This window comes from Rhinolophus hipposideros (genome assembly GCF_964194185.1).
Source record: "Rhinolophus hipposideros genome assembly, chromosome: 24".
Lineage (NCBI taxonomy): Eukaryota > Metazoa > Chordata > Mammalia > Chiroptera > Rhinolophidae > Rhinolophus > Rhinolophus hipposideros.
In genome coordinates, this window is record NC_138070.1 from 18,705,743 (window position 1) to 18,773,831 (window position 68,089).

Here is a 68,089-nt window from a genome sequence, read left to right on the forward strand (position 1 = left end):
GAAGAACCTGCCATGGAGGCAAAAGCTTTGGAGTTCACCCCTGATTCTGTCCTTCTGACGAGAACTATCAGCAAAAATCCAGATAAAGGCAGCTCTAAAACTATTCATGGCCTTGGGACCCCAGAATCCCATGTTTCGAAATGTACCCCCTGGCAATATCAGGTGACTTGTACACATAGGTTTCTGTCACGATGATTAAAAGAAAGCGGAGGTAGACGCTGCCTCAAATGCAGTCGACAGGGCGGCCCACCCATCGCAATTTTCTTCTCTCCCATTTGAACAAGGTTCGCAGCTTTTAGAGTAACCCCTCTGTTGTGATCTCATCTGACCCTCATACTTACCTGTGCCCGTGAAGCAAGAGGGCCGGGAGAATGCTCATCCCCATTTCTCACAAGAAACCACGGTCCAGAAAAGCCAAGCATTCACACAGCTTATTCAAGTCCAGGGCCCAGATTCCAGTCTCCTGATTCTTAACCTAGTGCTCTTTTCACCCCCAACCCCAGGCTCCCTTTATGACAAAATTAACAGTAAAAAGCACGGGCAGGTGAGGCCTGGCAATGGACATGGGAAAGACGGCTAAGATCGGACCAGGAGATGGGACATAGGGTGCGAGTCTGCAGATAAGCTCTGCAAATAGCATTCCCCAATGTACAGCAATGATTGGTCTTCATCCCGCTGGGGGTCCCTTTTCTACCAGGCTCTCCTGTGAAAAACACTTTCAGGAAGAGAAAACCATAATTACTGCTTGGGATGGCTTAGAGCACTTAGGGACATGGAAAGTGCTGAGGGTGGGCTCATGCAGACAGAAAAAGCATATTCAAAGTCATAATTTCATATTTGGAAAACTAGAATTAAGTACCCATTGTTTTTGTCATTCAGGCCACAGCAAGTGAAGCTTGGCGCAACCTCCATGGCTGGGAAAGACCCACAGAAGCCCAGTGAATTCTTAAGCAAGGAAAGCTCCCCACCCCCAGGGGAAGAGGGGGTATTTGAAATCCTGAGATTGGGGTGGGTTGAGGGTTTAAATAGGTTAAGAAATTCTGGACTAAATGCCCTTTAAGATTCTCTGAATTCTGCCAGGCTGTGTAAAATTCTCTTGATTATTGATTGTGGGAAGAGAATTTCTAGTATGATGGGAAGTCAGAATTTCGTGCTCATTTTAAGACACCGCCACCCCCCACCACGCACACACATATAGAGCTGGAGATGTAACCTTTAGACTGATTTTTTTGTACCTTGGTTCAGGCTGCAGAACGGCAACAGCCTCTGGCCACAGTCAAGGCCCTTCCCTACTGCCCCAGCACCAAGATTTAGAAATGACCTGATGCTGGGCTGCCCCTTGCTCTATGGGGTGACCCGGGGAGTTCCACGTGGGCCCTGGCCTCCCCCCCCTCCCCTCACTGGGTTACCTGGAGCCCTGGTGCCTCCCCAGCTCCTTCTAGCCATCCCATAAACATGTTCTGGTTCTAACACTTCCTCTTCACCGCTGAGCCCCCTCTTCCTCCTCTTGGATGTCGAGTTCAAGAGAGGCCCACTCTCCTGCCTTCCCTTCCTCATCTTCCATTCTTCCCTCTGCCCGCCTCCCCTCTGCTTCCTGGCAAAGCTGGGACAGAGCCCCAGGAACCCCATGGCCTTAGCCTGGTTGACCTCTTGGCTCCTGCGTGACACCGTGACCACCACCCTCTGATTCTAGAAAATCTCATTGCACTCAGCCTCTTTCTGTTGACCTTGCCTGCTCATTTCTTTATTAATTTATTTATTAAGACTTAGCACGACAGTGACAAATCATTTTCCAAACATGTCTTAACATCCACACCCCCCTTGGACCACCAATTCCACGCGTGTTGGTTGGGTCTTGCTCACGAGGCCTGGCGCAGTGCTTGGCATCTAATAGATCTCGGGAAATGTGTGCTGAGTGGATGCACTTGCCCTCCCTCCTTGACCCTCCAAACCAGGCTGACTGTCGATACCCCAAGCCTGGAGGGAAGGCAGCAAACACTGAAAGCTGCAGCTCTGAACAAACGTCTCGGCCACAGCCTGGCTTAGCCTGTGGCCCTATATCTGGGGTTCACTCCCTCTCCTCCACCCCCTCTTCTACCTGCACCCTGGACCTTTCGACTTCGCCAGCCTCTTGGCCCCCTCCCAGGCCTCAGTGCTCCCCAGGCTCTGCTGTCCTCATCTCAGCTGAAATGTTCTGCCCCTAGCCTTTTCTCCAGTTCCGCTAGAGAAACAGGACACTCAGAGAAAGAATGATTCAATGGGCTGAATAGCATATTGGACACACAGAGAGAAGGATAAATGAATTTAAAGACAGAAAGTGGGGAAAAAAATGGAACAGAGCATCTGAGATAGGCGGGACAATATCAAACATACATGTAACGGATCCCATTAGCCTGATGAAATGGGATTTCCTGTCCTCTTGTTCTGCAGCTATTTGACTTGCATTTCCTTCTTTCTTTGTAAGAACAGTAACAGGGCTGCGGGCATGGCAAGGAGGCTGGCTTAAGGGTTGAGTGCGGGCTTCAGGAGTGACTGAATGCATCCTCCTTAGACACTTGCTAAACGTGTGCGCCTGCTTGGTCAGGTCGCCTACACTCTCTGTACCTCGATTTTTCTCATCTGTACCTCCCTTGTGAGGATTAAACAAGACAATGCAAGGAGAGAGCCCAGTGGAAACTCTGGCCACGGTAAGTAGTAAGTGCTTTTATTCTCATTACAAATCATCATGATCTCACATCATTTTCATTTATGCACATTCCCTTCCAGATTTGGTCTGTATACAAAATCAATGATTTTTTTAAAAATACTTTCACAATCATGGTACGTGACCATCACGTAGTCTACTTTCAAATTTATTCTTTTTAAAAAACATTATTCTTGAGTATTTAGTTTCCTGTGTGGCTAGCAAGGCTTCATTGACATCATTTAAAGGGGAGGCTCCACAATACCCCCCTGCATTTTTGGTGCATTTACTTTTATTTTTATTTTTGTTTCCCTCCTTGTAGTATTTACCCCAAGCTCCTGGTGTGCAGGGAGAAGCAGGTTCTTGACAACCATTCATTCTTCCAGAACACACTTGGCTGTCTAAGAGGGCGACTCAAAAATGATCTACATCCAGGCTCTGCCACTAACTTGCCATGGGCTTTGGGCAAGATACTCCCTGGGCTCCTGGGCTCCCTTTTAGAAACAGTGACAGGCTCGGTCCACCCACTCACAGAGGCACAGAAGTACTGTTCATACAAACATGTTCACCATCATTACACTGGACGAAAAACAAAGGTCAGTCTTAAGTCCTCTCGGATGCACAAGGTCTTACAAGCTTCCTGGGAAATGCCTGTGGGAAGTCATGTTCTCTGCCAGGGTACAGAGAAGGCACTTGGAAAATTCCTGCTTAGGAACAGTAGTGGGGATGATGGGCCCCTGTGACCAAGTGGGCAGGGTTCAAGCCTCCACCCCATTTCACTTCTAACACTTCTGCCATTGCCGGTCTTAAACCGTGGGGCCTCCTCAGAGAATCTGATTGGCACCAAGTGGAAACCATTCATCTTGTTCAGTGTACCCACCTTACAGATGGGAAAACTGAGGCCCCAAGAGGTGAAGGGGTGTGCCTATCAGCACCATTCTGGAGGACCCCTGAGCTGTTTTCAAAGCATCCCTGAAAGGGTGCCCTCAAGATGTGAAATGAGAAAGTACATAGTTCCTCAAGAGAGATTAAATTTGACCTGGCACTACATTCTGGAAAATTTGAAAAATCACTTCTATTTTCTCAAGTCCTTTGAACCAGGAAGCCATTGTGAACCCTGAATGCCATTCTGGGTGGTCAGGAGGTGTAGATGACCAAGTGAAGGTGAGAGGGCTATATGAACAGAAACAGGTAAAGCAGGCAAAGCCTGGGAGTTCCCCCAATCCGCATCGCTTTGCTCCAGGAATAAGAGCTGGGTCTGAGGTGTTCAGCAACAGAGAAAAGAATGGCCCCTGCTGCTCCAGGCAAATGCCTCCGGGAAGAAACAGAGTCTTCCTGCTGCCTGTCAGGGTGGCTGACCCCGGGCCTGAGCTCAGCTAATTCAGCCATGTGAGGGGAGGACACCACCCCACATCTGCTCGGCATCGCCAACGCACCAAGAGAACTGGTGTCACACAGAGGAATTGGTATTGATTTTCACTTGTACGGGCTGACCTAACAAAACTAATTCGTCAAGAGCTTGTCTGCCTTGCTGCTTCAGACGCTCATCCTAACCACATGCAAATAAATTGTACTAGCATCTAGGGTGATTTGTCAAGGTCCAGCTTGGCAGGGGCCCTGGCTTCTGCTGATGGCCTACATGCAGGCCAGGCTGGGCTAGGATCAGACCAGCAAATGCCCCACTGGTGTTCTGCCATCATCGTTCAGCAAAATTCTGGGGGGCCAGTTGGTCATGCCTGGGAGGAGGCTCTGAGGAACTGGGCCCAAGTCCCACTCGCTCCAACAGGGCTCGGCAGTAACATCCTCACTTGTTTCTTCTGGTCTACAACCCCTCAATTTTGGAGTATTTAAGAGTGTATATGCAACCAGGAGGCACTGAGTTCTGGTACTGGCTCTGCCGCTGGCCAAGTGTCCTCAGGCCAGCTGAGATGGAGATGACACCACCCTCAGGGGTCTAGGACCCGATAAAGGCCAGGGGTCAGACTGAGTGTCCAAGCCTGTTCTCCCACTTCCTAGTTGTGGCCGGGCAGGCGCCTTCAGCTCTCGGTGCTCACCTTCCTCATCTGTACTGTGGGGCTAAGCACAGTACCCACCTTCTCCAGGTGGAGCTGGTGGGGGCTGAATGAGATAACAGATGGGACTGCAGGGCCTCACATACCAAGTCCTTTCTTCCACAAGCAGGTACTCGCGGTTCAGAGAAGGAACTGGTGTTCTCGGGGACACACAGCAAGGCAGAGCAACATTAGGAGGGGTTGCAAGGAGAGGAAAGCACAAAAGGTGGATGAAAAGAGCATGGTGACCGTCCTGCCCTCTTCCTCTCCAGATAGCGGCTGGCACTGAAGAATGGCACACAGGGAGAGCGGATCACGGGCACATCATGGAGGATTGCTTAAAAGGGTCAAAAATTTTATTCGCCGGCCTTTCGTTTTGTTTTTGAGTATACAGGTTTCCTGCCATCCAGGGAAAAGGGAAATGGTGTCTTGCTGCACGAGGTTTGGGGGGCTTGCCTTGGGGCTCTGTCCCGGGCCCTTGTGCCTGCTCGCTGGCCCCTGGGTTCTTCCGCCGTGGAATAAGGCACTGTGTATTGTACAAGAAGGTGCTCCCGGCTGGCTGGTGGACAATGAGGCGGCCTTCTCAGGGGCTGCAAAGCTGAGGCTACTGAGGGGTGGAGTTGAACTTGGGGCCCTGGCAGGGAGCCAACTGGTGAGAGGCCCGGGGCTATGGAGATGCCTCCTGATGGGTTTGGCACCGCGGCCTCCGCGGCATGGCAGCTTCAGGATGGAATCATGCCTTTGCTCCTTTTGCGGTCGGCCATGGTTCTCCGGTTGTGGTTGGCTCGCGTCGACTTGTTGGATTCCTTCTTCCGGCGTTCCTGAGTTGTCTCACGGCTCTGCCCGTGGCCCCGGGGGCTGCCGGCCACTGCCGTCGAGCTGTCATGCCGGTACCTGAAGGAAGAACAACCCATCTCCAGGAGAACCCATCAGCCAGAAGAAGCTCTGATAGGAACAGCCCACAGATTTCCTCAGAGGTCTCTGAGAAAGGACATACAGTTTGGGCCAGGACACCCATGTCCCAATTTCTGTAGAATGAGAAAGAGCCCGGCAGGGAAGGGATACTGGGGTTCTGGCCAGCCCTGTGCCTGGTGATTTCTCTTCTCTGAACTTGGCCTCTAGATGGGACCCTGGCTAAGCTGTGAGGAAGGAGCAGCCAGTGGGTTAACTGCAGCCCACCAAGGAGAGGAGGAAGGCTTCGGGATGGGTCCTTTCCCTTCTCCATCAGGGCTTCGTGCTATAGATGAGGTGATACTCCTGTGCTACTCAGAGCCTTGCCTGGTGGCCTCCAAAGACCAAGTGCATGCACAGACATGACCTAGGACCTTTTCAGACCATCTCAATGGCTGGGTTTGTCCAGAGCTCTGTGACCAGGGGTTTGGGATGGAAGAAAAGTCCGAGTTGCTCTGCTCCCTACTCAACAAATTTCTGGGGCTCCCATTGCCTTCAGAATGAGACCCACATGCCTTCCCTCTTTGGTGAGGCCTCCTGCACACAGTGGTCAGTGCTGTGGGAGTCCCAGGGCCAGGACGGGGTCTGGGCTTCCACCCCGGTTTGGCCTTCAGTGGAGGAGGGACCTTAGGCAGGTCCTTGTCCCCTCTAGGACATCTCTTCACTGGGAAGATGAGGGGGATGAATTAGAGGTGTCTCTGGTTATGTGTTCCCAGCTCCCCTCCGAAGACCCCTCTCCCTGACCACATCTGTGCTTTCTTCTCTTTTTGCCCTCCTTGACAAACGCCTTCCCATCCTTTCTACCCTTAAGGGCCCAGCTCAAGTGCTCTCGTCTGTCTCATGACCTTTTCAGCCATAAAGGATGTATGTCTGTCTGAGCTCTCTCACACCTTACACTCTGCTTGACACCAGCTAGCTCTGGACACACTGGGCTCCCACACTGGGTGTTAACCCCTTGTAATGTCTGTTAAATAATGGTTACAAGTGTGGACCCGAGCTGAGCCGCCTGGATACAATCTTTGCTCCACCATCTACTAACTGTGTGACCTTTGGAAGATTACTTAACATCTCTGGGCCTCAGTTTCCTCATCTGTAAAATGAGAATAATGATAATAGTAGCTACTTTATAGGGTTGTGGTGAGAGAGAAGTCAATATACATAAAACTGTTAGGGTTTATGTGTGGGCTTCCTGGGTAGTTGGCTGGGCCCTCCCCAGATGGGTTCCTTCCCACCAGAAACAGCTCCTGAAATGCTCACCCCTTTCTGGCGAGGAAGGCCATGCGCCTGGCTTCGGCTTTCTCCCGCAGCACCGCAGGGTCCTGCACAAAATGGTCAGGCTGTGGAGGGGAGGGGAGAAAAGAATCACGAGTTGCCCCATTTCCCTAAGCCATGGTGAGGCTGAGCCCGACTGAGTCTTGTTATGCCTCCATGCCAGGAGTCGGGGAGGCCACAGCCTGGCAGGGTGATGCCCCAGAATAGAACAAGGCTTGCTATGGTCCAGGCTTTCTACTAGAAGCTACCTCCTCCGTCCTTCCCCTCAATTCCCCGAGGAAGGAGGCAGCAAAAGGGACAGAGGCTTCCTGGATAGGCACAGTAGGGTGGCTGACTGTAGTTGAAGCATAATGACAAATGGGAGCAACGGGAGGCCAGGATGGCCACCATGAGAGGCCAGGTAGGGCCTTCAAAGCCAAGAGAGTCGCCCCTGGAAGCTGACTTGTCCTCAGGCTGGTGCCACCACCAACATGCTATGGGAGTGCCCACTCCTGAGGACTGTTTTCTACAAGAGTGAAAGGAGCGTGGGCTAGCAAGAGTGTAAGGAATAACTGTGACCTAAAGAACAGTCAGCATTGGTGGCCCATGCTGCTTTAAAAAACACCAACAAAACACCAAGTAGAATTAGTAACCTTTGAAAAATGGAAGATTTTTACATAAATATCGGGGCTGCCCCCTTGCCTGAAAGCAGGGAAAGCCCTGGAAGCTCTGGCCTATGCTTGTGCTGAGGGGCCCCTGGGATAGGGCGTGTATGCTGCCCTACCACCACCAGGCTGTCTCCACCAGGACCCACTAATCATTTACTCAGACAAAACACATGAGTAACCCTGGTGGGAGGGCATGAGGGGACCCAGGGGGTCCCAGGCTTCCACCCCATTCAACCTGAGCAGCACTACACTTTTATTTGTTTTATATGTTGAGGTTCTATTTAAGATTTCTTTTCAAAAAAAAGTTTAGCTGCCAAAAAATAGAATTTTCAAACCCATCAGCCCAGATGACCTTCAAGGGCCCTTGGGCGCTAACGCTTCTCTGATTTTAAGAATTGCCATCCTGGGCACGACAGCCGACAGCTGCCTCTCTCTTGGTCCCCAGGCTCCAGGGCCTAATGAACCCAGCAGCTCAAAGGCCCAGCCTCTGATCCGTCCCCTGGGCCCCCCTGGGCGGCAGAGGCAAGTTCTAAGCCAGCGGCTCTCCAAGCAGACATCCTGGGCTTGAAGGGGCCCCTTTTCTCTTGGGTAGTAATGCTGGGGCTGCCTCGAGGCCAGGTACAGAGACGGTGGAGGGAGTGCTCCCGAGTCGCCCTTCACAACTGCACCCTCCCCTTCATCTGCCACCTACTTTGGGGGCCTCGTCCTCAGCTTCTTCTTCCTCCTCCTCTTCCTCCTGCCCTTCTCTGGGCACTTTGGTTCTCAGCACCTGAGGGATGGTGAAGGGCCTAAGGGTTTAGAGAGAAAGTAAGATCAAAGATTAGATTAAACCTGGAGGGAGCGCCTCAGGGAGGAGGGCAGGGCTGGGTGAGAGGGGCTGATGAGAAGGGCTCTGCTCCAGCCCATGGATTCTGAGGGGGTGTGTGTGTGGGGGAAGCGGGGTTAGGGGAGACTGAGCTGGGAATGTGGGGGGTCTCCAGCTTTGTTTGTCTTTTGTTTTTTTTCCCTCCAGTTCTGTTTTTATCTGTGTTGGGGAATCTCCATATGATTCCACTGGGAAAAGTTTTCTGCAATTAATTTGGTTACTACGTGAAACCAAATTAATGCTGCCCCACAGAGGGTGGGTTGGACCAACCAGCCAAAGGGTGGCTGGGAGTGGAGAGAGCACTGGACTATGAGTCAGGAGGCCTGGCTTTGGGCCCTGGTTCTGCCACTGACCTGCTCATGTGATCAGGGCCTTGGCTTCCCCTCTGTAAAACCAGAGGCTACAGGAGAGCCCCACAGGCTGGAAAGCCCCTCTGCCCCCGACTTCCGCCCTGTTGGCCTCACGGCCTTACCTGCGGCTGATGAGCTCGTCATCCGAGTCGGCATCGTTGGCGCCCACCTGGTTGCCATCGTACGTGTCATCGTACTCGTCCTCATAGTCATCGCCGCAGTAGGACAGGCCCTCACCGGGCTGCACCGGCACCTGCAGTGGCAGAAGCATGGGTCCGAGGGGCCCAGGGGCTGGCCGGTGTCCCCAGCCCAGCACGGGCCCAGCGGCCTGACGACGCCTACCTCCTCCACCACCACGCTGTACTGCTCATAGCGCTGCCGCTGCGCCGCCACCTCCCGCCTGTCGTTCAGTAGGATCTGCGTGCTCTCCTCCTTCCTGGCAACGAGAGGGAGCAGCCAAGGGCAGAGGAAGGAGAATCATCAGGCTTTGCAGGCTGTGGGGTACGAGAATCTGGAGGGACCACCAGCTCACTTCTTTACCCCTCAGGCCGCCCAAAACTGGGACAACTGGTATCAAACACGGGCAGGGGTGTGGGCGGGTGAGACTCACCGCTGCTCTGCCACGTGACGGGGCCCACACTTTGGAGGGCATCCCAGGGCAGCTGATGAAACATGCCCACCTCTAAGGTGGACTGGGAAATTCCACCTTAGAGAAACGCTGGCGGTGCACACCAGGACGTCTAACTGGGGATTTTCTTTACAGCATCAATTGTAACAGAGGAAATGGAAAGCAACTACTGTCCATCACTGGGGAGACAGCCAAATGACCTGTGCCACGTCTCTAGTCCAGAACATCGTGAGGCAGTGCTCAAGAACGATGGTGATCTCTCTGTGCTGCCGGAAAAGGAAGTCTGATCTGTTCCCGAGGAAAGCAGGCTACAAAAAACGCTATGGTAGGATCTCATCTGTATAAAAAGCTGAGCGCAAACCAGACCAACTATCAGTTCCTATGGGCACATATATACCCAGGTATGTAAAAGCACAGAGAAGGGGCTAGTAAGCCCCACCCCCCCAAATGACAATGGTGATTCCCAGGAGGGCCTTGGGTTATCTGAATCTTTCAAAACCAACACTTAAGAAAGAGCAAGGCCACAAGTGGTTTTCTTCCTGAGTTTAGGGTAGCTCCAGGGGGCCTCTGGGATGAGGTGCAAAGAGGGGGTCCCACTCACCACAATGGCTGTCTTATCTATTCTACATTGAATCTTCCATGTCAGAAAAAGCCTGAAAGTTCAACTCCTATCCTATCCCAGGTGAGGAAGCTCAGGTGCAGTGCAGGGAAGGGGAGGTACTGCTTGGGACCCCAGTGAGCTGTGGCCCCGTCCTGGTGGGACTCAGGCCTCTTGACTCATGGCTTTGCAAATCTGTAGAAAAACCTGGCCTGTCAAACAAAACAAATCAAAAAACCCCAAACCCTGGCTTATCAGACACACAGGGCTGTGGAATGTAGTTTCAAACCCTGCAGGGGAAAATCAATACGAGATACTAGGTAAGAAAATCCAGCTTAGCTGTGAAATCAGGTCTCTGGAATGTATCAAGGGTAGGGGGGAAAAAAGAAGAGACACAAAGCTATATACCTAGCTTCCATGAAAATCTTCTATTAACTGGCTTTGGTGCAGGGAAGGGCAGGATCCTGAGTCTGTCCGGCTGTCTGCCTGGGAGCTTGGGGCAGGTGAGGACTCAGCTTCCAGCGTGGTGGGTTAGAGCCTGACTTTCTTCAATAGTTTTTACAACGGGCCTACTATGTGCCAGGCAGGGTACTAAGGCTGAGTTGGGGAGAGACTCAGAAAAGAGTAGGATATGGATCTGCCCTCATGAAACTCAGTCTAGGGGAGTGACCCTGGCAAATGGCAACCGACATGAAATGTACTCACTGGAGGCGAGCAGCTCTGGAAACTCAGAAAGAAGGAATGAACTCTGGCTCAGGGGGTCTAGCTGGGGTCTGGAGAGGGATAATGGAGGCTCTGGGGGGGGCGCATTTGATGTGGACAAAATCTTGGCCCACAGGAGCCTTTCACATCACACCAGGAAAGGGAGCCTGTGACTGTGACCTTGGTCCTGACCTGCCTCTCTTCGCCAAGCTGGGAGCTGGAGAGGAAAGAAGTGGACAGGAAATGAAAGGGGCCCAGGCTTGTCACAGTGGTTGGTGCCACTGGTAGGAGTACATCCATTCATTCAAAATGTATTTCCTCAGCGCCTACTAGATGCCCGGACCTGTGCTGGGCCAGGGCTCCAAGGGTGGACGAGGGAGATCACTGTCCTTTCTGCTACACCCCAGGGCTCCTGGTCCACACTGTCCCAGGTTTTGCGAAGTCGGGCGGTTCTTTTGCACTATGTGGTCTCTGGTTATGTGACTCCCTGGCAGGGCCAGACAGAGAAGCCTGGCAAACTCCACCCACCCCAGCTGGGCACTTGGCAGAGGACACAGCTAGCGACAGTGGAACCTGGCACCCTGGGTACCCTTGTCTACACCATCTAGGTAGGTGTGGCTTTAGCCCCATGATCTCATTTGGAGTCAGGAAGGAAAAGAAAATGAGGGGCAAAACTAGCCGGGAGAAGATCCACTTGAGGGCCAGAAAGCCTGGAAACGCTGGCAGCAGTGGCTTGAGACTATCTTTGGAGCAGGTTGCATACTTGGCCTCCTAAAGATGGCACTGAGCCCAGGGAACATGTGGGCTCCCTGAAACCTGACTACCTTTCCCCTCCCCACTTCCTCCAGCCTTTCCTTTAAGGCCCAACTGAAACTGACTCTTAGTGGGGTGACTCCCACCTTTGAACTTCTAAAGGGCCTGCAGAAGCAATAAACCCTTCTTTTTTCCAGGTGAGGAATCAGGGGATCCAGAGAGGCACAGCAACCTTCCCAAGGTCACACAGCTTCTACCAGCAAGGACAGGGCCAGAACACAGATCTCCTGACTCAAGTCTGCTCTGCTACTTCCTGAGCTGTGTGATCACAGGCAAGTCCCTTATCCTTGCCAAGTGTTAGTTCTGCCTCCCAGGGATGATGTGAGGTAAAATAAGACGATGAGTAGAAATGGACCTGGCACCTGCTGGGCTCAACAAACTGAATCCTATTTCTTTTGTGGTAGGACTTGTCAGAGCTTTTAATATGCTCTGTGACGCTCCTAGAGGCAGACAGAGTACACAGACTTTTTGGGTCATAGAACCTTTTTTGGGGGAGAACACTTGTCATCTCCCAGGGCACCACTGTTAAGTCCAAAGGAGTTAGGGGAACCCACCTTATTATACACACCGCCTCTTTCGCATAGCTATGATATGCCTGCAGTCTGTGTGCTTGGTATCTATCCAATAGCCACCCTCTACGTGATCCCTACTCCTCACAGACCCTCGTTTTGTTCAGATCTTTCACCCTCCCCCCTTTTCCTGAAGCCCTGGATCTCGGCCCTGTGACCCAGTTCCCCAGTGAGATGTGAAGGAATCTGGAGACTTCTGGGAAAGGTTTCCTGGTCTCTAAGAGAGATACGACATGACCTGGTCCAGACTTCCTCTTGGCACTGTCATTTCTGGAGGTCGTGAGTCAAACAGCAGCAGCCACCCAGTGGCCTTGTGGGAACCAGCTCCAAGAGATGGAAAAGATGCATGCAAGACGTGGCTGCACACAGGTCAACCCAAACTAGACTGCCCTACCTTGCCATTTCTTGTCATACAAGGGGACAGATTTCCTTATTACTTGAGCCACTGAGTGCATCTGACCTGACTTAATAACACACCCACGCATTTTAATTCAAGTGTGACCTGCCTTGTGCTACTTCATTTCTCATGTGGTCCGTGAGGGTAGGGTCCAGGGCCCTGAGCTTCTGCCCTGCCCAGAAGACAGGTGGCCCTGCTGAGGCCCTTGTATGCCCCTTCCCAGCACCTCTCTGATTAGTCACTGCTTATTTCATGGTCTAAGTCTTTCCCACGGTCTCTGCACTGTTTGAGGGTGAGGCCCGGGACGCCCTGTTCACCTTGTCTCTCTACTATCCAGCACAGGATCTGGTGCTAGTAAATCGCTTAATAAATATTTGCTGAATGAATAAATAATGACTACATGAATGGAGGCTTTGCCGCTTTGCAATCCCCAGTCCCTGACTATCCAGCACAATGAGTTCAGTAAACATTTGCCACCCAGTGTCTCTGCCTGGCAGCCAGGAGCACTCTCTGAGCAGGGGCACAGACCTTGTGTGCCCCTCTCCCCACAGCAGGAGCTGCAGAGAGTCACCATGGCCTGGAACAGTGGCCACCGATGCAGGATACCATCTCCGGCTTGGGAACTGGGGATGTTGCAATGTGTGTGACTAAGCAGTTTACAACTGCTTCCTGTCCAGCCAGCCAGCTGGCTTTGTAGCTGCCCTGTGCCCGCTCCCCAAGCCCTTGGCCAGCCTACCTTCCAACACTGGATGGCCCTAGGGAGGGGAAATAGCACAGGGCCCTCACTGAAGCAGCAGCTTGCACTGCCACTGGGGCTCCGATCATAAGATCGGGGCAGGTCCTCACCCCTACCTGAACCTCACTGTCTCCATCTATATGACGGGGGAAATAGCAGGCTGTGCTCAGTGCCCAGATTTCTGGATCTCATAACCTCACCCCTACCTGAACCTCACTGTCTCCATCTATGTGATGGGGGAAATAGCAGGCTGTGCTCAGTGCCCAGATTTCTGGATCTCATAACCTCACCCCTACCTGAACCTCACTGTCTCCATCTATGTGATGGGGGAAACAGCAGGCTGTGCTCAGTGCCCAGATTTCTGGATCTCATAAACCAACATCATTTAGGAGAACTTTGGGGGACTAGCACAGCGTTATCAACAATCTTATCTTGCTCTTCTCTACTATGCCATCCTCTCTACCATCACTGCCGACTCTTGGCCCCTCCCATGGGTATCCATCCATTCCAAAGTCAGGTGATCTTTCTAAAACATAAAATGTGTTGGCTCATGGCACGATTACCATGCTCCCCACAGCCTTGGGGCCCCTGCTCCTGCTGTTCACTCTCTTTGGAAAGCTTCTCCTTCTCCCCTTTGTGCAACTGACCCTTCCTGCCCGGATCAAAGTGCCTGCCAGAGGCTCAGGAGTCTGCACACCTTCACCTTGTATTACCTGTTTTACCTGCGATTTTACCTTGCTTGTTTGGCCAATGGATTAGTGCAAACTCCATGTGAGCAGGGGTCGTATCTATTTCACCCCCTCACTGTATCCCCAGCACCTAAGAAATCCAGGACCTTGGAAGGCCATAAGCACTGGGCACATATTTGTTGAATGAATCAATAAATCAGGAATGGACTTTCAATGCCAAAAAAGTAGGCAGGACATAAACTACAAATACAGTATGTAGAAAGGCCTTAAAATGAAATGTGTTCACCTTCTGAAAAGCTCACTTAGTATAGGTCCTTAATTTTCTCGTTTTGTCACAGACTGGAGAAAATCAGGTCAAGGAGATGCCCAGCTCTACCATCCAGTGATTCGATGGTCGGCATATCCAAAGGCGTAAGAAGGGAGGGGGAGGACAGTTTTGGCACCGCTGGCCTTTTGCTGTTAACAAGGAGGATTCACTGAAAACCAGCCTGGTTAGAGTCAGAGCTTAAAGCATAATTGTTAAAGAACCTGCCCCTGCTTGCTGGGAGCACACAGGTCTGGGCTGCTGGGGAGCCCTGCGTTGACCTCAGGCCAGTGCCATCGAGAACTGGCTCGAGAGATTGGTTTCTCTTGCTTTCTCACTGCACGTGCAGAGTTGGGGACTTACCTCCTGCCCTTGTGTACCCGGCTTAGGTCCACTGAGTCCCTGCTGAACACATCAAACTCATCATTCTGGAAGACGTTGTGACGAGATGTCAGTAGGGGTGTCGGGTCTGGTTTCACTTGTCTGGGGGGTGGCACAGAAATAAATTTAAGGGGGACATGCTAGTTGATGCCTACTTGTGCCCCACTTTCCCCTACCTTGTTATAGCCATTAGATTCTCCGCTCTCTTTCAAGAGCCACCCCTGGGACACAATCTAAAAGCCTACCCTATTTGGCCCTGCCTGGTCGGCACCCACACCTCACAGGGGACCAAAGCTCCCCCTTGGTCCCATGTGCCCGTCATACAGATTTTCTTCAAAGTTCCCTCCCTCACTGAATGCTCACAACAGCCCTATGAGATAGGCAGCCATAGGTAACTCAACCTCTTTGTGCCTCAGTGTGCTCATCTGTAAAATGGGCACAAAGAGGCTGAGGAACTTGCCCAAAGGCACAGCTAACTTAATTCACTCATTTGATAAACATCATTTGTTTATGGAAGAAACACCCATTCATGCACTCATTCCTGATGGCCCATGGGCCTTCAGGGAACAGTGGGCCAAACTCAGAAAGGGTAGGTATGAAGGAAGTGAAAAGCCCTGGCCATTCTCCATCAGGATTCTACTGGAAAGGTGGCAATGACAGGGGCAGGTCAGCAACTCGGAGCTCTGAAGGGCTCAGCAACCCCTCTGTCACATCCCGTGTCTCTAACAGGTCTTCCCACAGGGAGCAGCAGGGATATCCCGCTATGCACTCTGTCTTGCAGGGGACATGTGAGAATCTCTTGGGGGTAGGGGTGGGGTCTACGGTTTTTATGATTCCCCAGGGACATTAGTTTAAATGGTCGGGAAACATCGCTGTGGGGAAGACAGAACGCGCTGAGTCCTGGGACACCAAGGAAGGAAGAACGGAGGCAGAGGAGCTAAGAAGGGGCCCAGCCGAGGGCCTGCAGAGCGCCTGTGGCCAGGGCCTGAGGCAGCCCGGCTGTCGTGCGCCTCCTCGCACCTGTCCAGGCTGCGGTCCAGCTGGCTGAGGGCAGGGGTCAGCCGCTCCTCCAGGATGTCGTTGATCACTTGCTCCGGGTCGTAGCCGTAGTGCTCCAGGCAGGCCAGGATGAAACCCTCACCGAGGTCCGGCAGCAGGTCCTTCACTTGGGAGATGAGCGAATCTAGCTCCACGCCGCACACAGCGGGGCTCAGGGCAGCAGCTGCCCCCATGCACTGTGGGGAGAGCCAGCGTGAAGGAGGCGAAGGCGAGGCCAGGGGGTGATAGGGCATCAGGCCCCCAACAGCACTGCACTGGGAATCAGGGGCCCTGGGATGAGCTGTGGCCCTGTCCCTCCTCTCCTGGCTGGAGGACCTTAGCCAAGTAACTCGTCCCTCTGAGCCTCCATTTCCTCCGCGGTGAAAAAGGGAGCTCTAGGACTGACAGGCCGAGCTAGTTCTGGCTGTGGGTCTTTGGGAGGCGCTTCCCCTCTCAGAACCTCAGTTTCTTCCTTATAAAATAAGCACACTACCACCAACCTCACAGAGTTGTTTCAAATGGTTTGGGGAGATAATGCACATAAAGTGCTGAGCAGAGTCTGGCTTAGACGAGGCTCGCCATAAACGGCATGGCTTCTACTAACCAAGGTCCTTTTCAGGCTCCCGCAAATTGATGGCTGAGATTGGAGGGGAACAGCAACCAACACCTGGACTGTGGAGACGCTTCCCTGGAATCATCAGCCTATCAACAAGGGGATTCAGTTTATAGACTGCTTGATGGGGCTTAAGTGTGTGAGGCTTTTCATTTAAGGAAATTCCCAAATCAAAACAACAACAACAACAACAGCAAAGAAACCTGCAATGACTCAGATAAGATCGTGGGAAGAGGCAGAGAGGGCCGTCATTCTCCAGGCCCTGCGACAGTCTGAGGCCTGGCCTCTAACAGGAAGGACAGCGGCGTCTGGTAAGGGGGCATCGAGGGCCAGCCAGGTTCAGAGTATTCCTTGCAGCAGCTCTGGGAATCCCAACCACCTCATGGAGACGGGATGGCAACTAGCCGCGCTTTATAGATGAGGAACCAAGGCTTGATGGGCGTCACATGCCCAAGGCCACACAGCTGGCGAGTGGCAGGACCAGGATATACCTCTGAGCTGCCTGACCCCAGAGACTATGTGCTGTTAATCCCTATGTCATGTTCCTCCTGACATGCAGGGAAGAGTCCGAGGCTCCGTGGCCAATCAGCACAGCCACAGACTTGGTGAGTCCTGGAAGAGCCTGGACAGAAAGCACTAGAGATTTCCTAATTGGCTCACTGGAGCCCCGCCGTCCCATGGAGGGGCTTCCAGAGAGGCCAAGCAGTGAGACCAGGCACTGGTTCCAGCTGCAACCAAGGCAGCTCCACTGTGATCTGTTCAGAGGCGAGCACCAAAAAGAATTTCACATGGAAAAAGCGCCATCGCTTTATTTGATAGAGGGAAACTGAGGCTTTGCCGGCTTATGAGACTTGCTCTCTCCTCCTGCCTGGTTCACCATCCCTTAGCTCAGGCCTCTCTAAGTCAGCAAAGGGCTGACCAGCAGCTCCAGGTAGTCCATTCTAGAAAATACCTTTTTCCCTGAAAGCAGAATCAAAGAAGGGAGGTTTTCGGCGGCCCCAACCTCTCAGACGGGGCCAGGAGGGGCTAAGGCAGGGGGAAAGCGCCACTCCAGACACACACCTCCTCTTCCTCCGAGTTCTCTGGACGGGATGACGGTGCACTGACTGGCTCCGCGATTGCCATGACCCCATTAAGCAACTCGGCCCGCGGTGGGTCTTTAGCATCTGAGGCTTTCCGACGGTCCACCCCTTCCCACGCACTCTCAACTGCTTGGAGGATGTAGGCAGTCCGTGTCTCGTCTCTGTAAGGATGTGTTAAGGGGTCTCTCTCTCTCTCAGGTGCACTCTCTGTCTCCTCAGCTCGGATGCAGCATAATTTCTTAGGCTCTCTCCAGCATCTGATCATATGGCTTCTGCCAGGAGCTGTCTGGGCTGCATTCAGTGGGCGTCATGGGCACCTGGACTGCCAGGGGAAACAGGCTGGACCATTGCCACACTGGCCTTGAAACCCAATACCTTCCCCTCAGTAGGAAGCAGCTCTGGGTAAAGACAGGGCTAGGGGCTGGCATCGGAGTATCTGGGGACATGGTGTTTGGACAAGCCAACAGCGCCTCCTCTGTACCGACCCTCAACTCAGGAGAAGGGCCTGGTAGGGATCTGGCCACTGGGCTTCCTGTCCAACCAGCTGAGGGCTTTTTGCAAAGGCTGGGGGCCCAGGGGCTGTTTCTGAGAAAGGACTGAGCAATCTTCCCTAGCCACCAAAATAGCCCAAGGGCCTGCTCTTCCATGTCCCCCGACCCTCTGAATAACCCTGGGCGCTGTCAAGCCCCACTTCTGGGCGTTGCCCTGACTCCCCCATTCCACTTCTAATCCCACACACCTGTCGATCATGCCTAGCTGCCAGTGACGGCATCCTCACCAACCCCTGCGCCTCACAGAGGTCCCTGGCCAGGCTGTTCTCCCGCTGCCAGATGGAGCATTTCCAAATCTAAAATGACCCTGTCACTCCCTGCTTTATGCCTTCCCACGGCTCCCCAGTGCTTGCAGAGCGGAGCCGAAGGCCATGCAGGTCTTCTCGTCCCCCGCTCATCTGCCACATCCTAAATTCCTCCCACTAGACCCCATCCACTCCCACCATGTGATCTACACATAATGTCTGTGGGCTCCTCAGATGGGTCCCCTCAGTCCTCCATCCACTGGGAACCTTTCGCTAGAGGTTTGGCCATCTGTTCCTTCTGCTGTTCTCAGCTTGGACTTTACTTCTATGTGAGACCCGCAGCCTAAGCTCTGCTGGCTTAGGTGCCTGCCCTGGTTTTCCCACTCTCTGAATTTCTCCCATAGGACACTCCAGCTAACTGCCTGTTTACTTGTCAGTCTTTCGCCCTGAAGTGAGGTCATGAGGAAGGGACTGAGTCCACCTTGGTAATGCAGGCCCAGATACTCAGTAAACACCTAGAGAAAGCAGGACTGTACTTCTGCTGTTCTGGGGACCAGAGCTGTCATCTCCTTCAAAAAGAGAGGCTGGGGCCTTGGCGGAGGTCTAGGGCAAGCCAGCTGACCTGTTCTGGGGTAAACCTCCCCCTGCTCCTCCGGGGGCCAGCAGCCCAGCTCTGACCTGGCCGGGCTAAGCCCCATCCCGGTGGCTGTGGCGGAAGGATACAACACTGACGAGGCCTGCTGCAGCAAGCTGACATCCTCGGCCACTGGGAAGAGTGCATCGTAGTCCCGGAGGAACCTGCCAGAGACCTGATGAGAGGGACAGGGCAGGGCCACAGGAGCACTGGTCTGCTGTGGGCCACTGCCTGTGTCTGCTGCCCAGTCACAGATCCCAGAACCTTACGCTGGAGTGGTTATGGCCGGGGCTCTATTGTAGAAGGTCTTGTGGGGACAGATGAGAGCACGTGAGCCTATCCTGTTGCTGGTCCCAGCTCAGCCATTCTCACCTCTTCTCCTGTAGCAAGGAGCTGAAGATCTGAAGGAACTCTTCAATGAAGCCCTGAATATTTTCACAGCTGGAACAGGACACCAGGGAAGACAATAAACACTCAAGGCGGATGCTGTGATGCTCCCTTCCCCACCTACCCCACCCAGCCCGTGAGAGGCCTCTGGCCAGCTGGAGGAAAAGCATTTTTCTTGGTTTCTCACCTGTGCTCAGCAAACCGGAGCAGGGGAGCGGGAAGATCAAATGAGGGAAACACCCCTGCTGGGCTGAGGGAGGGGGCTCTTCCTCCTGGGTGGGGGCTCCCAAGGGCTTACCTGCTTTCTAGGACGGGGACAAGGCAGATCTGGTTTAGGAGGATGTGAAAAATCTCCAGTAGCTTCTTTCTAGAATGGGAGAGCCTCTGCCACAGGTCACCTAGCAGCCTTTAAAGGCCAGAGGAAAAAAAGAAAGACATGAGAGACAAAAAGGCACTGAGGGAGCTTATTCCCAGCAGTTGTAGGTTCTCCCTCCTCTGCCCCTACACATACCCAGGGCTGAGAAGGCCTCATAGTTCACTGTTAGCAGCTGGGAAAAGGCTACAGGCTCTGAGAGGCCGGCTGGTTCCAGGGCCACTTCTCAGTTCAAACAGTGGGTCAGGAACCAGTGGGCCAGTTCACAAGAGCTTGGACCAACAGCTGAGGGGGAAAGGCCTAGATGCAGGGGCCAGGAGGCTGTTAGGTAGGGACACAGCAGCCAAAGCTGCATGGTCCTGGTCCCACCGCCTTGTCTTAGAGATGGGGGTGCTGGAGCCGGGGAGGGCAGGGCTCGAGCTCAGGCCTCTCTCTCCCACACCCCTCAAGAGTTTTGTCCCCGCCTCACTTGCTGTCTTCAAGCCTCCTCTTCTTCATTGCAGACTCCAGCTCAGGAATTGCTATTTCGTAAAAGGAAGCTAGTCTGTGGAGGCAAACATGGGTCAAAGCCTGATTCGTTCATAAATACCACACTTCATTTGAAAAATCAAAGCAAACCCAAGGGAGCAGGAAGACCCATTTCTTGCTCCAAGTTGTCGCCACAATTTTCTCCTGGAACCACCCTGGCTCTTCTCCAAGCTCACACCAGATTGTCCTACTGTGGCTGGTCCTAGGAAGAGCCTCATAGGAAGTGACCTGCAGCCACGTCCCCCATTCAGATGGGAAACCAAGGCCCAGACAGGCTCATTCTAACAGTCACAAGAGGGTCACCCAGGACTCACTGAAGTTTGAGAAACAAACACAAGGTCACTCTTTTTTGTGCTCAAAATCTGCCAGCAGCTACCTACCTCCTGACATCAAATGGTAATTCCACTCTCTGGCACAACCATCCCTGGCACAGTGTAACCAGCCTTACTTCTCACCTCGGCAACCTCACACCCACCCCCTCCCAACTCAAATTTAAACTCTTCATTCCAGCCACATGCTTCTTTTTTGTTTTGTTTTTCAATTAAGCCAGCCACATGGTTCTTGAGCACGCTCACCCATGTGATGTGTCCTTCCCAGAACTAGAGGCACAGCACTCAGAGTATGTTGTCCTTGCAACGTTAAATGCAGCTACCTCTTTCTGTGGTGTAATTCTATCTTTCTCTGAACACCTTAGCTTTCCAAAGCCAGTAATACAGCCTATATGCCTAGGACAGTGCTGAATCTGTAGCAGGTACTCTGTAAACATTTGTCCATCACCTGGCTGGCTTCTGGCAACTTCTATCCTAAGGTAGTACTGTAAGTAGCAGAGGGTAAAACTAGGCCAAAAGACACAGGCTTTACTAAGCCCACAGCGTGGCACCCAGAAGACAGAGAGGCAGTTTGGCGCAGACAGATTCAGGTGTTGCCAGGATACATTGCTGGTGGGAGGGTGAGTTGGAATAACTCCTGTGGAGGGTGATTTGGCAAGATTTATAAAAATTTTAAATGCATATACCATCTGTTTCAGCAATGCTACTTCTAGGAATTTATTCCTTAGAAATACTTGGAAAGGTGCAAAACGATGTGTGTGCAGTTATTCTTTATAGCCTTTTTTTTATAATAGCAAACAATTGAAAAAATCCTAAAGGTCTATCTATGGGATCTAGTATTCCACACAATGGAATTCTACCCAGCCATACCAAAAACTGAGGGTGCTTTATAGACTGACATACATTAATTTTCAAAGTAAAATGCATAGTACATAGAGTACTCATCTGCCAGCATTAAATTTTTGAAAGGGGCCAGGTGACATATAACATGCATGTATGCATATGTATATGCATGTTTATATGCATATCTCTGGAAAATTCTACAAAAAAAACACCCCTAAGGATAATGGTTGTGTACAAGGAACAGAACTGGGGAAGAAAGGGAGATTTCACTATACATTTCATACTTTTTGAATTTTGAACCATGGGGATGTATTATTCATTCATAAAATTAAAGGACAGAGAAAAATATACTCAGATATACTCAAGTATATACTCAAGAGTAAGGAGGAGAAAGTTGTTAGGAGGGGGTTAGCTAAAGAAAGAGCTGTTTGGTGACTGTAACCCCTTGCAGAAAGTTCTCCGGCACTGAGGTTGCTGCATTTGCTCAGTTCTTAGCCTTCAGCACAGTTTGAACAGGCTAAGCCAGCCCTGGGCTGCCTGTGGGTCAAAGGCAGTGTCACTGCCAAAGTCAGTGTCACTGGCAGTCAAAAGTGTTTTCCTTTCTTCCTCCTCACCCTGAGATGGGTGGAACCACTCCCCTGCCTCCACTGTCCCTTGCAGGAAAGTCGGTTCTTCCAAAAATCTCTCCTCGTCCCCAAAGATCCTTTCAAAAGCAGTCTGTGGCACATTTGGGAAGATAGATGCTTTAACAAAATGGGAAAATGCCTATCAGAAGTGAAAATAATAAGGGTACAAAAGTCTAAGAATCACAGGATTTCTCATAGTGATTTTTATCGCCTACCTTTTGCGTTTTCCAAATTTATACAAGTATTTGCTATATTTACTATGAGAAAAGACAACTTTTTAAAAAGCTGGAGAGCTATAGTCTCATCCTAAACCCTTTCTTCTGGGAAAGTGTTGATCGGCGCTTTATTCTAACATTCTCTGGGAGGCTGATCATTCTTAATGTCTGGTTTTCAGGAGATGAGGAGACCCAAGAAGGGTCAGAGCATCAGCTGCCATCTCTGGCACACGTCAGCGCTAGCTCAGTGCTTTGTTGAATGGGTGAGTAAATAACTGAATGGACTGAAGGCTGGGTGGATGGAGTTGGGCAGCTCCCAGAAGCTCCTTTGAATGGTGGGGAAAGATGCCTAGCAAAAGCGAGAGCCAGAGGCTAATGAGAACAGGCCAGCCCTGCTGTTGCCAGGCAACATGCACATGACCTGCCCACGCCCTGCAGGCCTTTCTCCCCGCCCAAGGAACAGATGCTCATGTGCTAAGTGGGCAAAGAGGGTCTCCCTTCCTGCCCCATATCCTCTACTTTTTTCTTCATCACAGAGGATCTTTCTATGACTTCTTTAGACAAAAATCTCCAGTGGCTCCCTCCTACCTACAGAATAAAGGCCCTAATCCCTGCCAGCGCATTCAAGGCTCCGTACAATCTGACTGCCACCGATTCCCCTAGAGCCACCGCTCATCACCTGCACCTTTTCCTGCTGCCCTGGTCTCCCTTCCCACCCATGGCTGCATGTTGCACTCTGATCCTGGCTCTACCCAGAACACACTCTGGGCCTTTGCAGGTTTCATTCTGCCCGCCTAGAACACCCTTCCTGCCACTGCAACTTTTCTCTGTCTGGAAGGTTCCTATTTATTCTACCAGACCTCGTTCAGGGGTCACCATGAAACCTTCTCTTATTTCACTAGACAGGGTTTTGCCTCCTTCCTTTGTGTTTCATAATATGGCCATCACCGCCAGCCCCACATGTGAGCACATCTGCTTGTTTTCTTGTGTGCGCTCTCCCCTAGACTACGTGGGGAAATCCTCAGACCGTTTCTTGTCTATTATTCTCTTGCCCTTGCCCAGGATAAGGGCTTTGAAACAAAACAGAAGTGAATTGAAATTGCCCTATTCTTGGTTGTTGGTTTTTTTTTTTACTCCCCTACCCTGTTCTTAGTCCAAAATGGGAGTGCTTGTCAAATGCAGGCTCCAGACAAGCAGGAGCCTTATCTGTCTTCTTCGCATTTGTGTCCTCAGGCTGGAAGAGGGCCTGGCACATTCTGAGCACCCAGGGAATATTTGTTGAATGAAGATGTGAACTCGAATCTCTACTTCAACAGCCAGAATTACCGCAGTACCTGTAACAGAAGTCGTGTTTCTGGAAGGTTTGGCAAGCCAAAGGGAAGATATCCAGAAAGGCCCAGAGCGTAGTGCAGGTATCACAAAGGTAGAGAACAATGTCCTTTAATTCCTGTTGCCAAAAGAAATCACTGCATTATTCTCTTCTGCCCGCCTTTTACAGCTCTGTAGAGGGTCTGAGACTAAGACAACAAAGCCAAGGGGCCCCCAACAGGCAGATGCTTTCCGGGGGGAAGAGAACACTGGAGACCTGGGCAAAGCCTGGCCGGTCCATCTCTAGGAGCACAATTTGGGCAAGTCATTCAACCTCCCTAAGCCTCAGGTCTTGCTACCGTATTATCTCTAGGGTTACTTCTGGCTCTAGGATAATATGGTTTCTCTTCTAAGTTGAAGGAAACCCAACCCCTGACTCTAAAGGCAATGCCTGTATTCCCGTACAGAAAGTACATCCCGGTAAGGACAAGAATCTCAAGCCCACACTCTTCCTTCATTTTGAAGAGGGTATGCAGAACACGGAGTGCTTTCTCGCACACTTTCCCGACTGTCAGGATAACTCATGAGAATTGGTATGAGCTGGGCAGCTGTTAGGATCTCCATTTTACAGATGAGGAGACTGGGGTTCAGAGGGGTAAAAAGACTTGCTCCCACAGCACATGGCATGCCCCGTTCTGCAACACTTGTTAAATGCCTGTTTTCCCATCAAGTCCAAGCTCACAGCTGCCTCATTCCTGCTCTATCTCCTGTGCTTACCACAGGGCCTGACACATGTCCAGGCTCTTGAAATATTTCACTCTGTCTGTCATCCCCATGAGACTCTATGTTCCATGGGAGCCGACACCATGTCTGCTTTTGCTCACTGCTTTACCCAGAAGGCTCAGCGCAGGGCATCGTGCATGCTGGAGACTCCTCAGTACAAATTCACTGAATACATGAAGGGCTCAATGAATAACACACGAATGAACCTGTTGAACTGAACTAAACCCCACTCCTCTGAATTCTAGTTCCCTGTTCCTTCCACTGTTTCCTAAATGAAGCTCCCCGAGATACATGAAAGCCTACTAAAATGTTCTAAATGTGATGGGAATAGCTGCTTACGGAGTTGGGAAAGGGGGCCATGAGCAGGGGAAGAAGCTGCTCTAAGAAGAAGGTCCTCTAATAGCCAGTAAGAGGCTGGGCTGAAGGGCAACCTCACCAGGAGAGGCATGTCGCTGGGGGTCAACCGGCTCCTTTCCTCGAGCTTCTGGGGTGTGGCGCTGGCCCCGTCCCCATGCAAACCACTGTGCTGGAGGATATTGCTGAAGACCTGTGAAACACAAGAGGTGACTCTCCCACATCCTGTCGAGCCAGCAGCTAGGACCCCTGTCCTGAAGCCAGGGACGGGTAATCTGAAAACTGCCTTTGACCCTGGAAACTATGCCAATGTTCCTGGGCCACCAGCTGAGACAATAACCTTCTTAGACAGCAGGGTCAGAGTGGAAACAGTATAAAATAGAGATGATGTGGGTATTCTTCTTACAGAATTACGGGGAGGATTAAAAAGACAAAAATGTATGTGAAGCCCCCAGGATCCCGCAGATGTCATCTGGCTGGATAGGCTGGGCAAGTGTAAGGTAATGAATATGTAAGATACACATGCAGAAATATGTAATATGTTTTCGGATCCCCTGTAGATGGCATTTATGGGAGTCATACTGAAACAAACGACAAATGAACACTGAGGGTAGAGCAAAGCCTGTGGTAAAATCTGTAACTCTTTAACTTAGTGTGTAACTAACTACACAGCCCTTCCTCGTTATCCTTGGGGGATTGGTGCCAGGACCCTCTGCGGTACCAAAATCCGTGGATGCTCAAGTCCCTTATATAAAATGGCGGTGTATTTGTATACAATTTATGCACATCTTCCCATATACTTTAAGTTATCTCTAGATTACTTATAATAGCTAATACAATGTAAATGCTATGTAAATAGCGGTTACACTGTATTGTTTAAGGAATAATGACGAGAAAGAAAAGTATGGACACAGTTGGTACAGATGCAACCATCACAGGTCTAACTACATCCGTACACGTCAGCAACAATGTAATTTCTTTTTAAAACATGTTTTCGATCCATGATCCAATCCACCGTTGGTTGAAACCGCAGATGCAGAACCCAGGAATACAGAAGGCCGACTACATTCTAAATTACTGTAAACAGTGGATATTTATTAGTGATGGGATTGTGGGGGAATATTAATCTTCCTTTTCCTGTTTTTATATTTTCCAAATGTTCTACAATGAATATTATTATTTCAGAAAACGATTGCGTAAAATTTTAAAGCTCTTATTTGAGAAACATAACTCTTTTCCAGCCATATCCTTAGAGGCTTATAGCTGTCAGCAAACACCACAAAATGCAAGCCAAACTCTTTTGTGTGAGTATAGTACTGGACCTTCCTGAGATTTCAATCCTGCTCAAGAGAGGAAAGAATGAATTCAAAGGGTGTGGTAAGAGACAGAACACAGAGCCCAGCTGGAGATGAGTGAAGCCAGAGGGGGTGAATAGTAAACATTTTCCTCAGGCTCAGGAAAGTCAAGGGACACCATTAGGTGGGGAGGTGGTCTGCCTCCCAAGCTCACCCTCCCCTGGGCAAGGCTGAGAGCTGGTACCTGAAGGATGGTAGGCATGGTTTCATCCAGGTCATTATAGTAACTTGGCTGCTGGATAAAGATGTTTCCTGAAAAGTGAGAGAAAGGCAGAAATTGGGAAAAGAGGGGAGGGGTGGAGAGGACACATTACACATGGTTGCCAGCATGTTCTCTGTGACCTTTCTCCCCTTTCCTAAGCCTGTATGACCGAGAGCAGCCCTGGCCCCAGGCCTTGCTGGCACAGAGCTTTGGCCCAGCCTAGAAACTTCCCAGTGTGGGGGAGAGACCTTGCTTGTTACAATTTAACCCTTTAAGCACCTCTGCCTAGCGAATTACGTAAAAGACCTGCCCTGGTCAAACCAGCAACCCCTGACGTCCCCAGGGAGTGATCACACTTGGGCACTGTGCCTTGTATGACAGCATTGGCTTTGGAAATGGGAGTTAGTCATTCAGGAGAATGAGGAGATATGATCTCTTTGCTCAAGAAACCTGAATGCTGCAATCCAAGATTCTTGCCAAACCACGCCTCCATTAATGTAGGGGGACTCTAAAGAGAAATGTCTCTGGTAATTCCCACTCTTTGCGTTTGAATATGCCAGCCATTCTAATCCATCCAATCCAAGAAGCGAGGCCCTGTGAGGGACCTAGAGATAGAGCCTGCACATGTGCAGTTGCTCCTGTAAATTGAAGCTCCTCTCTGAGAGTTTACTATGTCCAAGTGCTGCTGCTGTGAGTGAGTAGGTTAGAGCATATGGTAACTGGGACAGAAAACCAAATGTCCTGGCTGCCCAGATGGCAAAGGGACGGAGGGAGAATCAGAGCTAGCTGGCGGACCTGTCGGTGAGAAGTGCCAACACCCTTAAGAGGCCAGGGCTTTTCCTCCCTCTCTGATCCTAGGATCTGAGGCTGGCTGATTGTCAGGATGTTCTGAACTCTAGGTGTCCTCTGTCCTTGGGCAGGTCTGTCCTTGGTTTCCTTATTGAAAACCCTGCAGCCCTCACCCCATCACAGGTTTGTAAATGAATGAGATCAAAGGCCAGATGGCACTGGGTAGCTGGGTGAGTAAGCAAGTCGCTAGGTGGCTGGACTTTCTGTAAACACTTTACTGGATGCTGCTTCCTTCCTTGATTCCAGAAAGCTGAGTTCTATCAGCACGATTGCTTAGCCCCTCCCACCTCCAGATGGGTGCTGATCCCACAACCTGTGCAGGTGCTCCCTGACCATCTGCATTCACCTCCTACTCCTGACAGACAAGGAGTGACTAAGCTGTTTCCACCAACCTCTGCTCTTCCTCAGAAAACCCTCCTATTGGTATCTTCAAGATCAAGTCCCAACTCCTGACCATGGCACAAAGGGCCCTGTGAAATCTGGCCTCTGTTGGCATCTCCCAGCCAGCTTTTCCCCATTCCTGGCATTATATCCTTCCCTCACACCATCCTCAACCTCAGAGAACAAGCCCTGTCCCCTCCCTCTGTCTGGAGGGACGTCCCAGGGCTAGGTCTGACAGAGACAGGTGTCACCTTCTCCAGGCAGCGCCTCCTGATCCAGCCATCAGGAGGTCTCCCATAACTCCCAGGGCCACAACATGGTCCCTTCCACACCCCAACCACCCGGCATGGAGGAAGGCACACCTCCAGAATCCTTCCAGTGCTTAAGCCTGAGCAGCAGGGATATTTTACTAGCATCAAAAGAGATCACATTTCACAATCTACCCTTGGGGTCTTGAGAGTCCCTTTATTCTCCTTTGTGATTCCAATGATGGTGAAGATTGGAATTCTGATCTCTTAAAGACATAATTAAAAGGCGTGGGACAGCAATGGCATTCTCTGAAATGTCTCTCCTCAGACTAAAGCAGTTCAGAAACCCAAGGTGAATGGAAAGTATTGCCAAATAGGTCTGTGCCAGTGACGTCTGCAGTAGGGCCGAGGCCCAATGTACTCCTGCTCTGGCAAAGCAGCTCTAAGAGAATCTAACTGAAAGGCCCCACTTTCAAAATTGCTGGCTTATATACCATAGAGGCCTGGAGGTTTTAAAAAGTGGGGGGTGGGAGAGTGGAAGTGGGAGCAGGGTAAGGACCGGGTTTCTGCCCAAAGGACAATCAGCCAGTTCCCTGCTCCCTCCTTCTCTCCCTTGTCAACTCTCTTCCAGCTGCTCTGCTTTGCCTCAATAGCTTATGTGGTAGAAAAGTAGAGGTTCCCCCATGCCGTGCCTTCTGCTCAGGAATTGGAAAAAGAGCTTTCGCGCTGCATGGGTGTGTGTGTGTGTATACAGGCCCCTTTTCCATACCCATCCCCAACATACACAGACCACACACACACAATGAAGGGGCTCCTAATGCCTGGTCCTGCCCTCTTTTCCATTAACCAGCCTCTAAGAGCCAACGAAAGGGCTCTCCTTAATAAGCTATTTAGGGTTCTCCTTATGGGCATGAGAACATTCTAAAACACCTCAAAATCTATAAGAGGGCACATTTTTCTGGAGGCAAGCTTTCACCTGATTCTCAACGGAGTCAGTAATTCAAAAGATTAGGAACCCCGGCAGCAGGCAGAGCTTTCTCAATCCACTCTCGCCCGTCTGGAGCTGTCACCTCCTCCTGGAGCCACACAGCCATCTTAGACCCGACAGACATAACGTGACCTTGTGTCTACTCACAGCCCACTCCCCCCACCTCCCAAAGGCCCTTTTTCTGCCACGGACATGTTTCCCCCAGAATCATTAAGACTTCTCCCCGCAGCTGACCTCACTAAATTCGGCTTTATTCTGCCTTCTGGAGGTCCTTTTCCACCCGGGCAGCCCAACCAGGCTCTCACCTTCAAAGTCACACTGAAGCACCAGGCTCTCATGCGGCCTCCTGTCACCACCCTCCCCACCCATGTGCTGCCGGGTTAACCTTGTTACCAGATGGCTCCTCCCCCTGCTCTAAGCTCCTAGAGACTCCCATGGTCCCCTCACAGTAAGAGCTCAGACTGACCTAGTGCCTGTAACATGCCAGGCACTGTGCTGAGCACCACCTCATGTTTAAATCCCACAGCCGTCCTACAAGGTAGGTATAGTGTTCGTTTTCCCATTCTTCAGATGAGAAAACGGAGGCTTCAAGTGGCTCATTGACAATTAGCCAATTAGAATGGATAAGTGATATAGCCAGAAATAGAGCTCTGGTGTGAACTGAGCCGTTTAACTCTGTAGCCTACCTTCTTAGCCACCAAGCAATATGGCTCACCAAGTGCTAACGCCTGGCATTAAGCCCTCCCTGATCTGGCCCCAGCTTCCCCTTCCCCCGTCTCCCAGAATGCTCCACTCTAACCAAACGGACCTAATAACTGTTTTTCTAACTAATCATGCTTGCTTTTGCTCACTCACCCCTTCCTCTCAGTCTACAGTAAAATTATTAAGGGTCTTTCCCTGGGAAATAAAGGAAATTAATGGGTGATCATGCAATAGTTAGATATGAATGAGAAACCAGACGTTCTTCCAATGAAAGAGATGGATATGAAATTTCATGTACATTATGCTCTAATATGTTTTTTAAAAACACACAGAGGAAATGATCACCAAGTGATTGTTTCTAAGTGCAGGAATTTGGTAGCAGCTTTCTTGCATTTTTATACTTTGTATTCTTCCAAAATTTTCTAAGTTAACACATAGTATCTTTATTATTAGGGGAAAAAGGCAGGAAGGAGGCAAACCATTTTTAGGGCTAACTGGGTGTTTGGAAGACTGTGTCCTAGAATCTCAGGGTGAAGAGGGCTGACAGGGCTGCCCAGGGTGAGCATCTCTCCGCGCTGGGCCCAATGCCATGAGCTGCCATTCACAGGGTGTTGTTCCCTCTGTGGCATCCCAACAAAGCTTCTGTCTCGGATTGAAACTTCCAGCCCATGGCCTCCTGAGAGGCTCCAACTGCTGACGTCATTCTTTTCACAACCCAAAGAGTCCTCTCTGAACTCTGACCCCATCTGCTCTCAGCAACGATGCTAATCATGACATTTTTGAGGCAGCTCCATCATCTCTGATGCAGGGAGTGGCAAAGAACAAGAGCCTGAAAGTCAGCTTGGCCATGGATTAGTCATGGCCTCTTAGGCAAGTCCCCTACATTTAACCTCAGTTTTCTCATCTGTAAATGGGGATGACAGCACTCATGTCACAGGGCTGCTGTGAGGATCAACTGAAATAACATATGAGGAGTACCCAGAACCCCCGTGAGCACTCAAACAAAGGTGAGCTATCACTGCTATTCTTCCTCTCATCACCGAAGCAAACATCCCCACTCCTTCAACTGTTTGACACACGGCCTACTACTAAGACTCCAAGATTCTTGAGGGACCATGAGGTATATATTTTTGTCTGCATTCCCTCATTGTTACCCAGTCACTTCTTTCAGAGTTGACACACATATCTAAGTCATGTCCCCCACCTGCCCCTGCTGCTCTGAAGGCCCCTGTGCTCATCGAGGCGCCCACCTTTGGAACCTCTAGTTTGGCATGTGGGGGCCATCTCTGTGCATCCCCCCCAGGCCCCGCGCCCTATGCACCTATCATCTTCTTGAGCAGCGGTGAGTTGCCTTTTCCGAAGAGCACACAGAGGTCCAGGATCTTTGGGATGTCAAACAGGAAGTTATTGTAGACGATTTCTCCAAATGCAGAAGGGGAAATGAAGTGATCCTAAGGAACAGAGCAGAGAAAGGATGAGAGATTCCGAAAGCAGATGCATTGTGAAGTAATAGCAAACTTACAAGAAACAACCTTCAGGTCCATCAGCAGGGGAATGGCTAATAAATGAAGGTCCATCCACACTGTGGACATGTCTGAGCCTTATATATTGACCTAGAGCAAGAGCCATTCTTCATTTTAATGTAAAAAGAACTATAAAACTGTTTGTTAGGGATTCATTCCTAAATATTTATGGGTAAATTACCGTGACGTCTGAGGTTGCTTTAAAATACTCCAGGAAAAAAAGAAAACTCAAGGGATGAGAGAAAACAAGATTGGCAAATGTTGATAATTGTTGATGCTGAGTGATGGGTACATGGGGTTTATTATACTATTGTGTATATTTGAAGAGTTCCATACTAAAAATAAATATTTTAAAAATAAATACACTCAATGCACACACACCTATTGAGAGGGAAAAAATCCCCAAAGGAACATGCACCTTAACAAGTCTTATTTTGGAGGGAGGGGATTTTGTGGGTAACCTTCACTATCTCTAAAATATTTCTGTAATGTTTGCATTGTTTAGAGACAGCATTATTGTTTTTAAAATTGGTGGGTGGGGAACAGTAAAGGTTTTTAAAAAGCACATACAAGTTCCTTTCAAAAATCAGAATCAGTGTTTTCACCCTCTGACGCACAAGGCAGTCACGCGTCAACTGGCAAAGGGCCCTCGGCTCCCATTGATGAAAACACTGGGTGTAATGCAGACTGACCGGGTGAATTAGAGGATAAGGGAGGTGGCACAGATTTCTACCCTAACGGTGGGAATAAAGGCGGAGGGGAGACAAGAGGAAACTCGATATTTTCAGAGCCTCCCTTCCCAGAGGCAGAGAGTCTAGCACAGAGGTGTTAGGTGTCAGTGGCGACCAGTCACGGGATCAGGGGCTTACTTTGGATTCCTTGTGAGTGGACATGCGGACGAAGGTGAGAAAAACGCTTCGATGGAGGCGCTTCTGCATGTCAACAACCTCAGGGGATGGGGCCACCCACTCGTCGAACTTCCGGGGAACATAGTACAGGTAGGAGTCCAGGCACTTCTGCAGGGTCTCGTCGAAGATAACCTAAGCCAGGCAATAGAGGAGAGCAAAGATTTGTCCCTGAGGCCCAAGGACTTGTGGGTGGACTGCGCAAGGGCTCACAGCCCATCAGCCCTGGCCTGTGACACACACTCCAACCCCAAGGGACCAAGAAGGTATGAATGAGCTGAGGGCTAAACACAAGTTTCTAAAAATGACACGTTGGAAGGCGGTGTGTAAACATCATTAAGATTGTGATACAAGACAGAGTAATCCAAACCACAATTTGTTGTTAAGGATCCAGTGAAAGAAGTAGAGAAAAAAGCATCTCCTAGGGGGGAAAGAAACAACAACAGCAACCAACCAACGGCATGTCATGTGCTTTGTCTTAGCGTTAATTTTGATAGAATGTTACCTGGCACCAGAATTTATCGTGAGGCAAGGCCAGGAGCCAGTCGAGGTCATTGGCTACGAAGGTGGCGCGTTCCAGGTACTCTTCCACTAGGGCGGGGATGTTGTCTTTAGGGGGTGGTTTGTATAACACAAAATACCGGTCTGCCTTCTGCTCGGGGTGCTACGGATCCAAAAACCACGTGTTAACGTGGCAGAGGTTAGTCAGCGAGGGCCCATTTGCCAACCCACAGCAATGACAACGCTTGGCTGTTCTCACCGGTGACCCTCCAAGGAGCTTTAAGCATAAAGAACCAAGTGTCTCTAACAAAGGGGCTTGGTTGCATCCAGGGAACACTAGGCGGGCATTAAAAACCATATTTTTTGGAAAATATTTAAAGACATGGTGAAAGGTTAGGTTAAAGGAAGAAAAAGCAGGATATAAACCTCTCTATTTTATATAATCAATTTTTGAATTTTTAAAAATGTTATACATATATATGTATATTATATACATATATATACATACATATATATATATATATATATGTATATATATATATCACATTCACATACTGGTACAAGCTGAAAAAAGGGGGGACAACACCCCCAAAGCTAATAGTGGTTATCTCTGGTGGGGAGGATTACGACTTGAACACATTTTTCAATTTGAAAAAAATTGAACATGTATTCCTTTTTAAATTATTTTTTAATTATACAAGTGAGACCTGAGCATCTTTTCTTCCAAAAACTTACACTATAGAGAAGGTGAGTCACCTGGGACACACGCCCGGTCCCTGTGTTGTTCCATCTGGTGAGTGTCCTTGCAGGCCTTCTCTAGGCGTTCACAGATAAAAGATACCCACATCTTATATTTGTTTAGATGTTTTCGTCTTTCTTACAAAAATCGCATCATTCTGTATGTAACATGCTATACCTTTTTTATAATCAGAAGAGAACCTCAGTAATTTTTTTTTTTTTAAAGAAAAGATGCCAATCAAGTAATGCAGGTCCCAGCCGAGAATCACAAGTTCTCTCTTCCAACCTCTACTTTGCCAGGAACAAACCTGACTTTGTTCACCATAAAGAAGAGACGATGAGCTCACTTTTCTCCTCTGACTACATAAGGGCTGCTTTCTCAGAGAGAAGTGGTAATAGGAGGCAGGCCGGGCAATGTCTCAGCTGTTATCAACCCCAATCCACCCACCACCAGGCCTGTCAGTCCAGAGGGGACAGGAAAATCACGACGGATTGGCCAGGCTCCTTGGGAACCACCTATGCCTCCCTACTGCCTAACGCAAGTTTTCACACTGTAGAGTCTTTGAGTTCCACAGGGGATTTCTCAGGGACCACCTATTGGGTGGGTCTTCAGGGCCCTTCCCATTTAAATCGGAATTTATACGGTGAGGTTTCAGGTACAAATCTTTTGGAAAAGAAATCCTGCTGACTGAAACAAGTTCAAAACTACTCTCTAGAACCTAAATTCATCTCCTTGGTTTCCAAGCTCCCCCTCAATTCTATCTGTTGACACCTTACCTCGTAGGCCATTTCTCAGGCCAGGCTACTACGCACGGCCCTCCATTCTGGAACAGACACTCCACCACGGAGAATCTACCTTCCTTACATTGACTGGTACCCCGCTGAGGTGTGGCACAGAAAAAAAGCATCTGCTCTGCTTCCAGAGCCCATGCTCTAGAGCGGAAGACGCACATCTAAGCCATCAAGTGAGCACAAAACAGAAGAAGGGACAGCTCAAACCTGGCAGAGGGACCTTGGGAGTGCCAAAGGGAGATTAACTGTGTCTGGAGGACAAGGCACGGCGAGCTCCCCAGAGCAGGCAGCATCTCAGCTGGGCCTTGGCCAATGGGGATTTCTAGGTGGAAGGAAGAGCATCTTTATGGAGTATAAAAATGGGCCATAGAAATAAAGGGCACAGGGCGTGTGGGAGATGGATTTGGAGGGAGGGAGCACTGGAATAATGATAATAAAAGCCACCACTTAATGAGGGCCGGCTCCTGAGTAGGTTATGTCCCACAGCCTTTCTTTTCTTTCTTTCTTTCTTTTTATTTTTAATCTACAACTATTTAAAAGATAGTATTTTTTATTTTTTTTATTTTTATTTTTTTTTACAGAGGAGGAAACAAAGACTCAGTAGCTTCAGGAACTTTGCCAAGGTCACAAGGCTAAGGAGGCAACTGAGGCAGGATTTGAACCAAAGCTTACTACACTGCCAACCTACTGAATGACCTACGGTACCATGTGTCACCCTGGTCTCACTGCTTGTCCTTTCCACCCCAGCGCTGACCTCACCTCCTCCAGAAGGTCTCCCAGACTCCACCCGACTAGGTTAGGGGTTCACCTGCGCTCTCCCAGCACCTGCACTCTGTGCTTCCCCGACGGTAGCACTTGTGGGTCTTCATCAAAGTGCAGATCAGATGGGGAGACAGGAAGGGATGGAGTACAGAGAGGCGCAAACAACTTCTGGGAGGGGTCGAAATGCTCATTATCATGATTATGGTGATGGATTTGGGGGTGTGTACAGATGTCAAACTGTACACTTTAAGTATGTGCAGTTTATTGTCCTTCAGTGGTACCCCAGTAAAGTTATATAAAAAGGGAGCGTCTGCCTTCTCTGTCTCCCCCCCATTAGACCTCCGGAGGCTGTCTGAGCCTTGCACACCACATCATTCCCAGTCCCTAGAACAGTGCTTGGCATCGAGCAGATTCTCCAATGCATTTACTGCCTGGACAAAGGAATGAATGGAGGTAATGAAGGACCAGATACTGCCCAGGTGTTTGAAGGACCTTGAATGCCCAATTGAAGAGTGGGGACTTTATTTAGTAGGTAATGGGGGCCATGGAAGATTTCAAGGCAGAGAGCAGCAGGGCCCAGCTGTATCTACCACCCTTCAAACCTGGCTCAGGTCCCTCTTGCTCTGTGAAGCTTTCTCAACATTCTCTGCCCATCACACTTCCATTCTGTTTATCTTGATAAGAAACCATTCTGCACTGTTCCCAAATGCCCCACTTACATGAGTCTTGTTCTCCTGAAAAGCTCATTCACTCATTCTGTCCCAAGACTTCATTTCTTCTGGATCTTCCATAGCACAAAGTATGTGCTGTGCACACAGTAGCTACTCAATAAACATTAGCTTTACCTATAACCCTGCAAAGGCAATGGGGTGGCTGTCCCTTAGCTAGAGATCTTGTCCAAAGTTAGGATTAAAGAGACAAATACAAATTGGGTCCAAGCCTCAGGACAATCTTTCAGGAGCTTCCAGTGGCCAGCAGGGTAACGCCCTTCAGCGTGGCCAACAAGATTGCTCTTTGATCAGTCAGCTAGCTGTCTCTCAGCTTATCCCTCTTTCCATCCTACCCTCCATTCCATGCTTCTGTCACTGTCACTGTTGTCGTCACCATCATTTTTGAGTGTTCACTGTGTTCTAGGCACAGTGCTAATTCAGATATTTCACTTAATCCTCATAGCCACCTCCACAAAGCTGGTTCTATTATCATCCTTTTTGGATCCTGAGGCATGAAGAGGTGATGTGACTTGCCCAAAGTCACACAGCCGAGTATGTGTGAGATTTAACACAAAGCCCATGCTCCTTAACTCTGTGATACTGCTTCTACCCCAAGTGACTGGTGGTTGGTGTATGAGTTAGGCTTTCTCAAAACAGCACACAGGTCCTCCTGCCGGGTCCACCCTTTTCCCATCGTTCTGCCTGGCTACTGCTTATTCACCCTTTATTACACAGCTCAGAATCGCCTTCCTCCAGGAAGCCTTCCCTGGCTGCACATGCCCTCCCACCACCCCCAAGACCTCCCTGCCCCCACACATCCCTTCGGTCTGGATCAGCAGCCCAGGCTCTGTGCTCATGTGGCAGCCTGGACTTCTTTCTATCACAACCCTGATCACACTGTAGAGAAGCTACTGGTTTGCATTTTTCTCAGACCATGGGCCCCTCCAGGGAAGGAACCACATCTTTTCTCTTTGTAGGTCCAGTATCTGTCACAAAGCCTGGCTGGGGTCCTTGACTCATTTACTGAATGTTTCCTGGCACTGGGAAACCAGAATGAAGGGAAGGGACCAGGTCCCTGCTCTCACAGAGCCCACAGTCTAGCAACCCAGGTGTTAAGTACGTGGGGAAGGACTGAGGTGGAAAATCAGACCCAGCCACTCAAGGAACCAGTCTCCATCAGGACTGTCCAATAGAACTTTCTGCAATTAATAGAACTGCTCTATACCTACGCAGGTCAACAAGGCAGGTACTCACCACATGGGGCCATTTTAATTTAAATTCATTACAATTAAATTAAAAATCCATTTCCTCATTCTTGAACAATCCATATTTCAAGTGCTCGATCGCTACCTGTGGCAAACAGCTACCATATTGGACAGAACAGTTCCGGATTTTCTGATAAATATCTTCCTTACACAGAAACAAGAGGCTTTATACCAGAGAGGTTTAAGGATATGGGCTCTAGGGTCCAGCCTAGATGAGTTCACATCCTGGCTCTCCAAATTTCCTAGTTCTGTGACCTTGAACTCTCAGTTTCCTCTCCTGTAAAATTGGAACAACCAAAAGACCTACTCATAGGGCTGTAGTGCGACTTAAATGAGGTAATCCAGGTGAAGTGTTTAGAAAGGTTTGGCCCAGAGCAAGTGCTCTATAAATGGTAAGTACTAGGTATTATTAGAGAGTAGTTAGGAAGTAATAGGAAGCCACCCAGAAATCAGGAAATAAAACACCAAGCTCTTGTTTCCCACGACTTGACTCAAGCCCCCAGAAAAATACTTCCTCCTGCTTTGTTCCAGTAAGCTCATATTCTTGGGAAAACAGCAGGCGGGTATGGGGACACCCGTCCCTGTGTCTGTCTCCTTCTTCAGCAGCCTGGCACCTCTCCGTGGCTCTAATCTCACTCTGCAAATGGTAATCGGCAGGCTCACAGCCTCCTTATTTTTCAGTCTCACAAGCCCTGCCGAGTCTGTACGTGGCACTTCTTAGCCCATTGAGATAAAAGACGGCTCGACCTCTGAAATCAGTGTTCCCCCCAAGTGCTGAAGTGTGGATAGCAGCTGAGATAGCTCTGAAAAAAGCCTGCCTGAAACCTGAACACCTCCTGCTGGGTCAAATACCCAAACCCGGCTTTGGGATAGATCCATTTCTAGGCCAGCTCAGGCTAGTCAGAACTAGCCATCAGACTCTGATTCAAAATGAAATGCTTTGGGGGAAGGTGTGGTGTAGTGACATGGAAAATGCTACTCAAATTCAAGTTGCTGCTCGGAAAAGAAACTTCTGCACTGGGCCTAGAAGGACCTAGTAGTGTCCCAGCTACTGAATTACTGACTGTGGTCCTCAGGTCATCCTTGGAACAGATAAAGAAGGAATTTACTTTTTGCTTTTGAAATTGCAAGAATGATAATATCAGGCGGAACGGCCTCATGGCACCGGCTCACCAGCGCTGGTGAAGTCCTCAGCTTTCCTGTCTTCAGGTCCTTATGGGTGATCTGGAGTTGGTCCAGGGGCAGAGCTGACATTGTGCTGCGGGACCCTCCTGAAAGGAATATGGATGGGAAGAAGAGGGCAGACACACAGGCTCATGGTGGCGGGGGCCTGCTCTGGGGCTGATCCCAGGAGAAGCTTCAACCTCTGGCCTCAGGGGGCTCCTGATGTGGGTCTTGAAGGCCAGCGTCCTGCACCTACTAATCCAGACTGAAGTGACTTTGTTTGGCCTAGAACAGTAGATCTCCACTCAGGAGGAACCCACGCCCCAGGGGACTCCTGATATATTCCCACCCCCTTTGAGAGGTACTGGCTAAAAGCACCTAGACTATCTATGGCCTGTGAGCTCTGTAAAGACAGTGCCCAGGCTCTCCTCTTGCTACCTTTCCATGACCAGCACAAGCCTGGTAAAGAGGCAGCCTCATCAAATGTTTGATGAACGACTGAACATGAGGACACTTTGCTTATAACTCTAACCAAATTTTAAGTCTTTTGAGGGTTGAAGCCATGGGCCTTTCCTCACTTGTAGAATACGTGGAGATTTTACGATCCCTGTAGGCTCCAGGAAAGAATGATATGAATGAACAGAAGGACCAAGGACGGCAGAATTCATAGAAACTTGCCAGTGCAAGCTCCTTTCTACAGAGGCCTAAACTGGCCTTCGAGTCAGTGAGTGGCAGACCCCATGTCTCCCATCTTCCCATCCAATGCTCTTCTCACAATACCACTTGGCCTGACCCACAGGAGGGACATGCATGTTGGCTGCATCATGGAATAGAAGTGAATTGGGCCCTTTAAAAGACATGCCATAAAAGGCCAGCAGTCGCAATGACAACACACAGATATACCAAGGCTAGGATGAGGAAACTGTCACCTTCTGAGCCCTCACAGATAAGCTGAGGGGCATGTACATCCATGAGTTACATGGGATACACACACACGCACGCACGCACACGTTGCCAAAATGTATACACATTTTAAGAAAGGAAAAAACTGTATTAAAATTGTAACCCTCAATATATACTGATAACAAAAAATGAGTACAAGTCACGTGTATACATTTTTTTGGCACCCCCAGTGTATATCCATATTTGAAATATCAGGCCAGGCCCTGGGGTTATGAACACAGACCGATAAGGCAGGGTCTCTGCCCTGAAAGAGCTTACGTCTAAAAATAAAAATGACAATAGCTGCAGGAGCAACGTGCTTATCATGTGTTAGTGCTCTTCTAAGTGCTTTTCTCAGCATTAACTCACTTTACACGTTAGCTCATTTTACATTTATTAATGCTCCTAACAACTCTAAGGTTGGGTCTATTATTATCAATTTATCAATGAGGAACTAGAGGCTAAGAGAAGATAAGAAACTTGCCCAATGTCTCAGTTAGTAGTTGGCGAAGCAGGCTGGCTCTTAACCATTTGCTGGACTGAGTCCACTGTAGTTGAGCTTGCCAGGGGGAGAGGGGGTTGGTGACTGTTGGGAAAGCTCTTCTAGAGCGGGGTCTCAACGATCAGGAGAGCCTGAGTTGAGTCTTGATAGGAGACTGGCCAGGGAAGAGGGGTACCCCAGGCAGACGAAACAGCAAGAGCCAACATAAGATGGGAAGCAGCTTAGTTTACAAGGAACCTTGCGTAGTTCATGGGCTGTTTTAAAGACTAAAGATATCTATTCTAGAGGACTGTAAAGAGAGAGGACCAGTCAGTCTAGTCTTTGAGGCCTGTTCAGCTCTAGGATCTCGGTGAATCAGACACACTGTCCCTGCACACATGAGGTGGCCTGAAAAAAATCACAAGTCAAAGTCATAAAAGGGGCTTGGCGTGAATTTTCATCTTTCATCTTTGCAAAATGTTGATAATAGCCTCTGTTGCATGTATGTTATTTCTAATTAAGTTAGTATCTTACTAGCCTTTCACAACAACCCAGTTAAGGATGGCAAGGATCATTATGCACAGATGTCCAAAGAGAGGCCCTGATATGCTCACAGCAAATACATTGGTGGCCAAGTTGAAACTGAAACCCAGCTCTTCTGTCTTGGCACGTGGGTCTCTTATGCTGGACATGCTAAAAATATTTCTTTCCTAACCTCCCAGCAATGCTGGGAGGGCAGCTGGAAACATCAGTGGTCTGCTCACCAGTGCTGAAGTCTAAATGAATCACAGGCCCAGTTCTTTCCACTTACCTTCAAAGACTATAGTGGGAATGTCCACTGTGGGCACGTAGGGTGGGGAAAGAGTCATAAGGAGGAGGTGGCTCTCCACCCTTTAAATTCTAGGCCCCAGAATCCAGGCCTAGACACGTAATGACGGCACTTGCTTTCAGAAAAAAATCCACTCCTACAAGCCAGTGCCTGTAAGGGCAGTTCAGGCGTAGGCTGGTGTGGTGGTTGAAGGAGAGGTTTATAGTTCTGCTACACGGGTCAAGTTCTGGCTCCACCTTTGCCTATCCACGTTGAGACCCTGAGATAGTTCTTTAACCTCTGTAAGCCTTGATTTCCTCGTCTGTAAAATGAGGATGATAATAGTATATAATCTCTTACAGTTGATGTGAGAAGTACTCAATGCTACTGTTCAATACGTACTTGGTACATAATAAGCACTCAATAAAATGTACTTGTCATTATTCAAGTCCCAACGGTAGGCAGAGCACTTTGGCCATCCTCATTTAGTCAGTGCACACTGACTGAATACATTCTGGGTCCTAGGCATGCAAATGACTATCATTTGGTGTGGCTAGAGCTATTACAGGCAATTTCCAAAACGAGCACAGCAGAGAAAAAGAGGATGTCACAGAGAAGGTGACCTACAAGGTTGTTGAAGAATAGGAGAAAAAGACGGGAAGAAAGGGAATTCTAGGTCAAGAGCAAGCATGAGCGAAGGCTCAGCGCTTGTGTCTTTGAAGGAAGAGGAAGACATTGACATGGCTGAAAACACAAGGTCAGGGAGGGGATGACAGAAGTGCAGAGAAGACGTTGGATAGAAAAGAGAGGCGCAGTATTTTTTTAAAAAAAAGCCTTGAATGCTATGCTAAAGATTTTGGCCTTTCATCTAAAGGCAGTGAAGAATCATTTAAGTAGAGGAGAGACATGGTCAAAAAGAGAAGACCATACCTGGTGGCAAGAGACACCTCCTAGGAACCACTGAGCAAAGACTTGTTAATTGTCTTATCTATCCTCTCAAAGATTTCTAAGCACCTCTTATCCAGGCACGAAAGCCTGGAGAATACTAAAGTGTGCAAAGAACAGACAGACCTGTCTTGCCCTTTATAGAACGTACAGCCTTTAAGGGAAAGACAGCTAAGAATCAAATAGTCATACAAACAAGTAAAACTTACTGCCATGATGTATGCTATATAGGTAAGGCCCATGGGCTCTGACAGCAGTCAACAGGGAGTACTGACTTGACAGAGGAAGGTTGTCAAGGAAGATTTGAGTTTTCATCTTAAGTATGGGAAGAAACTAACTAGGCAAAGCCTAGACTCTATGCTCCAAAAAGATAAGGACGATGGTCATGACAGTGTCTGTGCCCCCCACTGCAACCCCAGCGTCAAGCAGGAGAGCAGAAGCCAAAAGTTAGGACAGGGCTTTCTTTAGAAGGGGAGTTCGGTGCAAGCACCAATTACACTAAGGCCTGGGCACCTCCCCAGCGCTACTGCTGCCTCAGCTTTTCTATCATCAGGCTTCTGGTCTCAATTCAATATTGCTTTCTTCAGAGACACTCCCAAACCACCCTATCTAAAGTGTTCACTCCCCCAGTTACTGTCACGTGTTAAACTGTCCTGTGCATTCACTTGTCAGTTGACTGTCTGGCTCCTCCCACTAGACCGTACGCCCCATGAGGGCAGGAGCAGTCTGTCTTGCTCTGCTTGTATCCCAAGTGCCTAGATCTGTGCCTGGCACGTAGGCGACGCTAGACATGCATTTGTTGAACGAATGAATGAACCCTAAGGAAACTGAAGCCCGGGGGGAGGGTGAGCAGGCTGTGACTCGTTCAAGTCACTTTGGGGCCGAGTCTTGAACCCGAGACTTCCTGGTCTCGAGGGGCGAGGGCGGTGGCGGTGGTGGTGGGGAGACTCACGGTCCCTGGGCAGCGTAGTCTTGACCCTGCCGGGGAGGCGGGGAGACCCGAGGCCGGCGGAGGCACGGCCTCGGCTGCTCCCAGGCCTGGTGCCCCGCATCCGACAAGGCCCAGACACGCACTCACCTGGGCAGCTCCACTACCGGCGCTGTGCCGCCGCCGCCGCGGTCCACGATGACAGCTCCCAGACCGCTGGCACTTCCGGGGTCAAACGGCGATTCCGCAGGCGCTGACAGGAAGCCACGGCCCGGCCCCGCCCCCGTTACCAACTGCCATTAGGAATCCGGCCCTGGACCACGCCCCCAGACTAAGACTCCGCCCCCACAGGGAACCCGCCTGACTGTAACCACGCCCCCTGCCCCCTCCTAGCTCCCTTCTTGTTCCAGCAGAAAGGATGGAAGGTGGACAGAGAAGGTTGTGATTCCTTCTTGAAGGTTGTGATTCACCTCTTGGACAATTCAACTATAATACTCGGCTTCTCAGAATCCTAGGTTTCCACCTCCTTCCTAACCTTTTCAGTTACTGTTTTACAAATTTAATCCAGAAGAGTTTTAGCAAGTCAAAAGCATAAAGATGATGTTGAGCGAAAGAAAGCAGATAAAGTAGTATAGCCTACAATTTTGTTTATAGGAAGTTCTAAAACAGACGAAACTAATGAGTGTTGATGGGGTTAGGAAGATTGTTGCCTCTGAGGCTTGTGGCTGGGAGGGGCCACAAGTGATGCTGGAGATATTCCCTATCCCCATCTTGGGGTAGCTACATAGACGTCTTCACTTTGGGAAAGTCATCAAATTGTACACCTATGAATTGTGCACTTTTCTGTATGTATGCCATACAAAACAAAATTTTTTTAAATCAGGAAGGCTGTGTATAACTATCTTAAGAACAGAATTTATTTTTTTTCACAGGATATTGCCTGGTGGTGTAGCCTGGCTATGCAGCAGAGTCATCACAGAAAATACACATCTCTGACTTCATCTCAGTGATTGGCACACAGTAAGGATTTAAGAACCACCACCATCATTACCATGAGGGAGCCCTTAATGGAGTACACAAACCAGCCCTGGGGGTCATGTAATATTATCCAGTGCCCTCCAAATGCCAGGCCCTGCTATCTGCACTGGGGCTACAAGGAATGACAAACACAGTGCCTCTCCTCAAGAAGCTTACAAGGGGGCCGGCCCGGTGACTCAGGCGGTTAGAGCTCCTTGCTCCTAACTCCGAAGGCTGCCGGTTTGATTCCCATATGGGCCAGTGGGCTCTCAACCTGCTGGTTCAACTCCTTGAGTCCCGCAAGGGATGGTGGGCTCCATCCCCTGCAACTAAGATTGAACACGGCACCTTGAGCTGAGCTGCCTCCCCGATGGCTCAGTTGGTTGGAGTGCGTCCTTTCAACCACAAGGTTGCCATTTCAACTCCTGCAAGGGATGGTGTCCTGCAAGGGATGGTGTCCCTGCAACGAGAAAACAGCAACTGGAGCTGAGCTGCACCCTCCACGACTGGGACTGAGAGAACAACAACTTGAAGCTGAACGGCACCCTCCACACCTAAGATTGAAAGGACAACAACTTGACTTGGAAAAAAAGGCCTGGAAGTACACACTGTTCCCCAATAAAGTCATGTTCCCTTTCCCCAATAAAATCTTTTTTTTTTAAAAAAAGAAGCTTACAAGGTAGGGAGTTGCAGGAAAACCAACAGCTGTGAGACAATGTAATCAATGCAGGAAGCTAAGGAAGTAGGGGAGATGGGCTCTGAATCAGAAATGAGATGGGAGGGGTTGGATCCTGTGTTAGTTATGTATTGGTGTCTAACAAATTACCACAGACTTTGCAGCTTATAACAATACACATTTATGACCTCACATTTTCTGTGGGTCAGGAATCTGGGTATGGCGTAACTGGCTGCTCTGCATCAGGGTCTCCCACAGGCAGCAATCACAAAAGTAGTATCATCTCATCATGTCCTATTTGTTAGAAGCAAATCATGGGTGCTGCCCATATTCATAGACAGGACATTTACACAAGGGCATGAATGCCAGGAGGTGGGACTCACTGGGGGACACCTGAGAGTCTGTTTGCCACAAATACTTAGAGAACATTCACCAACCCCTGGTCTTCAGCAGAAGAAGTAGGGGCTCAGAGGGAGACAGCCCAGCCATAGTAGCATGACTACATTTGTCAGGCCTTTACTCCTTCACTGGACTAAATATCTTACATGTTATCTCCCTGACTCTTTATAAGAATTGTAAGAGGTAGAAACTATTATTATCCCATTCTAGAGAGAGGTGCAGAGACTGGACAAGTCACAGAGCTTATGCAATGGGGATTTGAACCCTCCTCTGTCTGGCTTCAGACCTTGCTCTCATAACCTCCCTACCAAGGGTATGCCCCATGGGGCAGGTTTGGGGGTCTCAGGTGCAGGAAGAATTCTATAGCCAAATGCTGCAAGCTGTCTCAGAGCAGCGGATGCTTCCCTTTATTTCTGTCATTTTTTTTTTCCAGAGAAACTGATATGGAAGGGACAGAAAAAGTGCCAGAAACTCCATGTTTTGTTTTGTTTATGTTTTTTGTTAACTCTGGTACCACACATATTGGGCACACAGGAAATAATCTGCATCTTGGTGATTAGTTGGAAGGCAATCATGTGTAGCAGCCTTTACTACAGAGAAAAGTTAAAATAGGACTTCTGGCAAAAATGTATGGATCCGTTTCGTCTTTCCCTATGGGTATTGATATCACTGAGGTTTTGGAGCTAAATAACAGGATTGTAAAAAGACAAAACATCCAATAAGGCACCTAACTTCTCCAAACATGTTTCAGTTTCCTTATCTGTTAAAAGGGGTGATTAATACCCACTTCATCATCATTAGGAGGCTTAATAAAAGAATATAACAATGCCATTCACATAGTAGGTACTCAAGAAATTTTGGAGAGGAGGAATATTTAATCCAGTAAAGGAGTAAAGTAGGGAGGGAAGGAGGGAAAGAGGGAGGGAAAGAGAGAGGGAAGAGAAAAGGAGACTCTATCCGTTGGACTGTTAACTCTTATATTTCTTTCATCTTTGATTTCTTTTCTTTGAAGGGAGAGATTAATGAAAAATGTAAACTTCCACATGAAGCATCCTTGTCTGAGCTAACATATGTCAGACAAGGAATTAAATTAAAAAGCCACTTTAATAGGAGAAACCTTAAACCATACATGAGTCACACACAAGTCTAAAGGAATTTCTGGGTCTCTATTTTCTAGATTTAAAGAAAAACAACAACAACTAACTTACTTTAAGAGCCAATATTTGGGTTGGCAAAGGAAGCGAGTATCCGTGTTGCTCATAGCAAATCAAGTCTAAGGCTAAGGAGGGAGAAAAACTGTCAGTAGTTGGAGCTACAAAATCAGCATAGGAATGAATATCTGGGCCTGAGTCCTGCCTGGCTCAGACACTCTGAGTCATCTAAAATGAATCAGTATTACCTTTGTGCTTCAATTCTCCAGCAAGTATGTGTTCATGAGGCACGCATTGTTGGAGTTAGCTGTTGTGTGGCCCGCCCAGTGTTCATTTCCTCTGTTTTCCCACTAACAGTAACTCGATTACTCCTCAGAGAACAATCCCTTCTGCTTTCATCCACATGGATTAGGACTGACTCCTTACCCAGAGTTGAGGAGTGTGTAATTATATTAGTTATCTACTGTGCAACAAATTACCCCCAGAACTCAGTGGCTTAAAACACTAATCATCATTTATTATTGCACACGGTTTCTGTGGGTTAGGAATGAAAAGAAAAACAGTTGTTGAAAGATGAGACTTCAGCTTTGTCCTACTGCACTGTCCTAACTGTGTGTTCCTCAACTGCAACACCCCCTCAGTTCTGGGGGAGTCTTGTGTGCTGGGCGCACTGCCTCAGACAGTGGCTTCACTACAGCTGGCTCCTTAGAGCCACAGAGACCAACAGTGGCTCTCTCTAGGCGGTGGGATTGAGGAGCTTCTGTTGTTGTTTTCCTTGGATTTTTGTGTTTTCTGTTACCTGTTTTAATAATGTATTATTTTTATAACTGGAGAAAAAATAAATAGCATATTATAAAGCAAAATAAAAGGAGGGGGTGGCTCTTGAATATCCCCACAACACTGCCCCTGGCTTCCTTCAGAGGGAGCAATCCAAGAGATCAAAGTGGCTTGGGTGGGTGGTTCTGGCTCAAGGTCTCTCATGAAGATGCAAGCGCAAGTCAGCTGGGACTGCATTCATCTGAAGTCTTGATCACAGCTGAAGAATCCACTTCCAAGGTGGCTCATTGATATGGCTGGCAAGTTGGTACTGGCTGTTGACAAGAGACCTCAGTTCCTCTCCACAGGGCTGCTCGAATATCCCTAACAACATGGTCCCAGGCTTCCTTCAGAGGCAGAAATCCGAGAGACCAAAGCAGAAGCAGTAATGCCTCCCTGACCTAGTGTTGGAAGCCACATACCATCACTCCAGCCATATTTCTATTGGTCACATAGGCCAGCCTTGGTTTTGTGTGGGAAGGGACTGTACAAGGGCATGAATATTGGAAGGCAATATCATTGGGGGCCATCTTGGAAGCTGGCTACCAATTGGCATATTCCAAACCCTCGGCCACAGTGATTGGCTCAAGAATAGATATATGATCCAAATTCATCCAGCCATAGCTAGTTCTGGGATCTTTATTGGAGTCAAAGTGAAAAAAAAGCTCTCTTTCTGATGAGATTGCTAGCAGTAAGAATGAACTAAGCCTGAAGAATGAACTAATTAAGCCTGCCAGAGGCCACTACTTGGAAACTAAGAATGAAGCCAACACAAAGGAAAGCAGAGCTGAGAAAAGAAATGACAAGCAGGGGAAAATGAAAAAGGATGATGGCATCATTTAATCCCTGGCTCCAGGTGCACCTGAATCCAGATACCCCTAGACTTTTCTCATTGCTGTTTTGCCTAAGCTGTTTTGAGCTCGGCTTCTGCCTGAACACAATTCTAGATGCTGAGTCCTTCTCGTGTCGAGTTGATCAGCCTTTTCTGAAAAGTTATGATTCATACCCACTGAGACAAAAGGGAGAAAGTTGCTAACTGTTCAAGCTCATGAGCAGAAGCTGTTGCCGGCATTACAAGTCCCTGCATCGTATAGTGATGAGGAGAAGTCCGCTTGCGGGTCAACCAGTACACCTTGGGTATCCAACTGGTGTTTTTTTAAACTAGACCAAGGAAGTTAAGGAGAAGTACATTGTAAACAAGTGGGACATGGATTAGTAATGGAGTCTGGAGATCTGGATATTAGTCCCAGGTATACCCCCTACTCAGTGGGTGAACTTGGACAAGTGGCTTAGTTTTTTCTGAGCTTTCATTTCCTTATCTGCATAATGGGAATACTAATATTTGTTCAATCTACTACGTCCACTCAGCGAACATTTATTGAGAATCTGTTATGTGCCAGGTACTGTCAATAAAGCAACAAAATATGCAGTTCTAACTTTCAAAGTTTACAGTCTTGTCAGAAATACGAATAAAATACGAATTACAACATGGTCTGAGATAGATGTACATGGGATGATACATGGCTGTTTTGAAGTCATAAGAGAGAAAGCATCTCAGATGGTGGAATCTGCATAGACATTTTGGAGAGGATGCTATTTAATCGAGTTTTCAGGAATTTAGTAACTGACAGGTTGGAAGAGCATAACAGGCAAAGAACACAGCCTAGGCAAAGAACTAGAAATGTAAAAGAGAGTAGATCATTCAAGAAATTTCAAGCAGGTGGTATAGCTTAAATCTTGGGTTTGAGGGTATTTTGAAGACAGGCCAGATTATGAAGGGCTTTGTCCCCCACGCTAAGGAGTTTGGACTTCCTCCTATTGATGGTGGGGAAGGCCCTAGAAGCTTTCAGTAGAGCTGAGGAATTTCAGAAAGGTATTTTACAGAGATAATTCTAGTAGCATGGGAGTGGAGAGGAGGAATGGTAGCCAGAATGGAGACAGGCCTGTATTACAGGTATCTGTTGCTGCATGAGAAATTACTCCAAAACTTAGTAGCTTACAAAGATATATTATTTCTCATGATTCTGTGAATTAACTAAGCTCGGTTCTTCTGTTCCATGTAGTTTCAGCTAGGGTTATCATTCGGTCACATTCAATTGGGGGTTCAACAGAGGCTAGAACATCTAAGACAGCTTCACTCGTGTGTCTGGCTTCTTAGCTGGTGGCTGGCTGAGCCTCTCTCGCCACATGGTCCCTCATCCTTCAGTAGTCTAGGCCAGTGGTTCTCAAGCAAGGGTGATATTCTCACACCGAGGACATATGGCAATGTCTGGACACACTTTTGGTTGTCATAAATATAGCATCTGGTGGGTAGAGGCCAGAAATGCAGCTAAATATAGCCCACCAACACAAAAAATTATCTTACCCAAAATGTGAATGGTGCCGAGGCTGGAAACCTTGATCTTAGTCTGAGCTTTTGTACGTGGTGGCCAGGCCCCAAGAGGGTAAAATCTGGGAGCTGCCAGATTTTTTGAGGCCTAGATTCTGGGACTCATACAAGATCATTTCTTTCATACTCTATTGGTCGAAGCAAGTTACAAATCCAGCTCTAAGTCAAGAGGAGAGGAATTACCCCCTTCTCGCCTATTCAGGGGCAACCACTAATCTACTTTCTATCTCTACAGAGTTTTTGTGGCCACTTTTACAGGCAACCTACCATAGCCAGAGAGACTATGCAATGAGAGAAACTCATGTGATGGACGATAGTGGTTTGAGCTCAGGTAGTACCAAAGTCTCCTTGTGAGAAAAGGAAATAATGGCACTGAAATCTCTTTGCAAAGTGTTACATAAATATACTAATTTCCTAATCCACATTGTCCCTAGCTAGGAAATGCTGTTCCCAGTGGCTTTCTGTTAAGCCCGGCTTTTTCTCAATAGATCTTCGCTCTGTGTCTGTCCAATCCCCCTGCTCTCTGTTGAGTTCATCAAAGCTTCTGCTGGCTTGAGAGGAATCTAGAGAATATTCATTACAGTGAAGGTCTCAAATCGTCCCCTAAACATCTGTTTGTCATTCTCCATTATCCTTCTGGGTTTGAGTAAGAAAACAGTGTCAAATAATGATAATGACCACTGCAAACTAAGTTTCCTAGCTTCCAAGAAGGGAGGCTTAATTTGAAGGCAGCTAATTATCTACCCCATTATAATTTACGATGAGTGGTTGTCTTGCCTTCTGTCATTGGTCTGCGGATAATAGCCAGAAAGATGAAAAAGAAACTCCTCCAATTTAACACATTTTAGAAAGCAAAGGGCAGAGAATCCCCAAGTCAAAGAGAAAAATCTTCTCAGACATGTGGTCCAAACCGCTCATTGTACAGATGAGGAAACTGAGGCCCAGAGAGGGGATGAGACTTGCCCAGAGTTGCCCAGCAGCTGGCGGTTGGCAGAATGGGCACTAGAACTGAAGTCTCTGTGCTGGCTCCAGCCTAAAGCCCTGCCCAGGGAAATGAAAGGGTAGCTCTGTCTGTCCCATGCATCTCGGAGTCTGTACCCAAACTACCCATCAAAGTGGCAATTGGCACAACCAGGCCTCTTGAAAATCATCACTGTGGGACAATGGAGCCACAGAATCAGGAGGTGGAATAATTCCTCAAGGGCTGGGACAGTTTCAATTGCTGAGGGGGCTGGGAAAGGGAGATTACTTCACTTCAAGATCAAACCTTTTTTATTTGGTAGCATCACGTACTTTTCATGTAGGATCTGAGAGGAAGGGCTTTCAAAAGACACTTCCAGCTACTCTGGTGACAGGCAAAGTCTGTACTTAATGTTTTTAACCATTAAATCTGGGGTTGCAATGCAATGGAATAGTGCCAGCTCTTTAGCTTTCCTTGGGAGAACATGAAAAGTATGAAAAGAGGGAAACCTAGCCTTCCAATGTTCCTAGATATTTACTCTCTGGACTGCACAGTCCCCAGAGAACTCCAGAATGCAGCAGCTCTGACCCTCTAATTTCTTAAGAGCCCTGGCCCCCTCACACTTCAGCGCTCTAGCCCATGCTGCTTCCTCTGACTGAAATGTCCCCACGTTCTCCTTATCAAGGCAAAGTCTCCTCTTTACCTTTTCTTTCCCCAAGTTATTGTCATTCCCCTGATAGACACACTCTTGCACTTCCCCTGTGTAGTCCTGATTCTAGCTCACCATCTTGTGTTTTTTGTGTGATTATTTAATCAATGACTGCCTTCCTCATCACACGATGCATTCTGACAAGTTAGGGACCTCATCTGTTTTGTTCACCAACCTTTTCCCCTGACACAACAAGCATTTGCTGAATGAATGATTGAATCAAAGCGCCAAGATGATCTCGATCAACTCTTCCAATTGCAAGTAAAGAAACTGTGGCCCAGAGAAAGGCAATGACTTGCCCAGGGTCACACATAGCCATCTAATAGCTCCTTGCTGACTATTCACTTCCTTAAAATATGTTGGCACCTGGGACAGGGCCATTTCAAGGCAAGTCTGAAGGACTCAGATGATTTTCATGCCCTGGACAATTATAATTCCTCTTCTTAATAAAAAGCTCCCATGAGGCATGGATGCTAAGCCTGGGTCCATGAAGTGGCTCCCAGGATACATAAACCCCCTGAATTGTACACAGATATATTGGGGAACATTTTTCAGTAGAGGAAGGGTTTTCATCTGATCCTTAAAGGAACAATATCCCCAAAACGCTAAGAACCACTCATGCCAGCTCTCTGCTGAATCTGTTCTTCTCTTTTAGATAAAAAAGCATTCCATGGCCCAAGAATCTCTGGTGGCAGAAACATGACTTAGTATGAGGCTATGGGCCAGCGGTGTTCAGAGCTAAGTGGCTGACACATGGGATCAGAGAGAAATGCATTTTCAGCTTCAGTTGTTTGGGGGTATCAGAGAAAGCTTCCTGAAATAGGGGCTAGTTAAGCTCTAATGAACTGTGAAGTTTAGAGAGGGATGTGGGGAGGGAGACAGAGTCCTGAATTGCCTTCTGGTGGCCCGAATGTCCTCATCACCTCCTTGTGACCCAAAGAAGGGCTCGTTTAAGCTGTCTAGTATCAGGGTCATTTTGGTCCAGAAACCAGCCTATCTGTAAAGTTTCTTTTCCCCTTCTCCCTTAAGAAGGTAATGTGGGCTGTTTTTGTGATGCCAGCAGCCCTTTGTCCCCTCTGTTGAATTATTCATCCTGCAAGATGAATTATTAATTTCCAATTTTGTACAGCAAACGCCAGGCAAACAGGTAGAAATGGAGTTGGTATTCTGGGCATGGAGCCACAGACCTCCCCAGGTCCCCTGAAGTACAGGCCACCAGGGCCAAGAAATTATGCAAGAATTTGCAAGGGGCTCACCTTGGAATGCATTTGACCGAGGGTGAAATTGGCACAAAATCATGGTGCCCCTGAAGTGGCTGGGCTCCATTCTCGTCCAGCTCTCAGGACCCTTCCTCTCCTGCCACTCCTGACTGGCTCTGGGGCTGGGCTGCGTTGCACGTCCAGGGTGGGCTCAGCTGTATTCAGCAGAATGACTTGAGTTTGATTCTGAGCCTAGAATTCTAGTGGCCCTGGGATAGTCAAGCTGGGTTTCTAAACCTCAGCACTATTGACATTCTGGCCCAGATCATTCTTTGTTGGACACTGATCTGTGCACTGTAGGACGTGGAGCAGCATTCCTGGCCTCTACCCACTACATGCCAGTAGCACACTTCCCCCTCCCCCAAGTTGTGGAAACCTAAAAGTTCTCTAGACATTGTCAAGTGTTCCCTGAGGAACAAAATTGCTTCCACTTGAGAGCCACTAGCTTAGTGCTTTCACTTCTTTGCGTCTTTTTTACCCCTTATCTGTTAAGTCGAGGATCAGAGCAGTAATTACCAGGGAGAGAAGATGATGAAATGAGATCACATTTATGCAGTTTCAGCTCGTTTGGAGTGTCTCCACTCTGCGACTTTTCTGGTACATGAACTGATGGTTCTCTTTTATGCTTAAGTCCAGGTCTCAGTTAGGATTATGTTCAGCTGGCAGGTAACTGAACATCCACCTTAAACTGACTTGAACAGCAAAGGGGAAGATTGATTCACATAACTGGAGACCCAGAGGTAGGATGAGGTTTAGGTTTGTTTGGTTGAACAACTCACCCATGCCCCCTCCTCAGGGATCAGCTCTTTCTGTCTTTTTGCTCTGCCACATACAGTGAGGGCTTCTGCTGAGATTGGTTCACTTCAGGGTCCTAGGATGACCTCCAGCAGCATTTGACTCCGTGGGTCTCCTTATTCACTTTGATGTCAGAAAGAACACTTTTTTCCTGCAGTCTGAGCCAGAGTCCTGAAAGTCAGCCTGGCCAGGCCACTTAAGTCACAAGGTCACTCTGCAATTAGCATCTACATCCAGTGGGATGGGTGTGCCAATTGGTTTAAGTTCTTCCAGTCCCACCCCTGCAACTAGGGATGGAATCACCTCTCCCAGTATATGGCTGTGTGGATACCCATTCCTGAACCAATCATTCTAGCTGGAGGGGAGGATCAGGCTATGTTGATTGGTTGGACCTGGGACATGACCAATCCTTAGAGTTGAGGGCATAGGGAGGTGGGCAGGTGAGCATCACCCAACCACAACCACGGGGACAGAAAGTGAGGGAAGCTTGGTTACCCAATCCCAAAATAGGGATGCTGCTACCAGAGAATGCAGAATGGATGCTGGGCAGGCAAGAATGAAAGATGTCCATTGTATGAGGTCAAGAGAAGGCCATGGCAAGGGGCAGAGGCATGTTAATGTATCTTTAGAGTGGATCAGACATCTTTGTAGCACTTCATGTCCTCTTGGGCTCACTTTTTATTCCAACCAGTGATAGGTGGTTGGGATAAAACCACCTATCACCTCTCTCACTTTAATGCCACCAAGGGTGGGGTAACTGTTAGGCTCAATGCTTACTGTGTATAACCTAAAAGTATGAGATGTTACTACCCCATGAGGCAACCCTTGACCAATGGGAATGGGAGCTGATGGCTAAATGCTTCCCCTTTTATTCCTCAGAGTACATATTTCCAAAATATACTTCCCAAGGCATCTCAGAAGATCCCAAGGAATTGAGCCACCAGTCACCCATACCAAAGCCACTCATGGGCCTTGTTCTGGCTCTTGCTCCTTGCCTGTCCTTCACTCCTGCTTGCTGGGGCCACTTCTGATAAAATGTCCACACAGAAGCCTTTATCTCAGACTCTACTTTTGGGGGAACCCAGGGTAAGTCAAAAATTTTAGCTAGTCTGCGATTTAGATGTACCATGTCGGACAATTAAGTTCGCAAGCTTGTTGCAATGCTGTTGCTAACCTTTTTTGATATCAGAGGGATTATTCATGATGAATTTGTACCAACTGGACAAACAGCTAACAAAATTTACTATTTAGAAGTACGGAAAAGGTTGCATGAAAAAGTTAGACGATCTGAACTTTTTGCCAGCAATTCATGGCTCCTGCATCACGACAATGCACCAGCTCACACGGCACTGTCTGTGAGGGAGTTTTTAGCCAGGAAACAAATAACTATATTGGAATACCCTCCCTACTCACCTGAGCTGCCTCCCAATGACTTCTTTCTTTACCCGACAATAAAGGAAATATTGAAAGGAAGACATTTTGATGGCATTCAGGACATCAAGGGTAATACGATGATGACAGCTCTGATGGCCATTCCAGAAAAAGAGTTCCAAAATTGCTTTCAAGGGTGGACTAGGCGCTGGCATCCGTGCATAGCTTCCCAAGGGGAGTACTTCGAAGGTGACCGTAGTGATATTCAGCAATGAGGTATGTAGCACTTTTTCTAGGATGAGTTCTCAAACTTAATTATCAGACTTAATTGTCCTAAGTCTATACTTTTTAGACAACGTGAAAATTTTAAAAAGTAAATTTTGCGCCTTTCAATTGGCTTCCTGCCTGCTGATCAGGTGTATTCTCACAAGACACTGCATTCAGGGGCTGAAAGTTAAGACTTTTGAAATCTAGAAGAGCCTTGGGCCTTTCCTGGCAGGAGGCAGTGGCCTGCCAGCTGCTATGCCCTGGGTGGGCAGGCAGGCAGCGGGAGCGTCCCAAGATGAACCGCTACTCAAAGAAGCTGTCAGGAGCTGACTGCAGGCCTTAAGAACTTGATCAAAATATCACCAGCCAAACCAGGAAGGCTTCCCCACGCCCAGCAGAGCCCCTGTGATTCTGACTGATGTGTCAGGACACCGACATGTCCCCAACTCCACTCGGGCATCAAGTACTCACTTGGGATGGTCTACCAGTGACAAGGCACAAAGCAGTCTTTGCAGAGATAGTGAGAGGGGACTGGAGAATTGGCTGTCTCCGTCTGTCTAGTGGCCTTGTCTCTCCCCCACTGGCTACAGACATATGTTACAATACGTCTCTGCTTCCTGCACCCCTGGGCTCAGTTTCCTCTACCAATGTTCGCTGACAATCCCTGACACTGTTCAGATGAATGCCTCATTTTCTCAACCTTCTGGCTGCTGCCCATATACCTACTGTGCCCCCTTTCTGGTAGGGCCCTTGGCTACCTCTCCTGGGCTCAAGCCTTGCTCCTTGCTGCCAATGAGGCCAACAGGCCCAATAATTTTTGCCTTTTGACAATCCTCTAGCTCCCCAACAGAAAGCCACATCAGTGCCAGAAGGGCACGAAGGCAGCCTAGTGTATACCTATTTGGCGCTATGTCAGCTTGTGGTCAGGCATACAGGAAAACTGGGGGCAGGACAGTATGATTACTGATTAGCCCTGATCTGACTGTGTCAGTGTCACTCCTCGGCTTCATATTTTTCAGTGGCATCCCATGGCAGTTCAAGGGCCTGTGTGGGGCATTCAAGCCTTTCCAACCTGTCTCGTCTTGTCCCACAACCTCCCACCATGGAGACTACTGCAGCTGCATGACCATCCTGTGCTCCCTCAAACTCCCAGTCCTATGCCCCAGTTGGCCCCACTGCACAGGATGCACTTCCTACTCGTGTTTCCCTATTACCTGACTTACTTTGAATCATTTTTCAGCTCTCAGCTGACTGCCACTTCCTCCAAGAAGCCTTCCTTATCTTTCCAAACTGAGTGAGGTTCCCTTGTAAACTCCCAAATTACCTAAAATAAATTGTAGCGCATTGCCTGGTACCTACGTCTATTTATATGTTTGTCTCCTGCAGCAGGCAATACGTTCCTAAACATTCAGGTACCATTCCTAGTTCACCCATTGTTCCCCCAGAGCCCAGGACTGCTCCTGACACAGAGAAGGTACTCAGTAAAAGTTTGTTGAATAAATATTAGACTTCAGAGTGTATAATGTTTTGAGCAGAGTTCATTCAGAGGAAATGAAATCTCAGGTTTTATATAATAACTAAACATAGAAAAATAATTCAGGAGTTAATATAGGGTATTCTATATCGTTATGTTCATTATCAACTATATTGTATATGTGAATATTTTAAAACTCAAATAGTCACACTTTTGTAAATTACTGTTAACAAACAGAAAGAAAATAAATATGGAACAATTTAACAACATAAGACTTGTGTATTTTCCTCCAGTCCTCACCTTTGGGCAAGGCGAGTTGAGTTCCCCAGTTATTGCGCATGCTATTTCTACGCTTTTACTTAACGTTATAAGATCAACCTTTTTTCCTCTTGGAATCGTGGCCTTTGGAGTGAAAAGGAACTTTAGAAGTGGCCTCTTCCTTCTACTTCATTTTCAGAGAGGAGAGCTGAGAACCAGAGCGGTGGCTGGTTCAAAGTCACCCAACACAATGGCAACACTAGCTTCTTAACTTCCTGACATGTGATGTCACTTTCCTACCCCACAGACTTTGAGATTGTCTTAGTCACTTTCTCCACTTTGGGATCTGAACAGGAAAACATTTTGAAACGACGATTCTGAAGCACAGATGGAGCATAGTTGGACTTGCTACAATACTTTTGAGAGTTTAATGACATAAAATGTTATACTTTCACTGGAACTCTCACCCACTGCTAGTGGGAGGGGAAATTCAATTGGTACAACCACTTCAGAAAACTTGGGACAAGTTTGGGAGTATTTTCCAAAGCTGGACATCGACCTACCCTATGACCAGAAATTCCTCTTCTACATATACGTACTCCCTTCAGAAATGAGTGCTTAGCTCCACCAAATGACATGTACAAGAAGGTTCATAGCAGCCTTATTCATAGTAGCCTAAAATTGGACACAATCCAAATGTCCATCTATAGTAGACTGGAGAAATAATTGTGGTCTATTCACACAATAAAATACTACACAATAATGAAAAACAATGAATCTCTGCTACATGTCAAATCATGGAGGAATCTCATGGATTTAACGTTAAGTGAAAGAAGCCAGATATAAAAGAGAATATGCTGTATGGTTCGATTTATATAAAGTTCAAAATAGGGCAAACTAATTTATGATGACAAAAAAAGTGGTTATATCGGGGGCTGTTGAATTATAGGGGGTGTGAGGGAACTTTGGCGGCTGATAACATTGCATATCTTGACAGAGGTGTTAGTTACCTGGGTGTTTATGTATATAAAACTTCGTCTATCTGGACACTTAAGATTATGTACTTTATTTGCAAAACAAACTTTTAAAATATATTATGCTCCCCAAACTGGCGCAATCTGAGTAAGGTCTGTAGTCTTGTCAATTGCACTGTACCAATTAATTTCCTGGTTTTGATAATGCACTGTAGTTATATGAGGTGTTACCACTGGCAAAGCTGCGTCATGGGTACACAGAACCTCTCTGTACTATTTTTGCAACTTCGTGTGAGCCTGTAATTATTTCAAAATATGAAGTTAAAAAAAAAATCTTATGCTCCCTACTCTTCATTCCAAAATCAGACAGTTTAAACATATTTTTCAATCATACTCGTCCCTACCTTCAACCAAATTTATGGATCAAACAAATTTATTTTCTTTGCTAAGTGGTTGTAGGCCCTCCTCCTTTCTCCTCTCTTTCTTCTTCCCTTCTTTCCTTCCTTCTTTTCCTCCCTCCCTACCTCCCGTTCTCTCTTCATTTCTTCCTTTCCTTCCTTCTCTTGAGCATCACTGTATCTGGCCCATTCCTCTTTTCTGCCCCTCTCTGAGTCACCCCACGTCAGTGAACTGCTGTTCAGAGAGCGTCTTCACAGGATCTTATTACCCACCCCTTGTGAAGCCAGAGCTGGGAAACCTAGAATTCTTCATTTCACTCTCCTTTCTGCTCCAACCCCTGGTGACCTATGGCTATGCCTTTAATTTATAAGTCTGGGTTTACCTGTTTGGCAAATGGGTTGAATAATAATAGATACCTCTCTCACCAAGGTGTTGAGCTTTAATTACTGTTTGAAACATTGCTTAAGATGTCGAGATGAAAGGCAGTTTAAAAAGTCGTGTTATTGGCATTAGTAATAAAGCTGAGGAATTTGTTTGTGAGTTTGCAAGGTTGTCATAAATGAGAAAAGGAGTGTGTGGGGGGGGGAAGGTTGATTTTATGTGGAAAACCTTGCCCAAAAAACAGCCACAGATCCTGGTTGGTATAAATAGCAAGAACATGTTGTACCTCAAATGACTTCGCAAATTTCACATTCTTCCATGCCCCTGAAAAGATAGAACCCACACTTTCAAAATTGAAAACAAGGAGTTACCTGGGGTTATATGGCAGGAAATTCAGGTGCCAATTTTTTGGCTGAGACCATTCTGTTCCCCTTATAATTTACAAGAAAAATGCAGTTAAAGCACAGGGATCTTTATTTTTACCATCAATCCTTTTTTTAATTTTTGTGTTCTGATCACATTTCTACCAACAGAGCAGCTAACAAGGACCTTTAGAAACCTACCCATTTTTGTTAGCATTTTATAAGGGGGAGATTAGCATAAAATAAAAGGCCAAACTCAATCTATGCCCTCAAAGTGTTTACCATCAAACCAGAAGATAAATAGAAGTGGCCTATATTTAGAATTTATTTCCCAGTGCCCTGTTATTAATAATAACTGCCCCCTTTGGAGTGTCCAAAGCCCTTTGAAACGCATTGCTTCATTTGATCCACTGACAATGCTGAATTTACAAGCTCTGGTTTGAGGGTGAGGAAACTCAGACAGAAGTGACTTTTCTAACGCCACACAGCCTACAAGTGATGGTGTGGGGACTTAAACTTAGTCTTGGGAATTGGAATGGTTTAGAGGAATCTAGTGGAAGATTCTGGTATTCTTTCCGCTGTACTGCCATGCCTGGTAGCTACTCAAGGAGAGTCCTGGCCTTTTGGCCCAGGTTCAAGGTCAGCCTAGACGAAAGACCAATGCCACACAGCATCTAATCAGAGAGGAGGAGTAGAGGTGAAAGGTGTGAGTTTTGGACTCAGAAGCTCTGGTTTTTGTTCCTGGCTCTTAAACAGTATGCAGGTTGGGACAAATGACTTGACTTTGCTGAGCCTCAGTTTCTTGGTCTATTAAACGGAGATGTACTAACATTCTTTTCTTCTTCACTAGGTTCTATTAAATGAGGTAATCTATGGAGTGCACTTAGCCCAGTGCCTGATATATGTATATATCACACACATATATATAGGCTTTGCTAAAGATGATTAGATGAGACCTTCGTATACAAATGAATGGTAAATGTGCCTTCACCCCTGAAAAGAACCATCTGGGGCCAAGAACTCAAATGAATTTCAAAAACAGCTTTTATTTTGAGATAACTGTAGATGTACATGCAATTGTCAGAAATAGTACCAAGAAAGATCCCTTATGCTGTTCACCCATTTCCCCCAATAATAATATCTTGTATAACTATACTACACTATCACAACCAAGAAATTAACACTGATGCAATCCACCCATCTTATTCGTATTTCACCAGTTTTACATGCATTCCTTTATGTGTATGTGTGTGTTTAGTTCTATGAAATTTTATCACATGTGTAGGTTTGTTTGACCACCGCCATAGTCAAGATACAGAACAGTTCCATTTTAAGGATCCCTCATGTAACCATTTATAGTCATAGACCTCTCTCTTCCTCCCTTCCCTAACCCTTGACAATCATTAATCTCCTCTCCATCTCTATAATTTTGTTATTTCAAAAAAAAAAAAATATATATATAATATATATAACCACATATATATAACCATACTGTATGTAGCTTTTTGATAGTTGGCTTTCTCATTCAGCATCACTTCCTTGAGATCCCATGAAGTTGTTGCAGGTATCAATACTGCCTTCCTTTTTCTTGCTGCATAGTATTCCATGGTATGCATGTACCACAGTTTGTTTTACATTCACCCATTGAAAGATATTTGTTTTGTTTCCTGTTTGGGGCTATTCTGAATAAAGCTATGAGCAATCATGTACAGGTTTCATGTGAATGCAAGTGTTCATTTCTCTGGGATAAATGCCTCAGTGTATCTTTGCTGAATATATTCGTAGGTGTATATTTAGTTTTGTAAGAAACTGTCACACTTTTTTCTAGAGTGACTCTGTCATTTTACATGCCCACCGGCAATGCATAAGTGACCCAATTTCTCTGCATCCTCACCAGCATTTAGTGTTATCACTATTTTTTTTTTTAAGATTTTTTTGGGGAAGGGGAACAGGACTTTATCAGGGAACAATGTGTACTTCCAGGACTTTTCCAAGTCAAATTGTTGTCCTTTCAATCTTAGTTGTGAAGGATGCAGCTCAGCTCCAGGTCCATTTGCCATTGTTAGTTGCAGGGGGCACAGCCCACCATCCCTTGCGGGAGTTGGACCCACAACCTTGTTGTTGAGAGCCCGCGCTCCAACCAACTAAGCCATCTGGCCACGCGGGAGCTGAGCGGCAGTTCATTAACTTCATTCTAGTTGCGGAGGGCGCAGCTCACTGGCCCATGTGGGAATCGAACCGGTGACCTCAGCATTAGGAGCACGGTGCTCCAACCACCTGAGCCACGAGGACCTGAGCCACGAGGCCAGCCCAGTTACCATTATTTTTTTTATTTTAGTCATTCTATGTAGTTACATTTTATTGTGATTAAATTTGCATTTCTCTAATAACTAATGATGCAGAACATTTTTTCATGTGCTTATTTACCATCTCTATATCTCTTCAATGAAATATCTGTTCATGTCTTTTGCCTGTTTTCTAATTAAATTGTTTGATTTATTTTACTGTTGAATTTGAGAGCTCTTTGTCAGATATGTAGCTTACAAATATTTTCTCCCAGTCTATAGCTTGTCTTTTATTCATAGGGTCTTTCACAAAGCATAAGGGTTTTTTTGTTTTTGTTTTTTAATGTGGTCCAACTTATCAACTTCTCCATTCATGGTTTATACTTTTGGTGTCAAGTCTAAAAACTTTTTACCTAGCTGTAGATCTCAATTTTTCTCCTATTTTTATATAAAAGTTTCATAGTTTTACATTTATATTAAGTCCTTGATCCATTTTGAGTTAGATTTTGAGTTAATTTTTGTATATGGTTAGCTGGTATAAACCAATGCTCTTTTTTTTTTTTTTTTGCCTACAGACGTCCAGTTGCTCCTGTGCCATTTGTTTAAAAGGTGATTTTTCTTCTTATTGAATTGCTTTTACACCTTTGTCAAAAATCACTTGGGCCCATTTGTGTGGGTCTATTTCTGGGCCAAGCTCCCAAAGCAATTTTGACATAAATATTGAACTTGGGTGAATAAAACATAAGAAATCAATCCATTCTGAAGTGAAGACTGAATGAAGGCTAACTAAATGAAGCATTTATCAAACATTCTAATGCTCTGTGTAATTAAGTGTGAAACTATAAGAAATTGACTGTAAGTATACTGATCATTCAAACATAGGCTCAGGGAGTCCAAATCAGCAGACTGTATTGAAACAGGTCTTGGCTTTGGGGCCAGGGAGTCCTGCATCATTTATCACCTGAAAGATATTGGGCAGGTAAGTGAATTAACAAACCTCCTGAAGCCTCACCCTCTCCACTGCTCAATGGAGATTATATTACCTGCCTCAGATTAGTCTGTGGACCAATGAGTTAGGGGCCAGAAAAATGGCTAACAATGAGCTTGGTCCACAGTAGCTATGGCAGGGACAGATCTGGGGATGGTTTGAGAGTTTTGCCCCATATTTTCTATCAGCTCCCTCCCAAACATCTAAAACAAACATCCACTATAAGTAAAAACTGTGCTTGCTGTGCAAATATGTCTTAGAAATGCAGCTTTGAAACATTGCCTAGCCCCTCCCTTCAACTGAGGTACTGCTCTTAAACCTTTCTCTCATAGAAATTGCAGAGATGCTACAGGTCCACAGTAGAGGTTGGGTATCTTTTCTCCCTAGTATCAGAATTTAGTGGGTTTGTTCTCAGGACTGACATTCAAAGGGTCCCCATTTCAACCTTGTCTCACCACTGACTCATCCCGCAAATCCATTCTCTGGATATCAGCTTTTCCCTAGAAAGGAGATGAAACTTGATGCCCACCTCCCAAGGTGGCTTAGGAGGACCAACAAATAATAAAATGCAGAATACTTAGGGGATTTCCTCAGACCTTACATGTGTTAAGCACTGTTGAACAAGGATTGGTAAACTCCAGCTCAGGTCCTAATCCAGCCCACCTGCCACAACTGCTCCTGTTTTTGTGTGGCCTGAGAGTTAAAATGATTCTTACATTTTAAAGGTTGTTGAAAGAGATAAAGGAAAGAAGGAAGGAAGGAAGGAAAGAAGGAAGGAAGGAAGGAAAGAAATAAGGAAGGGAGGAAGGAAGGAAAGAATATGTCACAGAGAGGTATGTGGCTTGCAAAGCCTAAATATGTACTGTCTGGCCCTTTACAGAAAAAGCTAGCTTGCCTCTGTTGTAGGGGATAAAACTGAGGCTCAAAGAAGAGGCAGATGTCATATACCTGAGGTCACACGACAAGGAAATGGTCGAGCTATGTATCTATTCATCCATCCAAAATACACAGGATGCCAAAAAAATGTATATACATTTTAAGAAAGGAAAAAACTGTATTAAAATTGTAATACTCAATATATAACGATAACAGAAGATAAATATGTCATGTGTATACATTTTTTTGCACCCCTGGTATATAGATTGGACTCCCTTTATATATATATTACAAAAACATTGCTAGCATAGTATTTCCCAAAGTGGGTTCCAAAGAGCCCAGATCCCAGGAGTTGCCCAGAAACAACATGTCCTCAGCTCAAACAAGTTCTGAAAACTCTATAACCTCCTCTTAAAGGGTCATTATGTATATCAGCATATCAAGACTCTGAGAATCGTGAAGCAAAAAAATAACCTGATTACCTTTGTTGAACTCAGCATGTCCCAAATTTTTTCAGCTGGGAAACTCTTCTTCTGTTTAGTTTGATGATAGCTATGTAATATTCTGCAGAAACATTTGGGAAATTCTGAAGTTGTAGGCCAATCACATGGGTTTGAAAACTGGGCTGGACATTTCTTTACTTTTCAGGACACTGAGCAAGCTATCCAGCCTCTCCGAGCCTCATTGGTGGAAAGCAGAGACTCATTTCCATCTACAGCTCTGATTCTGTTTCCTGCCTTTATAGCTGCATTTCCCACAGAGGTGTTCGTTGGCAATCTTCCTTTCCGTTGGGCAAAGGGTAGAGGATGTTAAGGCTAATTTTTTCTCTCTGGTTGGATATAATTCTATAATTTCCCAGAAAGACCACGGCCTTCAGATCACACCTGCTGTCCTTTTATGCTATGTATGCTCTGAGAAAGGAGGATGGAGTGAGTCAGGTTCTAGAACACTCAACCTTAAAAAGTCAGGAATGTAAGACTCAGGGAGACAGATGGAATACAGCCAATAAAAGGATTTGTCAACACCCAGAGACGTAATGGAATAGGGCTGATTATTTCCTAGAGGTGCTGATGAAGGAATTCATAATATGAAAAGAATGTAACCATTATGGAATCCAGCCTACACTCTATGATTAACACAGCATTAAATAATAGAATTTCAGCAAGACTCCAGTCTTAGAGTGGTAAGCCTGCTTCACAGAAAGATGCCCAAATAAACCTATACTGGCTCCAATTGGTTGGTTCAGTGACTACCCATAGGTCGGTTCTCTTTGGCCTCCGGGTCTTTGCATGTGCTGTTCCCTTTCCCTGAGTCACCCTTTCTCTTGACTTTTGTTTGATCAATTTGTACTCTTCCTTCTAGTCTCTAGATCAATATTATCTGGACTCCAACAAGATTAGGGTAGGTTCCCTACACAATTGTTGCTGTAAATCCTGTATCTTTTCCATCAGAGCATTTACCTGGCTTTCTGTTGATTGTAAATCCCAGGAAAGCAGGAACTGTAATCTTGGTCCCTGTTGCAACTGCAGAGCTTGGCCTGGTGCTAGACAAAGGGGCTACTCTACAAGCATTTGCAACAGACAAAGAGATGTGACTGTGTACACTTTTTGAACTCCTTGGTTCTCAGACACATTGGGGAAACCAAGGCAGCTCGGCAGACTCCATAGTGGTGTAGTGGGGCTGGGCATGAGCTGTGATCCTCTGATACTAGGTGTGAGACTCTATTTCATACCCCTTGACCCCTTCTTAAATAACTTCATTCCTTCTCAGCAGATCTTCACAGTCTTATTCTAATCTTTCTTGTTATCACTGAAGAGGTTAAGATTGTTTCGGAGAATTATTTTATAACAGATGGGATCTTGAGGTAGAGGAAAATTTATCTCATTCTCAGGGGTAGGAGAAATGTGTGCCTTTGGACCTTGGATTTAAATGAACCAGCAAATCTCTGTTAATTCTCTTCCCTTGCTGGGTCCCGTCTGCTTCATATTCAGCAAAGGAGAAAGCCAGCCTGTGTTACCCATGATTTATGCCCTGCTGTTTGCTCTCTTCCCCTAGAACATTAAACACCCTGAGCAGAGGGGGAAGAAGAGGTAATCTCAGGATGCCTGGCTGCCAGACGGGTGTCTGGGGCGGGCCCTATGCTCCGGTGGGAAACAGGAGGAGTTGAAATGTGAAAAAAAAAAAAAAAAAAAAAAGGAAAAAGAAAAAGACCCATGGGGCTTCCACATAAAAGGAACAAGGGAGCCTCTGTTTGCTTCTACCTCTGCAAAAACCATTGGCCTCTGAGCTTAGAGACCTGGGTACTTGATTTACTTGTTTACTGAGCGCCTTCGGGCAACACTTTCTTCTCTCTGGGTCTCAGTTTCCCTGGGTCTCAGTTAAAGGAGGGTCTGGAAGGCTTTGAGCTCCCAACAGCCTCAGGGATCTGAAGCTAATTCGCGCAGAGGCCTTGCTTGGAGAGAGGAATGTAGTGCAGTGGTTAACCATGTGGAATCTAACTCCACCTCTCACTGGCTGTGTGGCCCTGGGCAAGCTCCTTACCTCTGAGTTTCACATGCGTGATGGGGTTAATCCCCTGGACCTTCCTCATTGGGTTGCTGAGAACTAAAGCTCCCAGCGGTACTGGCACTGAGCCAGCACTTAAGAGTCAGCTATTATTGGGGCTGTTGTTCCTGAGATGGTCCCTGACTGTGGCCTTGGTATTTCTCTACCTGAGTTCCCTGCTTGGGGCCTGGCAGGTGGGGGCAGGGCGTCCCTGCCAGCACTTGGAAACTCTGGGCAGAAGGGAGGAGGAGCTATTTTCAGTGGATTCTGGTTCTATTTGTGGCTGTGAGTTGGCCCAGGCTGCAGGGAAGCTTTGGGTAGAGCAAGCTGGGCGCTGAAACCGGTGTGTTATCTTACATTGGGGAGGGTGGAGAGAGGAGAGGGAGGAGATTGGGAGGGAAAAAGGAGAGGAGGAGGGAAGGGTCTTCTCTCCTATGGCCCTTCTCCCTCACAATCCCTTTCTATCATGTTCTTGTCAATTTTATCTCCTCTGCCTTCTCTGGGGGGTATTTAGAGGGGACTGAGTGACCTTTCAAAGGTGGATTTAGTTAGTAACATGAAGCATCCATCAATACAGTTAACACAGTTTTCCCAACCAAACAGCATTGGTTTTCTCAAGCTGAAGTGGGATTGGTATCTCCAGAGGAATTGCAGGGTATTTGTTAAGGCGTGAGTGGTATCTAAATCACCAAACACCTAAGTCATTTATCAAAGTGTAGAGGAAGCACTCTCATTTCCCACTGAACTCTGGGGCAGTACAGGTAGTACCTGGCCACAACCCACCCCCACCCCACAGTCTCACACCTTGTGACCAAGCAACTTGTTTGATTTCTAAAACTCTCTGGGCCTCATTTTCTTCATTTATTGAAATCAGGGAGTGGGGGGCACACCAGGGAGACATCTAGAGCTCTTGCATTCTTTCCAGCTGCAATTCTGTGATTCTCTGATGCAATAATCAAAGAAGGTGAGGCTAGGTCCTTTAATCAGAGGATGTTTGGTGGGACTGGGAGGCTCTGGAGAGAAGACATCATCCTACCCTGTCATTTTCTGGATGAGAAAACTGAGGCCCTGAGGGTGGAGTCAGGTCAGGCAGTGAGTCAGCTGGGTCAGGAATCCCGGCCTCCTACCTCCCATTGCAGCATACCTGCCAGGCATCTCTCCCTGGGAGGAGAATAGGAAGGAAGAACATCTACTGAGCTCTACTGTGCATGTGGTAACTCATTTAACCCCCACAATAATTCATTTTCTGGATGGAGTGGCCCACGTAGTGAGGTATGGTGGCGGGTCTGCCTAATTAAAAAATGCAATATCTATTTGAGTGTTTCCCAAAATCCAGTTGTTTGGGTATTATTCTCATGAATTTTTGACATAATCAGCTTTGTGCTAATATTTACTTCATATTTTCTTTATATCAATTCATCATTTTATGTAAGTAAATTTAGCCTCATCCTAAGCAGAGATATCAGTGATACTGTGTGCTCTCTTATATTTTTCCAAATATATATTAAACATAAATATTTAAATTTAAAAATCCAGTACTGACTAAAAATGACTTGGCAGTACAGGGATTCCAATGAATGCAACCAGTGGTTCTCAAACTTTTTGGTTTCTTTGAAATTATTGAAGACCCTAAAGTGCGTTTGTTTATGTAGTTTGTGTCAATTCATATTTACTTTGCTATGAATTAATTTGCCATATCTGACAAAATATTTAATTATTTATTAATTTATAAAAACAACGTGATTTGAGGTAAGTTTTTTGATTTCCAGTCAAGATAGCAGAGTAGGTAAATGCTGTGTTACCTCCTGTCATGACCACATCAAAATTACAACTAAACTGCAGAAGAAACATCATTGAGAATTGCCTGACGTCTAGCTGAACTGAAGCCCTACAACTAAGCACATAAGAAGAAGCCACCTTGAGACTAGTAGGAGGGGCAGAGAAGAGGAACTGGCTGGCCTTACACCTGCGTGTCACCATTAAAATCAGAAGGATATCTTGGCTGTGGAGGTCTTCCCCAGAGAAGTGAGGAGTCCCAGTCCTATACCAGGCTTCCCAGTCCAGGGTTCCAGTGCTGGGGATAGAAGTCCCCATAACTTCTGGTTGTGAAAACCAGTGAAATTGTGGCTGAGGGAGATAAGGGTGGCTACAGTCCCAGGCACTCCTCTTAAAGAATCCACACAGAGACATACCCACTATGGACTCATTTCCTCTGAGCTTCACTTCTGGGGCAGCAGCTTAAAAGGCACCAGGGAATATGGGGAAAAACTAAGTTGTCTGGCTTCAGGGTGAGGGTTGGAGGAGCCACTTTCTCCCAGATGGAGGAGCTAGTGGAAGCCATTGTTATTTGTTGAGCCCTACCCACTCCTGGTGTGCAGATACAGGCAGTTGCCATATCTGAGTCTCCATCAACCTGGCTAAAACCATTTCTTTGTCCCACACTGGTGACTCTGTGAGACCCCACCCCACCCAACTTTTGGGCCCACCCAAGCCACTTCCAATGGCTTTTCTACACACAGGGCTTGTCTTGGCTTAATGCTTTGGATTTTCCTAAAATCTCCCAAAGATTCACAAAACCCAAACATACAGCATCTGGCTTCAGCATGACCCTCTGGCTGAGGAGCCCTAAGGCTAGCACTAGTGACAACTGGCTTCATGTTGTGGCTTGGCCTCTTGAGGTACCTCCAAGCACAGCATGGGCAGTGACCATCTGCAGATTGCTTTGTGACCCATGCCAGGTGGCCTCACACAAGGCCCAGGCTGCAGCTGAACTTGGCCTGTTGTGGGTCCCCTCCCAGGAGGCCCTGAGGCTGTCACACCTGGTGGCCAGCTTCAGACCAAGCCAGAGCATCATGTAGCTGCCTCCAAAAATCCAAAGGGCAAACTGGTCAGGCACAAGAGCCCTGCCAAAATGAATCCTGCTCTATAGGGTCAGCTCCTGCACCACAGCTCCTACACTGTAATCAAGGCCAGTTTTCACATTGGCATGCAAGCAGCAACCAAGGCTCAACTATAACAGGAAGGCAAACGCAACCCACACATGGGACACACCTGGAGCACCCAGCTCTGGTGACCAAGCAGACTGCACCACTGGGTCCCACAGGACACCTACAACACAAGGTCACTCTACTAAGACTGAGGGGCATAACAGCCCTACCTAATACATAGAAACAAAAACACGGAGGCAGGCAAAATAGGGAGACAGAGAGACATGTTCCAAATAAAGGAACAGAACAAAGCTCCAGAAAAATAACTAAACAAAATGGAGACAAGCAATCTACCAGATGCAGAGTTCCAAACACTGGCTCTGAGGATGCTCAATGATCACAGGGACAACTTCAACAAAGAGATAGGAAACATAAAAGTGGAGATAGAAAACATAAAAAAGAACCAGTGAGAAATAAAGAATAAAATAACTAAAATGAAAACTACATTAGAGGGAGTCAACAGTTGATTAGATGAAGCAGAGGATCAAATCAGCGATTTGGAAGATAAGGTAGCAGAAAACACCCCATCAGAATAGAAAAAAGAAAAGAAAATCCAAAAAAAGAGAGGAGTTTAAGAGGCCTCTAGGACAACATCAAGCATACCAATATTCACATCATAGGGGTACCAGAAAGAGAAGGGAGAGACCAAGGAATTAAAAACCTACTTGAAGAAATAATGACAGAAATCTGCCCTAACCTGGCAGAGGAAATGTATATACAAGTTCAGAAAGTGTAGAGAGTCCCAAACAAGATGAACCCAAAGAGGCCCACACCAAGACACATACTTAAAATGCCAAAAATTAAAGACAAAGAAATAATCTTAAAAGCAGCAAGAAAAAAGCAGTTTGTTACCTACAAGGGAGTACCCATAGGACTGTCAGTTAATTTCTCAACAGAAACTTTGCAGGCCAGAAGAGATTGGCAGGAAATATTCAAAGTGATGAAAAGTAAGGATCTACAATCAAGATTATTCTACCCAGCAAAGCTGTCATTTAGAATCAAAGGACATATAGAGCT

At 47.4% G+C, this 68,089-nt stretch overlaps 1 protein-coding gene across 4 annotated transcripts; it reads right to left on the reverse strand.

The window, feature by feature from the left end:
- Positions 1 to 2,678: 2,678 nt before the first annotated feature.
- On the reverse strand, positions 2,679 to 41,967 carry ASCC2 (activating signal cointegrator 1 complex subunit 2). Of its 4 annotated transcripts, XM_081037711.1 has the most exons (20): positions 41,885 to 41,967; positions 37,640 to 37,737; positions 32,204 to 32,362; positions 31,663 to 31,833; positions 30,592 to 30,721; positions 26,085 to 26,152; positions 24,628 to 24,738; positions 23,435 to 23,547; positions 20,029 to 20,103; positions 19,485 to 19,592; positions 19,172 to 19,240; positions 18,889 to 18,963; positions 17,350 to 17,530; positions 15,657 to 15,871; positions 14,619 to 14,738; positions 9,162 to 9,255; positions 8,942 to 9,072; positions 8,296 to 8,392; positions 6,943 to 7,022; positions 2,679 to 5,628 (listed from the first exon to the last, which is right to left on the reverse strand). In XM_081037711.1, the coding sequence occupies exons 2-20, from the start codon at positions 37,718 to 37,720 to the stop codon at positions 5,457 to 5,459; spliced, it is 2,250 nt and encodes a 749-aa protein (XP_080893837.1). In that variant the 5' UTR covers positions 37,721 to 37,737; positions 41,885 to 41,967; the 3' UTR covers positions 2,679 to 5,456. The 4 variants fall into 4 exon arrangements, with proteins under 4 accessions (XP_080893837.1, XP_080893838.1, XP_080893839.1 ...); XM_081037712.1 differs by lacking the exon at positions 32,204 to 32,362; XM_081037713.1 differs by lacking the exon at positions 37,640 to 37,737 and having other exon boundaries at positions 41,885 to 41,961.
- Between the last annotated feature and the right edge of the window lie 26,122 nt (positions 41,968 to 68,089).

Excerpts from the sequence above, each read along its gene's own strand:
- ASCC2 (XM_081037711.1), bottom strand. The coding sequence starts at position 37,720 with ATGTCAGCTCTGCCCCTGGACCAACTCCAGATCACCCATAAGGACCTG. Across the intron at positions 20,104-23,434 it reads AAACACGACTTCTGTTACAG|ACTAGCTTCCTTTTACGAAA; the intron begins GTACTGCGGTAA and ends TTGCCTCCACAG. Across the intron at positions 19,593-20,028 it reads AGGAGGCTTGAAGACAGCAA|GCTGCTAGGTGACCTGTGGC; the intron begins GTGAGGCGGGGA and ends TGGCCTTTAAAG.